Source organism: Myodes glareolus, chromosome 2 (genome assembly GCF_982192425.1).
Source record: "Myodes glareolus chromosome 2, mMyoGla1.1, whole genome shotgun sequence".
NCBI classification, from domain to species: Eukaryota; Metazoa; Chordata; class Mammalia; order Rodentia; family Cricetidae; genus Myodes; species Myodes glareolus.
In genome coordinates this window covers 60,527,029-60,599,117 of record NC_142027.1, presented here as the reverse complement: position 1 = coordinate 60,599,117, position 72,089 = coordinate 60,527,029, and the positions used below count along the sequence as shown (strand labels likewise).

General features: G+C 34.7%; 2 pseudogenes; one reads left to right on the top strand and one right to left on the bottom strand.

Moving 5' to 3' along the window:
• Window positions 1–45,884: 45,884 nt before the first annotated feature.
• Window positions 45,885–46,391, bottom strand: LOC125413218 (large ribosomal subunit protein uL11 pseudogene; annotated as a pseudogene).
• On the top strand, window positions 46,384–60,748 carry LOC148122978 (glycine cleavage system H protein, mitochondrial pseudogene; annotated as a pseudogene).
• The last annotated feature ends 11,341 nt before the right edge of the window (window positions 60,749–72,089 follow it).

Sequence of the window (72,089 nt, the reverse complement as noted above, 5' to 3'; positions counted from 1 at the left end):
TCTCAGATTATGAAGACACCATAGAGAAAATAAATGCCCTGACCAAAGAAAACAGCAAATCCAACAAATTCTCATCACAAAACATTCAGGAAATATGGGACATAATAAAAAAACCAAATCTAAGAATAATAGGAGTAGAAGAAGGAGAAGAATTGCAGACCAAAGGTCCAGAAAATATATTCAACAAAATTATAGAAGAAAACTTTCCCATCCTAAAGAGTGATATTCCTATGAAGGTGCAAGAAGCATACAGAACACCGAATAGACTGGATCAGAAAAAAACATCCCCTCGCCATATAATAATCAAAACACAAAGCATTCAGATTAAAGAAAGGATATTAAGAGCTGCAAAGGAAAAAGGTCAAGTAACCTATAAAGGTAAACCTATCAGACTTACACCGGACTTCTCTATAGAAACCATGAAAGCCAGAAGGTCCTGGATAGAGGTACTGCAGAAACTAAGGGACCATGGATGCAAGCCCAGATTAATTTACCCAGCCAAGCTTTCATTCACTATCAACGGAGAAAACAAAATATTCCAGGATAAAAACAAATTTAAACAATACGTAACTACTAATCCAGCCTTACAGAGAATATTAGAAGGAAAATTACATCCCAAGGAATCCAACATTGCCAACACTGACTACAATAACTCAGACATCTAGCGACCCTTCACTAGCACAACCCAAAGAAGGAAAACACATACACTCTACTACCTAAAAAAAAAAAAAAAAAAAAAAAAAATGACCGGAGTCAACAACCACTGGTCATTAATATCTCTTAATATCAATGGACTCAATTCACCTATAAAGAGGCACAGACTTAGAGATTGGATACGAAAACAGGATCCAACATTCTGCTGTTTACAAGAAACACACCTCAACCACAAAGACAGACACCTACTCAGAGTAAAGGGTTGGGAAAAGGTTTTCCAAGCAAATGGACCTAAGAAACAAGCGGGTGTGGCCATTTTAATATCTAACAAAATCGACTTCAAACTAAAATCAATCAGAAGAGATGGAGATGGACATTTCATACTCATAACAGGAACAACTCATCAGGAAGAAGTCTCAATCCTGAATATCTATGCCCCTAATATAAAGGCACCCACTTATGTAAAACAAACTCTTCTAGAACTCAAGGCAGTCATCAAACCACACACGCTAATAGTAGGAGACTTCAACACTCCTCTCTCACCAATGGACAGGTCAATCAGACAGAAACTAAACAGAGAATTAAGAGATTTATTGGAGGTATTGAATCAAATGGACTTAACAGACATCTATAGAACACTCCACCCAAATAGGAAAGAATATACCTTCTTCTCTGCAGTTCATGGAACCTTCTCGAAGATTGACCACATACTCGGTAACAAAGCAAACTTCCACAGATACAAAAAAATATTAGTAACCACATGTGTCTTGTCAGATCACCATGGATTAAAATTAGAATTCAACAACAATGCTAACCCCAGGAAGTCAACAAACTCATGGAAGTTGAACAGTCAACTACTAAATCACCCCTGGGTCAAGGACGAAATTAAGAAAGAAATTAAAGACTTCCTTGAATTTAATGAAAACAAAGACACAACATACTCAAACCTATGGGACACTATGAAAGCAGTGCTAAGAGGAAAGTTCATAGCAATAGGTGCCCAAATAAAGAAAACGGAGAAAGCACACATTGGAGACCTAACAGCACACTTGAAAGCTCTAGAAAAAAAAGAAGCTGATTCACCCAGGAGGAGTAGAAGACTGGAAATAATCAAACTGAGGGCTGAAATCAACAAAATAGAAACAGAGAAAACAATCCAAAGAATCAATGAATCAAAAAGCTGGTTCTTGGAGAAAATCAACAAGATTGACAAACCCCTATCCAAACTAATCAAACGGCAGAGAGAGAACGTGCAAATTAATAGGATCAGAAATGAAAAGGGGGACATAACCACAGACACAGAGGAAATTCAGAGAATCATTAGATCTTACTACGAAAGTTTATATGCCACAAAGTTGGAAAATGTAAAAGAAATGGACATTTTTTTAGATAAGTACCATATACCAAAGTTGAACCAAGAACAGGTGAACAATCTAAATAGACCTGTTAGTCGCGAAGAATTAGAAGCTGTTATCAAAAATCTCCCTACCAAAAAAAGCCCAGGACCAGATGGTTTCAATGCAGAATTCTACCAGAACTTCCAGGAAGAGCTAATACCTATACTCCTTGATGTATTCCATAATATAGAAACAGAAGAGTCATTGCCTAACTCCTTTTATGAAGCTACAGTTACTCTAATACCAAAACCACACAAAGACACAACCAAAAAAGAGACTTACAGGCCAATCTCACTCATGAACATTGACGCGAAAATTCTCAATAAAATACTGGCAAACCGTATTCAAGAGCACATTAGAAAAATTATCCATTATGATCAAGTCGGCTTCATTCCAGAGATGCAGGGCTGGTTCAACATTCGCAAATCTATCAATGTAATCCATCATATAAATAAACTGAAAGAAAAAAACCATATGATCATCTCACTAGATGCTGAAAAAGCATTTGACAAAATTCAACACCCATTTATGATAAAGGTGTTGGAGAGACTGGGGATACAAGGTTCATACCTAAATATAATAAAAGCAATATACAGCAAGCCGACAGCTAACATCAAACTGAATGGAGAGAAACTCAAAGCCTTTCCACTAAAATCAGGAACGCGACAAGGCTGTCCACTCTCTCCATACCTCTTCAATATAGTGCTTGAAGTTCTAGCAATAGCAATAAGACAACATAAGGAGATCAAGGGGATTCGTATTGGAAAGGATGAAGTCAAACTTTCGTTATTTGCTGACGATATGATAGTTTACATAAGTGACCCCAAAAACTCTACCAAAGAACTCCTACAGCTGATAAACACCTTTAGTAACGTGGCAGGATACAAGATCAACTCCAAAAAATCAGTGGCCTTCCTATACACAAAGGATAAAGAAGCAGAGAGGGAAATCAGAGAAACATCACCTTTCATGATAGCCACAAATAGCATAAAATATCTTGGTGTTACTCTAACCAAGGAAGTGAAAGACCTATTTGACAAAAACTTTAAGTCTTTGAAGAAAGAAATTGAGGAGGATACCAGAAAATGGAAAGACCTCCCCTGCTCTTGGATTGGGAGAATCAACATAGTAAAAATGGCAATTCTACCAAAAGCAATCTATAGATTCAATGCAATCCCCATCAAAATCCCATCAAACTTCTTCACAGACCTTGAGAGAACAATAATCAAGTTTATATGGCAAAACAAAAATCCCAGGATAGCCAAAACAATCTTATACAATAAAGGAACTTCAGGAGGCATTACCATCCCTGACTTCAAACTCTATTATAGAGCTACAGTATTGAAAACAGCTTGGTATTGGCATAAGAACAGAGAAATCGACCTTTGGAATCGAATAGAAGACCCGGATATTAACCCACAAACCTATGAGCACCTAATTTTTGACAAGGGAGCTAAAGGTATACAATGGAAGAAGGAAAGCATCTTTAACAAATGGTGCTGGCATAACTGGATGTCAACCTGTAAAAAAATGAAAGTAGATCCATATCTATCACCATGCACAAAAATCAAGTCCAAATGGATTAAAGACATCAACATTAATCCGTCCACTTTGAACCTGATAGAAGAGAAAGTGGGAAGTAGTCTACAAGATATAGGCACAGGAGCCCTCTTCCTAAGTAGGACCCCAGCAGCACAGTCAATAAGAGAAACAATGAATAAATGGGATCTCCTGAAACTGAGAAGCTTCTGTAAAGCAAAGGACACTGTCAGTAAGACAAAAAGGCTGCCTTCGGACTGGGAGAAGATCTTCACCAACCCCTCATCAGACAAAGGTCTGATCTCCAGAATATACAAAGAACTCAAGAAACTAGGCACTAAAACTCTAATTAACCCAATTAAAAAATGGGGTACTGATCTGAACAGAGAATTCACAACAGATGAACTTCGAATGGCCAGAAGACACTTAAGGTCATGCTCAACCTCCTTAGCGATCAGGGAAATGCAAATCAAAACCACTTTGAGATACCATCTTACACCTGTCAGAATAGCTAAAGTTAAAAACACCAATGATAGCCTATGCTGGAGGGGATGTGGAATGAGGGGAACACTCATCCATTGTTGGTGGGAATGCAAACTTGTGCAGCCACTTTGGAAATCAGTGTGGCGGTTTCTCAGGAAACTGGGAGTCAACCTCCCTCAGGACCCAGCAATTCCTCTCTTGGGAATATACCCTAGAGATGCCCAAACATACTACAAAAGCGTTTGTTCAACTATGTTCATAGCAGCACTATTTGTAATAGCCAGAACCTGGAAACAACCTAGGTGCCCCTCAATAGAAGAATGGTTAAAAAAGGTGTGGAACATATACACATTAGAGTTTTACTCAGCGGTAAAAAATAATGACATCTTGAATTTTGCATGCAAATGGATGGACATAGAAAACGCTTTACTGAGTGAGGTAAGCCAGACCCAAAAAGAGGAACACGGTATGTATTCACTCATAAGTGGATTCTAACCATAATTAAAGGTCTTTGAGCCTATTATTCATGATCCTAGAGAAGCTAAATAAGAAGACGAACCTGATGAAGATTATTTAGCTATCCGCCAGGAGGTAGGAAATAGTCAAGAGTCCCAGGTAACCTTGGATGCATGGGGGGGGGGTGGGAGGGTTGTTGGAAGGGGAGAGGGTTAGAGAGAAGGGAGTAGGGGAGGAATGGGGAAAGCTCGGTTGACCGGGATGGGGGGAAGGGAGGAAGGATGAATGTGGGATCAGGGAAGAATATATTTCAACTAAGGGAGTCATATTAGAGTTTACAGGAAACTTGATTATATATGGGATCCCAGGTCCAAGGAGAGATCCCCAGATTGTTCTCTGGACAGAGGAGGGGGTGCCTGAACCGGCCTTGGCCCGTGACCATACTGATGAATATTTTGCTTATCACCATAGATCCCTCACCTGGCGTTGGATGACGATAAAGTTGGAGGCCCGCGTTGGAGCACCGAACTGAGCCCCCCAAGTTCCAAACGAGGAGCAAAAGGAGGAAGAAAATGACGAAGGACTGCGAGAGATACTATCACCCACTGATACAAGGGGTCGGATCTAATGAGAGGTTACCAAGGCCAGATGGACCGTGACTGAACGAGCATGTGATCCAACCAGATTCTCTGAATGAGGCTGGATTTTCTGAATGTGGCTGGCCTGCAGTCTTTCCGAGAAGCCATTGACAATGACACTGGGACTGGTTTCCTCTGCATATACTGGATTTTTGGGATCCAGTCTGTTTGGATGCTCACCTTCCTGGACCTGGAGTGAGGGGGGAGGAACTTGGACTTCCCACAGGGCAGGAGACCCTGACTTCCCTTGGGGACAAAGAGGGAGGAGGAGAGGGAGGGGGGGAGTGGGAGGGCGTTGGGAGGAGGGGCATAATTGGAAACTTTTTATAATTTAATAAAATTACTAAAAAAAAAAAAAAGAAACTCATCAACAAAAAAAAAAATAAATAAAAAATAATTGAATAATAGTTTAATAAATTCAGTACTCTGAAGGTGTTCTTCTTTGATTGCTTTCTTAGATTGTATCTAGAATTTTTGAGACCTTATCTATTTATGCTTTTTATAAAGACATATAAAGACTGTTTTTATAACAGTGCTTGTTAATGCTGGTTCTACTTGCAAATTAAAAAACTGAACAGTAGTGATTAAATATGTGATTAAACATTAAACTCAAAAAATATTAAGCATTAAGATGTAGTTTGCCTTTTCTCAAATAATTTCAATGAGGATTTAGGATTTCATCTTAAAAATGATGCTTAGTCTAGAAATGAAAACTTAGGGAATGATCATAAGAAAGCAATGGTTTTCATAGTTACCTCTCTGCAGGTAATAGCAATCAAAACATACATACAATAAAATAAAAAAAAATATGCATACATATATATACACAAAGATACATAGGTACATAGTATATTGGCAATTTTTGCTTGTTAAGGTAATAGAATTCAGTTTCACTATGTAAACAAATTTGGAGATGTGTAATGAGGTATCTAGATTAGGGAAATGGAGGTGGAACAAGCCTTCCTATAAAGGGGTCATGTTACTATATAGTATAGGATCTCTAGGCTAAATAAAACGCAAAACAGAGAAAGCAGGCTGAGCACTGGCATTCCTTTCTCTGTGTGCTTTACTCCTTATACAATGCGACTAGCAACCTGTTCTGGGTAGTTTTATACCAAATTCATACGAGCCATAGTCAGCTGAGAGTAGAGAACCACAAAAGAATAAATGCCTCCACAAGATACAGCTATAGGCAGGTCTGTACGCATTTTCTTAATTAGTGACTGAGTTCCAAGTCCATGTGAGTGACCTTGCCCTATGGTAGGATTTCAACCTTGATATAAAGAAGTAGAGAAAGCCATAAAAAGCAATCTTTTCCAGGTATCTGATAATGACCTTACTTTCATGTCCTCACCCTGTTTGATTTCCTGTCTTGAGTTACTTCAAGGATGAACTATAATATACATATGGAAGCAGTACCCCTTTTTCCTACCTAAGTTGCTTTTGTTCAAAGTATTTAATCATTGTGATAGAAATCTTAACTGAAATACTACCTCAAGTGTCTTCCACCATGCTTTCCCTACCATGATAGACTAAACACTAGAACTATTAAAAATCTAAACACTGAATTCTTCAAAGGGCTTTTGTCAAGTATTTTAACCTATAAACATGTAAAATAATTAATGCTGATATATTATAGATGATAGATTATAGATAGATAAACATTGCAAGATTATCATTATGAGATTATAGATGATAGACAGATTATAGATAGAGAAACATTTCAAGATTATCATTATGACAGCGGGTGCTAAAGATCTCTGATTCCCATTAATGAATAATATTCAAATTGAACTAAGTATCTTATTCCCCCATCCTTTCTCTAACAGAGATATATCACTATTCCACAATGAAATTTACTTGGTACCACAGAGAATGAAATAACACACTATAAATCAGGAAATTTAAAGAAACTCTAACAAATCAAACATCTGGAGAAGCACCTGGGGAGGATGAGTCAAGTTTTGGGGCAGTCACCACAGAGCAAAAAATCACAGAAAACCCAGAGATAAAGGTACACCCATAGTGAGTTTTTATTGTCATACCATGATATGTGTAAATAGGTTGAGACTTCAAGGAATGAAAGAATAGAATCTATGAAGTTAGCAAATGACCAGAAATTGAATGCTGCACATGATGGAGCAATGCAGGAGTTCCCAATGCTCAGAATTTTAGGACCCCGTAAAATGTCTGCACATCCTCTTAGGACTTCAAACATTCTAAATATCCCCAAACTTTACTAAGCTACTCCAATTCTGTAGCTCGACTTCCCCAACTCTAATGTCACAATATTCTATTTTTAGTATTATTTATGCCTATATAATCTGGAAAATAATTAATTACTTGATATGAAGACTCATCAATACTCATAGGAATAATGTGCAGTTTAGTATTATAGTTATGGTGCACATAGCTCAACATATAGATTTTAAATATTAGATATAAACTGTTAAAGGAAAACATAAATTCCAAATATGAAATCAATGTAACCAATAGACAGATTAGGAGATGGAACATTCTTATTTGAACCTGAAGAAGATGTGTGTTTATTAATATGCTGAAAGAAAATAACAATAAAAGATGAAGAGTAAGAGTCAGCAGAAAAATAGTGGTGTGAGTGGTCCTTCTGTCTATGTATTGGTTTCGTTGGATAATAAAGGAACTGCTTTGGGCCTATAGCACAGCTGGAGAGGAACAGAGGTAGGTGGGAAAAACTAAATGAAATTCTAGGGGAAAGGAGGTAGAGTCAGAGAGATACCATGGTGCCGCTGCCAGAGTCAGACATGCCTAAACTTTGCTGGTAGGCCACGACCTTATGGTGATATACATATTAATAGAAATAGGTAAAATTAATATAAGACTGAGCCAATAAGAAGCTAAAGCTAAAGGACCAAGCAGTCATTTAACTAAAACAGTATCTGTGTTCTTATCTCTGGGCTAAGCTAGCCAGGTGGCCAAAACCAACAATTGGCTTCCTCTCACAGAATAGTGAAAAATCATTCCTCCTGCTCTCAACATTTTTGTTTAGTTATTTTTGTGGAATGGAAGTTTGGTGGGTTTTGTCCCCGATCAACTTTATCATCTCCATCAGTGCCACCCCAGTTGATATCAAATTTGGTCAGTCACAACTGGTGAAACTTTATGGATGTATCTTCTGATACCACAAGGAGAAAAAAAATCTCACAGCAAACTCCCCCATCCTCTGGCTCTTACATTCTTTCTGTCTTCCTGTCTACAATTTTTCTTGAGGCTTCGGTGCTAGTGTTTTATAGATGTGTTTATTGGGAGTGGGATTTACAAACCTGCATTTCGATTGGTTGTGGTTTTCTGTAGTAGTCACCATCAGTAGAGAGGAAAAGGAAATAGAAAACTGTTGCAATAATATTATAATCTCAAAATAGGGTGAACTGCATGGTTGTGGAGGAATAACTAATACTTGAAGCTCATGTAAATCAGGTTGGGCGGTATGTTGCATGCCTTTAATTCCAGAGTTTGGGAGGCAGAGGCAGATGAGTTTGAGGCCAGCCTGAGCTACAGAGCAAGTTCCAGGACAGGCTCCAAATTTACAAAGAGAAACTTTGCCTTGAAAAACCAAAAAAAAAATACAAACAAAAATTATGTAAATCCAAGATAGAATATGTGATTTTACTATTATATTTGTGTTTGCACTGATATTTATTATGTAATATCAAAGTGTTGTTATTTTGAGAGAATAAATCATTTAAATCTCATTATGGAAATTTACATGTTATACAGGAAATACTTTTGGTAGATACAATATAAATAGGACTTAAAATCATTTTACTAATTCATGGAAACAGAAAGTAGGTCAGTTTGGCTCACAGGACAGGGCTTTGAGAAAAGGAAACAGAAAAGAAACCAACAAAAAATTTTCTGGGGGGTGGCGAGGAATCTTCAGTAGATCATTTTAGTATCTTGACTCAAAAGATATTCTACAAATTTATGCCTATGCCAAACTTATAGATATATGCTTTAACTTGGTGAAGATTATTTCTGCCATATATTTAATAAATCTATTAAAATAAATCAATTTTTATAATTATATACTATACAATTTGCATTATCAAAACAGAAACATACCTATATGATATAAGATTAAAAATATCTCTTCATATATAGAAAAGAATAAATTTCCTATATCTGTACAAAGATACATATGTATGTAAAGCCTATAATGTATTTAACAACAGGGCAGGGTACTAAATGCTTTCCAATCTAAATTAGAAGGCAATCAATATTAACATTTGTCACTAGATTACATATGAGAGAAACAATATGAGAGAAACATAAGAGAGAATAATAGTATGCATAGAGATTCCTAACACATTAAATAAGATTCTTAACAAATTAAAAACAAAAGGAATAACTTGTAACAGGATTGCGGACACTTTGTCTGTCCCACCTGGCTAGCTTATACCGGAAATAATCACACAAAAACTATATTCATTTAAACATTGCTTGGCCATTAGCTCTAGCCTCCTATTGGCAAGCTCTCATATTTTGATTCGACCCATATCTAATAATCTGTATGTCAACAAGAGGTCGTGGCTTACCAGAAAAGATTCAGCAGGTTTGACCTGGCAGCTCCATAGTGGCTCTCTCTCAATCTGCTTTCCTCCTCTGAGAATTCAGTTCTATCTACTCCACCTACCTAAGTCCTGCCCTATTAAAAGGCCAAGGCAGTTTCTTTATTTAACCAATAAAAGCAACACATAAATAGAAGTACCTCCTTTAGCATTTCCCCTTTTCTGTTTAAAGAGGAAAGGTTTTAACCTTAACATAGGTAAATTGCATATTACAAAACAGGTATCAGCAAGAATTACAGTTACAGTATTTATATCTATTTTATCTTTTAGCATAACAAAGGAAAACTATAACTATCCATTCTTCAACTAGATCAAAGACTCCAGATTGATATAATATTACCTAAGTAAACAGGAAGTACATTGTAAGCAACTTCCAAAACTCCAGAAATGACAGAGACATCTCGCTGCCTGGACAGATTACCAAAGTTCTTCTGTACCATTAGGGCATCCATCTTCAGCCTACAGGCCCATAGTATCCAGCAGACTTTTCCATGAAGCAGGAAATTTCAAAGACAGTTCAGTAACTTTCTTTTGTGTCCTGCAGAATGTCTCACAGACTCTTTCATGAAGCAGGAACCTTGAAGGATCATCTCACCTTTAGGCAAATTCATCAGTCATCTCTATGTGAGTACTGCATATCCAGTGGAACAGTCCAGGTAAGAGCAGTTTCTTGCCCAAATGGCTAGCAAACTCCATAACAAGCCTCTTTGATGACTGTCTTCCTCTCAAAGTAGCTTGGTGCTGCCAGGAGCAGATATGTCTCACTGTCATGAAAAGTCCTAAATTATTAAAAAATTTTAAATGACATATTCTGTAGTTTTTGAAAGATATAAAGAATGCCTATCTAACTGAAATATCTCTATATATATCTAGAAAATCTAACTAACATGACTAAAAGCTTGACTATTATTGATGATTATCCATTAACAACCTATATTTTCTAGTTATACATTACACTTTAAATGAACTACACAATGACAATACCTTAATGAAGAGCAGAAATATACATATAACAAGATTGGCCTTAAATTTATATCAATAAAGCAAAATCCATATCAATGCAAATTGTTCATATCTATATCATATCCTCCTTTAAATGTTAAAGAACATTTATAAACAATATTTGGGAATATGGGCATAGTTTTTTTTCTCTCCAAACTTCTTCACGCTGTAGGGGGGCACTGTTAATCAGGTCTTTCATGGTATATCCTGTAGGCTAGGTTCATCTCAGTCAGCAGTTGAGTAAAGTGAGTTTTTGAAGGTATTTGTGTCAACAATTCAGGAGGACATGGTCTGTCACACCAATTTGGTTTATAAGCAATTCACAGGGTTCTCATCCTCTGTGAGAACAAAAGAAAAACCTCTTTTCCAAAGCATCATATTCTTAGACCCAAATTCTGAAGTCATAATACCATTATAATATACATGGTGGTTTAGCCTAGCAACTCATACAATGAAACATCTCTCTGTTCTTAGCTCCTTCACAGTCAAAAAATTTAAAGAAAACACAATAATATACAGAATCCAAACTTTCTGTGAAGTTTTCATTTTTATTTGGCTTATTTGTTTATTTCCTTTAATCACCCCCCTTTTTTTTAAAGCACTAACTTTATTTTATGACTCTGTATACTCTTTATCTTTTCTCTCCCAAGCCTATCTACATTTATTCCACAGAATGACCCATGTAGAGGTCTTTTATGTCTGAATCGCCCTATTGTGAATCTGTAATTCTCTACTGTCTTGAAGAGCTTTTAAAATACTAAGCAGCTTGGTTGCTGCTGCTCTGGATATTGGTTCCACCTCTCTCCTATTTCAAAATGGTGGACGTACCGTTTCTGCTAGCTCTGGGGCCTCCAGGTAGGAGCCACGCTCAGCACTTTAACTCTGAGAATGAGCTTGCAGCAATAAGCTCTTTTCATCTGAGTTACAGTCAAATCTGTCATGGAGAGCACTGCATAGAATTGAAATATCTATGTGTATGGTGGCAGGAATCCACCATGTTCTCTGGCCTGCCTAAGCCTGATCCCACTATCTGCCCAGGCAGAAGAGTTGAGCCATGGCATAGTCTCAGCTACTTTCCTCCCGACCCTGAATTGGCATAGAAAAACCCAGACCCACAAAAGCTCCCTAGCCAGAGTTTGCACCGGTGGCACAGTCCAGGAAGCTGCGTTTGAAAATGGTGCAGCTATTTTCCTGCTGTGACTGCTGAGTCAGGAATATTTCTCTGTGGTATCCTGCCAGCAAACAGCAAAAAGCTGTGTTGAACTCTGTTTTTTCTGTGTGTCCAGAATTCCTTTTTAAGTCGTCTCAGGTTTTACTTGGAGTTAGTGGACCACATTGAAGCACCAATCATTGAAAGGAGTGGGACCCCTTGTTTCCTCATAGCCGCCCAGCTAGCTTAGACCAGATATAATCACACAGAAACTGTGGTCATTTAAACACTGCATGGCCCATTATTTCTAGCCTCTTATTGGCTAACTCTCACATTTTAATTTAACCCATTTCTAATAATCTGTATGTCACCATGAGGTCATGGCTTACCAGGAAAGATTCTAACCATTGTCAGTCTCAGGCAGGAGTTTCACAGTGACTTAAAACATACAAAATTGTAAGATTTAGATATCTGGCTTAAGACAAAATGTTTGTTTTCATAAGGTGTGATCTATTCAAATATCTGATAAGAACAATACCTTATATAGAGCAACTGAATAAATTTTCTTACAAAGAATTACAAGATAGGTAGTATTTATATATACTTCATTTAGAATGTCCAGGAATCATACATTTTGAATTAAAGCTATCTTCTGTGTGCGTGTGTGTGAAAAGGAAAGATATGACTTCATGCTCATCACTCACATAAAGAACCCAGATCGCATGGCAGGTGATTGCCACTGCTTCTAGCCTTTAAATTTGTGTTTCACTGTTCATCTTTCACACTCCAGAAATGTCACACAATCAGAAAAACAGTAGGAACTCCTCAATATATGGAAGGCATTGTGGCATATCAACTTACTTGTTAGTTATCTATCCATCACCTTCACTATCTGATCATTCTCTCCACTCTCTTCATTTTGTTTAAAATAATTGCAGAAACAGATTGAATAACTAGAAATTAGGCAGAATATTCAGAGACCTAACTAGATATTTTGATGTGTTGTCATTAGAAGGAACTTTCATATATTGACTTAAGTACTTTTAGAACAGAAAGTAAAACTAGTTACACAAGAAGCATCATCATTCATCATACAGTGAAGTGACTTACTACAAATTCTCTAATTGGAAGAGAAAAGAAATACTACTTAAAATATATGATAAAAGTAAAAGGTCAATGGTGATTTTGGAGATTGTCTACTCAGATCTGCTTTCCATTCATGGAATCTTGCCTAGCTTCTTATGATATGCTATAATAGGAGGTACGATACCTTATTAACATATTATATCCCCAATTGTATTTGACTTTGAATTACTAAATTATTTAGGTATTTTATATTATGTCTTTTATTCAGGAAAAATACAAATGAAGTTAGAGAAGACTCCAAACTTTAAAGAGAGATGAGAACACAACTAAAAAAGGGCAAGTTCAGCAGTGGATATCAATGTCAGATTGAAGTTGAAATAAAAGAGTCTACTCAAATACTATACGCAATGCTAACTGTACTTATCATACATAACAACAATAAAGGAGGAGAAGGTAGGCATGTTTTTAACATAAATTTTTAGATGTGACTTCCCTATGGGTGTTTACTTAACTTCAAACTCATTAAGCTGCCTAACAATGGCAAATATGTACATCTTTCTTATATTAATCTATTTCTCAGTACAGTGCTAAATAAAGAAATAACAAATATAGGAACTAGCTCATGTATATACATATATGGCTGCATATCTGTGTACATAAGTGTATGTGTGTGTTTGAGACAATTTCCATCTTGCTTTCTCAGAAGTCTAAATGCATGGATTTTAGGCTTCTGCTGTCACAGTCTGGTAACAAGTCTTTTACTATATGTACAATTGCAATACGAGAAAAATGACTTTTACCATCCAATAAAATTTATTATTTATTCTATACTAAGAAAAGTTATGAGGGTAAATTTAATTATTGAGTATGAAAATTTGTCATTGAAATACCTTTCAAAAGTTTTAAAATAAAAGTTGAGTTAAATCAGTACATAAATCGCTTAATAGAGATTAAACTTGCTAAACCGGTAGTGTTAAGTCTATAAAGACAATCACAGGAAAAATAAAAGATTATGGAAAGCTTCATAAATTAAAAACATGGGAATGACTTTAGTTGTAATCATGTCCTCAAAAATAAAGATCATTTTTAGCCATGAGCTTAACAGATGAGAAAGAGAAAGTGGAGAAAAGGGGATTTGAGTGAGCTTCCTGCATAGCTTTGGCCTTTCTTCCTTTTCTGTCTTCTGAATTTTGTTTCTATGTTTTAGAACAGCCAATGTTCATGTATAAACCTTTTCTGTCCAAAATGTATATATGAAATTAAAATAATTAATAATTAAAAACTATAAATTTTCTCAATGAAATTTTAGATAATTGAGAAATAATTCATCAAATAGGTCTCAAAATGTTCCACCAAAGAAAAAAGTCCTTGGCAAAATCTCCAAGAACAGAAATGCAAATTTCAGTATCTAAAGCTGCAATTTGTTTCACAGTGGCAAGTGTTGTGATGGGCTTCCAGCTAAAGCCATGTGCACTGAGGCCTGGGAACATTTCCTGCTACTTCAGAAATGTTTTGGAATGTATAAACCATGCAAACCATGTCATTCCTCTTGATCTCCAAATACTAATATTGGGGAAAACAATAGCCATGCACAAAGAAAATGGTAAGGAAAAATTTTAGATGGTCTTTCCACTAGTGAAATGCTAAGACCAGACCCTTTCAGAGTGAATGGATTGGAAGGAGTTTTTGTGATTTTATATGCAAATTTCACAATACTGTCTATGTCTATGTTATTCTGGAAACACAAGCACACACACCATGTGCACACATCCATCCATACATACATACATACACACACACACACACACATATATACACACACACACACACACACGTAATCTAAACTTATCCCTGATCTTCCTTCCCTTTATATCAAGATAAAGTAATAGGTTGTACATCACTAATAAGTAAGTGATTTAGAATTATTTCAAAACACTATTATCAAACTTAAAAATCTTAGCAATTGGCTGCATACCACTCTCAGTAGGCAATCTGCTAATGGACAGTTATCACATAATTTAAGTTTTGAACTGCTTATTTACAGTAATTATTTCTGGATGCGAGTATTGTTGCTATTTCAAATGTTAGGATAGTAAGAGTAGTGATTTTGGTTACAAACATCAGAAGGACCTACGATAGTAAAAGTAAGGCAGCAAAGTCTTTATAAAAGTGAGAGGTATGCCTGTAATTTGTGATCCTAGAGAAGCTAAATAAGAAAGTGAACCTAATGAATAACATATACTTATCCTCTTGGATATTGGAATTTGACAAAATTGCCGGGCGGGGGTTGAGAGCACAGGGGTGGGGGTGAGGTGGGGATAAGGGGAGATGGGGGAGAGAAGGAAGAAGGGTAGGATGGGGAGAGCTTGAGGGAACGGGATGGTTGGGTTGAAGGAGGGGTAGATGTGGGAGCAGGGAAGTATATATCTTAATTAAGGGAGCCATTTTAGGGTTGGCAAGAGACTTGACTCCAGAGGGGTTCCCAGGTGTCCAAGGAAATGTCCCAACTTGTTCCTTGAGCAGCAGAGGAAAGGGTGCCTGAACTGGCCTTGTCCTATAGCCACATTGATGAATATCTTGCATATTACCATAGAACCTTCATCTGGTGATGGATGGAAATAGAGATAGAGACCCACACTAGAGCACTGGACTGAGCTCCCAAGGTCCTAATGAGGAACAGAAGGAGGGAGAACATGAGCAAGGAAGTCAGGACAGCGAGGGGTGCGTTCACCCTCTGAGATGGAGGGACAGATCTAATGGGAGATCACCAAGGCCAGTTGGAATGGGACTGGTGGAGCATGTGATCAAACCGTACTCTCTGTGGCTGACGGAGGAGGCTGACTGAGAAGCCAAGGACAATGGTGCTGTACTTTGATTCTATTGCATGGACGAGCTTTGCGGGAGCCTTGTCTGTTTGGATGCTCACCTTCCTGGACTTGGGGGGAGCAGGGAGGACCTTAGACTTCCCATAGGGTAGGGAACCCTGACTGCTTTTTGGCCTGGAGAAGGAGGGGGAGGGGGAGTAGGGGGGAGAGGAAGGAAGGGGGAGAAGGGGAGGAGTTGGAAACTTTTAATAAAAAAAAATTAAAATAAAAAAAAGTGAGAGGTACGGACCTCGGGAAATCTCTTATGGTATCAAAATAAAATGGTATACAGTCTCCTGAAAATAATGTTTGATTCAGTTTTCTGTATAGTTTCCAGAAAGGAAACATGCGTGTTTGTATAATTCATAGAGAAATGCATAAAGAGGTAAAGTGAATGGTGACAGTGTTCCTAAATTTCTACTGATCTGCTACGAAAACAGCATGAACCTGTAGTATTCATAGTTATTGTCTTGCTGCTCTCACTCCTCCAGGCTCAATCTTCTCCTCCTTTACAGTAAAGGAAGAAACACTGTGTTCCTTTAGGCACCAGATTGTAATGAGCCCTGACAATAAAATATGATGCAGGAAACATGTAGAAAGTATTGAACATTTTCATGCGTGCTGCAGTATTAGGAACTGAGCAATTATGGAACCCTTCTTAGAAATAAAGTCTAGTTTTAATACATCAGTGCAAAAAATGTTATTTGTAAATGTTGACATATCATTTGATAATAACTCCTTTTAAATAAATCCAGAACAATGCAAGCAGTGAGGAAAAAATGCGTTTGTTTCTTTTCCTTATGCTTCTTCATGATGTTTTATTTCAAAATAATTATAAATTAACGCAAGAATGATGTTTGAAAAGTAAAACACATCGTTTCACAAGGATAAAAAACAGAGTCGTCTGCCTGTCTTAGATTCTGTTCTATTGCTTAGTTACTTTTCTGTTCCTGCGATAAACTATTATGACGATGGCAACTTATAGAAAGAAGCATTTATTTGGCCTTATTTTTCTGTAATGGTACAGATGACATGGCATCACGTAAATACAAATGGCAATAGAAACTGAAGCTGAGAACTTATATTCACATCTTAAATCATATAAAGTAAGCTGGGAATGGATCCTGACTGTGAAACTTCAAAGCCACCACTAGTAACATAATTCCTCCAACAAGACTATACCTTTAGGATAAAACAACTCAAATAGTGGCATTTCATGGGAACAATATTCAAACATCATAGGATCAATATTTAAACTTCTGATTCTGTGGGGATATTCTCTTTCAAATCATTATAAACCAGTCCCTGACCTTATAGAATTTGGACATATCATGATGCAAAATGAATTTATTCTAGTTCCATAAATATTTGTAGTCTTTTTGTCCAAACTGTTTACAATAAAAAGTTCAACATATCTTCTGAGAATTAAAATTGTCTTTTAATTTAGCCCCCTACAGTATCAAAAATCAAATTATATACTTTTAACATGCAACGGCATAGAACAATAGACTATAGATTGTAAGCACAATAGGGAGAAATGGGTCATAGTGAGGAAATACTAGAACAAATCAAGACCAAAATTAGCAGGAAAAAAACTTAGCTCTATATCTGCTACCAAAGGACTTAGATTGATCAGTTCTTTCAGTCTTGCTGCCTCAAACGCAGATGCATCATGTGAGCATTCACCACTCTCTTTTTCCAGATACCTAACATCAGTAATACCCACCATATGGAATCTCCACCATAATTCAGGTTTTACTTCCACTGCTTTAAGCAATGGTCCAGGCACGGATTTCCCTGCTACATATTGCCTGGCCTCCACTGGTCTCTGACATATGGAGAAAAATGATTTGGTTGACACATTTATTCTTTCATGTTTGTCATGGGAATGATACTGCCAAGTGTTTCTGGCAGCTTGGGATGGTCCCTTGCCCCTTGAACCTCATTTCAGCAGCTTCTGTTTGTCATTGATTTTCAGGAGCTGAGTAGTACTTTTCCTTTTACAAGTCAGAACTGAACCCAGGTTCTCTGCAAGGGCAGTCAGTGTTTTTAAGCACTAAGTCATCCATTTAGATTCTTGGCATTTAGACTTAAGCACAGGACTGAACCTTGATGTTAAATAAACTGGAAATCTTTCATTCATAATTATTCACATTACATCTATTACTGATATATTTGTTAGTTATATTATTTGAAATACTGTGATACATGTACAAAATTGCTTTATATAAGCAAATCATTTATATTTAAACAAAATTCATTGTTTAATTCAACAAGATGACATGAAAAGAAAGAATACGTATTTGGTATTCATTCTTAGATCTTCACACAGAGGTCCAAAAGTCTTGTAATTTCATGAGCTATATAAATTATAAGCAGTACTTGCTCTACTCAGTGACAAATACCTTTCAACCAAACTTGAGTTGGTAACTGGGACTTTCCAGACGGCTTTAAGATAGAGGGTAATTTTTAGAAAGGCAATCACATGAATCAAATTTTATAAATTTCAGCTTCATAACTTGAATTGCCAAGGACTGGAGAGAATTTGCATATTGAGCTATTCACAGATTCCAAATGATTTATTCAAACAACCTATAACCTAACCTTTATGAAATCCTATATGAGTGAACCTTGATGGCCTCTGAGTCATTAAACACATCTGCATGCTGGAAGGGTGGTTATAATTCCATGTGGCAGAAGCTCTTTCCTATAGCCTTTCTAGATCTTGAATAATGTATATCATATGCTTTTTTTCTATAATTTATATAACATGTAGCTATTAAAGTATAATATAATTCAAATGTTTCAATGCATTCTTAGAAAATCAAAAAATTATCAGACCAAATTATCAGATCTAATGAGGGTATCATGAAAATATTTCACTTACAGCCAGTTGCTCATAAGTATCAAAGGTCTGAATAGAACATTAGTATCTCAAGGATGCTATTTCTTCTGGAATTAAATACTTAAACATTAACCTATGAATTCTAATATCAACTCTGTGTATACCATGTCAGAAATAAACAGAGTCATTGTACTATGGTTTCGAAGAGTTCTAAAATTGAATGGTGGAACTCATTAAAGCTAATTTATTGGTTATGTATCTCATTACAAGTTCAAATTTGTTATAATTAGGTGACACAGTTAGATGAAAGGAAAAGAAAGGCTGGACTTTCATATTTTTATTAGTCTAATATCTCTCTGATTAATAACCGCAAACTGATCACAAAGGGAAAAATAATTCTAAGGAAGTTAAACTACCTCTACTACGTATTCTCAGTCAATATATAGTCAGCGTGAAAGAAAGGTTACTCTCCAAACTACACAAACCAATGATACATGTGAAAAGAAAGACTGTTTTCTGTGTTTTGTATCTTCAAATTCCTTATAATTTTTTAAAAGGAGAAAATATCAAAATTTGAAATGAGCTTGATTTTTCATTGCTACAGAATATAAGGTCTTATTTGGGTTGGTATTACTACTAGTTCCTTACTGAATTATAATAGATTGATATTTATTTACTATTAATATGAAAAGATTTTCATGTACAGTCAGTTAATAGAATGTATTGACAATGTAAAATATGTTTACTATAACATACTGCCCAACTCTTGGCAGAAGTGGTAATTAATGAGCTAATATGCAAAGCAGTTATATTTACAAATCTTCAGAGACTGAGACAGCAAGACTTTGTTTGAGTCCATGCCAGAGTAGGCTACTTAGCAAAATAATATTTTACCCTGACTCCATGTTCGGTTAGTTAATAAGGAGGTAAGGAGCATAAGAACACTAGTATTTAAAAGTTTTTAGGTGATATATTAAAATGGAACAATATTAGTAAATATAATTGTTGTTAAAAATGAGGATGTATCAAAAGTCTATCAAATCAATGGGAAATTTTGCTAGTTCCTTAATATGAAATACCTTCAAAGAAATCCATCCTATCTCAGTTTGGAGAATTTGAAAGAAGAAAAAAAATGAAGATTAAACATTCTTCTTTCTAACTATTTTGGAGTGATAGATTTGCAGATAAATAAAATTAAAACATCAATGGGTAGGAAATATTCTAACTTTTTCATGAATCCACAGTTATATGCATGTACAGAGGAAATTTTTCTTGAGTAAGGGAAGAAGAAATGATTGTTCTATTTTAAAGCACTATGACACAAACATGTAACTCTGTTTACAAAACCTGTTCTCTTTTCTGTTATATTTTATTTATTTCATAATTAGTTAATTTGTTCTTGCTCTCTTAAACACTTAATGGTAGCTACCATTCTATTGATAAGATGTGGAGATAGAGGGTTGATGTTATTAAAGTGAAGGTTTAGATTAAAAGGTAATTTTTATAATGGTCTTTGTAGGAGTTAATCACATTTCCCTTTTCTGGGTATGCTATTGCAATAGCTATTTTAAACAAATATTTTTTTCTATTACTGAAAGGCAGAGTGAACTCTCTAGCAAGAGAATTTTTATTTGGACATGCTAAGTTAAAAAAAATAGACCTTCTCTGTTATAGCTCACATAAATACCTAATACTGCATAATATGAAATAGCTGATAGATCAATGATATAACTTCCTTTCATGAAGTTCTAGAATCTGGACCATAATTTGGGGGTTTTTATTTGCTTGTTTGTTTTGTTTGTTCATTTTTTGCTTATATTTTTTAAGAAATAACCCTATAAAACCTGTGAAAGTGAATGGTTTAGATCAACTAACAACAGTCTGCTGTGACTTAAGTAAAATCTGAAAATAGATGCAGGTTAATCTGGGAATGTTCTAACTGGCAAATAAAATACAGCAGGCTAGCCAAGACTGATAAAAGTGATTGATATTGCAAGTTCTTTCTTCAATACAGCAACCTTGGATTTTATGAAGGCTACTTGTTGGTTCCCTGGATGCGTAGTAGCTCAGTTACTGAAATAATCACAGAGAAACTATATTATTTAAAACACTGATTGGCTCATTAGCTCTGGCTTCTTATTGGTTAACTCTTACATCTTAATTTAACCCATTATATTAATCTGTGTATTGTCACATGAATGTGGCTTATGGGCTAAAATTTATCTGGCTCCGGTGAAGCTACATGGCTTCTTTCTGGCTTAGCTCTTCTTTCTCCCAGCATTCAGTTTGGTTTTCAATGCCTACCTAAGTTTTGCCCTATCACAGACTCAAGACAGTTTTCTTTGTTCATTAATGGTAATCACAGCATACAAAGGGAAATCCCACATCACCTCCTCTATTCTGTTAAAATAAAAAGAAAGGTTTTAACTTTAACATAGTAAAAATACATATAACAAGACAGGTATCAAGTAAGAGTTATAGCTAGGGTATTTATATCAATTTTATCTTTTATCATAACTAAGTAAAACCACAACTATAACTAAAAATTCTTCAGCTCCATCAAAGACTACAGAAGGATATATTATTACCTAAGCAAACAGAAAGTACACTGTAAGCAATTTCCTAAACTCTAGAATTTACAGAGACGTTTTGCTGGACAGTCATACAAAGTTCTTCTGTACCATTGGAGCATCCATCTTTAGCCTACATTCCCTTAGTATCTACAGACTTTTCCATGAAGCATAAAATTTCAAAGATAGTTCTTCCTATATTGGCAGTTTGCAGTTCTGTGTCCTGCAGAGTGTCTGGCAGACTCTTTCATAAAGCAGGAACTCAAAAGGACCATCTCACCTTTAGGCAAGTTCAGTAGCCATTTTTCTGTGGGTCCTGCAAATTCAATTCACAAGCAGTCCAGGCAAGATCAGTTTCTTGCACAAATGGCTAGCAAATTCCATAAGGAACCTCTTCAGTTTCCATCTTCCTCTTGAAGTAATTTGTGCTGCCAGTAGCAGATGTGTCTCACTGTCAAGAAAATCATAAATTCTTAAAAAAAATATGCCATATTCTGAAGGACTCTGAAAAATCTGAAGAATACCTATGTAACTGAAATATATCTCTATATATCTAGAAAACCTAAATAACATAATAGAAGCTTGACTATTACAGATGACTCTATTTTAACCTATATTTCTTAATTATACACTACATTTTTAAATGAGATGGGCAAACATAATACCTTAATCAAGATAAGAAATACACAGTATAACAAAATTGACCTTAAATTTGTATCAATAAAGCATGATTCATACAATTTCAAATTTCTATACCATATCTTTCTTTAAATGTAAACAAACACTATAAACAATATTTGGGAATTTGGGTATAGGTCTCTAGATTACTTCTTTTTGATTGAGGGCTCTATTAATCAAGTCTTTCATGATATATCCTGTGTCCTAGGTTCATTTTTGTTAGCAGTTGGGCAAATTAATTTTTGGGAGGTGTTCACATCAATTTTTCAGGGGATCTTGGTCCATCAAACAACATTAGCCTGAATTAATCCTCAGTTTCTCAACGTTTCTGGAAACAAAGGCCGAACCTCCTTTTCAAAGAAACATATCCTTAGATTCAAATTTGAAGACAAGATACCTTTAAAGTCTATATGTTGGTTACTTAGCTTTGTTACCGTCAAAATATTTGAAGAAACACAATAATATTCATAATCCAGACTCTCTGTATATATTCCATCTTTATGTGGCTTATTCTTTATTTACTCCTTTTAATCTGTGACTATAGATATTCTGTCTTTAAAGACTTTGTTCTTTTTTATTTAATGATTTACTTTTTCCCCAACTCTCTATACTCCTTTTCTTCTCTTTCCAAAAACTATGTACATTTTTCCAAAACTGTTACCCATTTAGAGGTCCTCTTTTTTCTGGATTTGTCTTTACTGCATATCTGTAATTATTTTATGACCAGAAGCACGTCTTAAAATGCTAAACCCTTCTTAAGAATCTAAACTGAGGAATTGCTAGGGTACATTTGGCCCTGCCTGCCCTGCTCACTCCGCCAAGTCCAACATGATGGAAGTCCACTCACCACCTCTGTAAGCTGTGTACATTCCCAGTTTCAAATATGTAGTGGGTCAATATTGAGCCTTTAAGCAGTTTGTAACACACTGCTTGGAAATCCCAAGTAAATGTTTGGTCTCCTGAAAGAGACAGAGGTTGCACTAGCAGCACAACCCAGAAAGCTGGCATTTCAAAGCAACACTGCTTTTTTTTTTCTGCTAACACTGAATTAAGAAAACCTCTGTTGAAGAAGCTGTGGCATGCAACCAAAAAACAGCAAGAAGCTATGTTAAACTCTGTATTTTTGTGTCTAGTATTTTTTTCAAGCCCTCTCAGATTTTAAGTGGATTTGGTTGGCCACATGGTCACCAATTTGTTGTTTCTGGGATGAACCTAGCACACAGGATACACCATGAAAGACCTGATTAACAAAGCCCCCAATCAGTAGGAAGTAGTCTAGAGAACTATGCCCAAATCCTCAAATATTGTTTACAAATATTTGTTTATACTTAAAGAAGGATATGCAATAGATCTTTGAATTGGTATGAATCTTGCTTTATTGATACAAATTTAAGGTCAATTTTGTTAAACTGTGTATTTCTGATCTTGATTAAGGAATTATGTTTGTTCCGCTCAATAAATAATGTAAAGTATAATTAAGAAATATAGATTAATAGTCATCAATGTTTCTGATACTTATAGTTAGACTAATCAGGTTCTTTAGATACATAGAGATTGTATTCTACATAGATAGGTCATCTTCAACCACTACAAAGAGCTGTAGAATATGGCATTTAAATAACTTAGAGTTTTGTTGATGTGAGACACAATTGCTCCAGGCAGCAACAATCTATTTCTAAGAGAATGTTGAGCACCGAAGACACTCTACTTGGAGCTTGTTTTCTTCTTGGCCTTTGGGAAAGGAACTGCCCATGCATGGACCACTGACAAAATGTACAATGTCTGGACAGGATAAACAGGTTGCAAGGAAAAAGATTGTCAGATCTTGCCAAGACAGGGTAAGAGAGTTTTGAAAAATTTCCTGCCTCTGAAAATGGTCAGTCAGTTACTCTAGGCCTTAGCCAAAGTTGGTTGCTCCAATATTGAAAATAAGACTTTGAGTAATTGTCCAGGTAGACACCTGTCTCTGTCATTTGTTGCACATTTTGAAAGTTGCTTGATTGCTCTTCCTGTTTACTCAAGTAATATTATTTCCCTTCTTGGATCTTTGATGGGGTTGAAGACAAGGTAGTTGTGGTCACTTTCCTCTCATGATTTGGTCAAGTTATTTATAATACAAGACTTAAACTCCTTAGCATAGGATAATTATTGAAACATTTATCACAGGCTTCTTGCTTGATATTGTTTATGTTGGTTGTTATTCTAATTTTTCTACCTGATATTTGTTCTTATTGTATATAATTTCATATTAGGCTTAGAACTTTCTTATTTTAAAAAAGGGGGTGCTATAGGAATTCCTACAGCGAGTAGCCTTTAAGTTACCCACTCACTTGGGTATGGCCTCTTATACTATAAATGCTGATGTAAAATGTATATCCAGCCTCTCTTCTGTAGGCATGATTTGGTTCCTGTTCCCTATTCATGCAGAGGATTGTGAACTGTGAGTCTACACCTAAATAAATATTTTTATTTACTATACTCAATCCTGATCTAGTGTGAGATTTCTTTTTAGCATCCTTCTTCAACCTTGGATAAGAAGCAACTGAAGTTATCCTTCACATGAAAAGACTCAAGATTTATGATTGCCCTAGTGCCACTAGGATATCTGAACTTAAGTATATTTACTGTATAACAGAAGATAATGATATTTAAACATGACTCAGATTCCAAATATAATAATACACCCTTTAATGGACAATATTATCATATCACAGACAAAAAGGTAGCCTAGGATTGATTTGGATGCACTTGTGACCCATCAAAGCTCGTTAATAAATTCTGCAGAAATAATGAAATATTTAAAACTATTCTGATGTTTCTTAAGAGACTAAATACTAGAGTTTGTTGTTAATTGCTGTCAGGATCAATGACAAATAGGAATTTTTTTGGCTTTTTTATATACTGAAAATTCATATATTATGTGAAAAGTTATTTATACTTCCTCTGTGTGACTCCCTGTCATTCATTCAATTTCTTACCTATTGAAAAACTCCAGTACTGCTAGGAAAGCTAGATTCAGTTTTATAGAATGATGTAGGCTAGAGTAAAAATCTCATTAACTTCAATATATTGAGTAAACTAGACTATAATACAGGCAATAATACTCTATTTGCCAATTATCAGTTAGAAAATTGCCCCAGATACAGATTTTTCTAGAAATGTTATTAGTGACATGAGAAATTATGATATGATATTTTCTATTTTATCATAAAGTAGGTATAATAAAAGATCTGTGCTAAACACTGCATCACCATTATATACTGAATTCTACCACCAACAGTGATTGGGGAAGTAGGACTCATGACATGCTTATGTAATGAAATTAAAGATTTTAAGAGAAATTAATGTCTTTATGAAATAAGCTTCCACAAGTTGTCTTGCCTATTTCCCATCATGGTGACACAGAAAATAAGTATGCCTTGTGAACCAGAGAGTCATCAAGTATCTTTTTCTTGGATTTCTCTGCTTCTACACATGTAAGCAATAAATGTTTTCTATAAAGTCACATAGTCCATAGTATTCTGTGATAGCAGTCTCCATAGTACAGAATGCTTTCTTTCTTTAATATTTATTTATTTATTATGTATATAATATTCTATATGTGCTAATGCCTGCAGGCCAGAAGAGGGCACCAGACATTATAGATGGTTGTGAGTCACCATGTGGTTGCTGGGACTCAGGAACTTAGGAAGAGCAGACAGTGTTCTGCTCCCCATAGAATGCATTCTTAACTGATTCTGTGGGCTTCTTTCCTACCTCCAGTCTATCAGTGACACACACAGAAAAATGAAACTAAATCATTTAGCTGCTGGACACAGTGGAATCATTGCTAGAACAGCTACTTCTGAAGAGTCTATCATATCTTTCCTATCTGATTATTGTTTTTATATTTTTAGTACCTTACATTAAACTTGATTACAATAAAATCACCTTAAGCACCCTAAAGCTCTAATCACCCCTCCTTCAAACAATGTAAGCCTTTTTTTTCTTTTAAATAAATTTACATGGGCTTGGGTATCTGGCTCAGTGGTGAAAAATATAGTATACTCTTCTGGAGGACCCAAGGTAATACACAAAGCACAAAATGTCCATTGCTGATCTATGACTCCAGGTCTCTTCTGGCCTCTGAGAAACAGGCATACATGTGCTGTGCACACATATGAAAGAAAAACACACATATAAAATGCTAAATAAAAATAAGCAAATCAAATTTTTATAAGTAGTCATCTCACTTCAGTTTAAAGATTTTAATACATATATACAATAAAATGTGAGGCCTCTTTATCACCACCCCCAACGCACCTCATACACTTCCTAACATGTCCAACACCACCTTCACTCTTTCTTTTTACATCCCTATAGGCAATGTGCACATGTGCCCACATGTGGAACCATCCACTGGAATGTGGAAAATCTACCAGTGACCACACCATCAAGCAAAAATTATTCTCTCCTACCTCCAAAAGTTACCAACTGCAATTAAGGTATCAGTAAATGTTTGACCCTGGAAAGTACTTCTTCCACTTATGACAAAATGTTGGCTGGTGTGGTCCATTGCAGCTCTTCTGTAGATAGCCAGAGTGGCTGTGAATTCATTATAATGATACCCATGTCACATTCAGGAGATACCATTTCTTTGTGCTCCTTCTCAACATCAGTCCTTACACTTATTCCAACTCCATTTGAAAATGGTCTCTGAAACTTGGTGTCCCATTCAGAGCTGAGCACATCGTTCCTTAACTCTCAGCAATCAGAGTTTTCATCTCTTCACTGACAGATGTCAACTACTTCTCAGAACAAGATTGAGAACAGTCAAGACCTATAGGCATAAATATAAATGTTTATGTTTCGAATATTTAGAATAAATTTTAGAAGGTAATTTGACACATAATCATTTACTAAAATGGCAATATCATTTTTTTTACCCTCAGGCCTATGACTTTCAGTGTCATAGGTTTCTGACTAGGATTATAGTGTCAGACATGAACTCATCCCTTTGAATAGCATTCAAATTTGATAAAAAAAAATTGGTTGCCCCATAGCAGTCATGACAACATTGAACCAGTGGGTATATTTTGCCTGGCATGTTGATATTGTAGCACAGAGACTCCAGGGCTGAGTATGAATGTGGACGTTTTTTCTTGCTTAGTTGCTTCAATAACAACGTTGGAGTCTACAAAGCCTAGACAGCATGGCAGAAGCATTCTACTCCATTTTAGATTATTTTATCTTTGTGGTACAGTCAAACTGATGAGAGTTTTCAGCAGTAGAGAGGTTTCCTGTGTCTTGCATGGCAATTTTCATTTTAAAACCCAAGTTTTCAGGGAGCAGCATAGTTCACACATTTATTATAATTCCATTACAGCTCATTTTAAAACTTGTGTTGGCTTACTGACAGGTATATTGCCACAGGACATTTTCAAAGATCTTTTGTTTTGATTCATTCAACTATCTTCCCCTTACCTCCAGCCCCTTTCTCATCATTACTTAATTCCTAACTCCCAACATGACTTCCTCTCCTTTATATCACATACATTTTAATATCCCTCAAATTATATACTTTATTTGTGTTGAGATAGCAGATTTTCATATGTTTTATCCACATATCCTTTTTAGGGGGGTTAGTTTACTCCACAACCTCTCTGATTTTATTATATTCCTCTGCTTGTAGTTTTCTAACAGCTGTTTTCCTGTCTCTGCTTTTGTTTTTCCTATATATACTATACCTGCTTCCTTTACATGTTCTTACCACAAAAAAGGCCTTTTCTAATGTCAGGTCTTTTACATGTGCACTATATTTAAGGCACAAAACAGAAGATTCGAAGTATACACACACACACACACACACACACACACACACACACACACACACACACACACTAATAACCGGAGTCAATAACCACTGGTCATTAATATCACATAATATTAATGGCCTCAACTCACCTATAAAAAGGCACAGACTAAGAGATTGGATACAAAAACAGGATCCAACATTCTGCTGTTTACAAGAAACACACCTCAACCACAAAGACAGACACCTACTAAGAGTAAAGGGTTGGGAAAAGGTTTTCCAAGCAAACAGACCTAAGAAATAAGCAGGTGTGGCCATTCTAATTTCCAACAAAATTGACTTCAAACTAAAATCAGTCAGAAGAGATGGAGACGGACATTTTATACTCATAACAGGAACAACTCATCAGGAGGAAGTCTCAATCCTGAATATCTATGCCCCTAATATAAAAGCACCCACTTATGTAAAAGAAAAACTTTTAGAACTCAAGGCAGTTATGAGAGAAAATAAATCAGGTTTTTCTTTCATGGTTATCTCACTCACTATAGTTGTGAGAGTTCCACCTATTCAATTTCAAATTTCATGATTTCAATTTTTCTTTGTAGTTAAGTAACACTCCATTGGGTGTGTATGTGACATTTTCATTGTCTGTTCACCAACGAATGGTCATTTAGATAAATTTTATTGACTATATATGAAATAGAGCAATATTAAAAAAAAGTATGTGAAAATACTGATATTGAAGAACATAAAGACCACTGGATATATACTAAGAACTGATATGCTGACTTAAATCATAGTTATAGCTTATTGAAAATTCTTCACAACAATTTCTAAAATGGTTTCATTCATTAACTGATGCTCCCATAAATAGTGCAAAGATTTAATTTCACCACATCCTTGCCATCAGATTTTGTCTTTGAATTGTTAAATCTGACTTGGCTGAGAGTAGTTGAAATAGTTTTAAAGACTAAAGTAGTTTTTAGGTTGTCTTACTTGATGCCTTAGGATTTTGAGGCAATTTTATAATGTTTATTACTCAACTGTATTTCTTTTTCGAGACATTTCAGTTCTGTTACATAGCCCATTATGTAATTGTATTGTTTATTATTTGAATGTTTAACTTTCTTTCTCTTTCTTTTTTTTTGTTTTAAATATCTTTTTTTGGTATATTTTCAGTCACATGCCTATCTGGCAAAGAATTCCTCACATTCATGGTATCACTTTCTCTGGAAACAAATTGTTTTTTATGTCATTATCAGCTGTCTAAAAATTATGATCACCAGCCAATCCAAATATTGAGTATCTCATCAGATGATGCTAAATCAAGTATACAGAGCCCTGATGAAGAAGGTAACTGAAACAATCATGGTATTTAAATATTCTTGTGATAGCTGATGACTAACTAGAGCTTAAAGAAAATTAAACTGTCCTCTGAAGATTTTTATTTCAAAACTACTGAAATCTACAAAAACCAACATATACTGGTTTTTATTTACTTAAAATTATAGGGGCTCAGTTCATCCCCTCTACTATGTACGTTCCTAGGCTTCAATTCAGGTCATTGGACTCAGTGGTAAGTGTCTTCTCTGCTTAAGTCATTTCACAAGGCCACAGTACTAAATACTTTAGACCAGTTCTTCTTTCAAAACCATGTCTTTCCAAGTTTTCTATGAATCTATTCTAGTATTCATCATTTTTTTGTGAATTGGATTGTTAATGTATCTTAAGTCATTGGTTTAGTCCTGGTTATAAAATATTTTTACAGCTAAAATATCCTCATGTGAAGCAACACATTATCTATTTCCTGCTAGACAAGTGACTGAACAAAACACAAAACAATCCATGTCATAATTTTGTCCATCAGTACTTTTCAGAGAGTAACAATGGGAAAAACAGAGCAGAAGTTTCTGCTGGAGCATCTCATTGTTTTTATTATTCTTTATTTAAAAACCACCTTTCAAAAAGGAAGTAATTTTCAGTATCAAAAAGGATATTATTAAGATGAAGAAACTTTTTGGATATTCTTTTTGGAAATTACTCAGCTTGGAATAATGATATGTTTAGGTTTCTATTCTCTACTTCTCATGTATAAAATTTTCTTTATGACAATCTTGCTTTCTAAATATATTTTCAAAGTATTTCATATTTTGGCTATCCATAATTCTTTGAAAAATTTCAGTTTGTTTAAAAAGAAAGACTTTATAATATTTAATTTTAATGGTCATGATTGCAATTGGCAATTAGCTTAAAATGTTACATTATGAATTCTTCATGAAAATTAAGTAGCACATATTCACATTTGTTCTTAAGAGGTCCTCAAAATAGCACCATTAAGTGTAGAAGAAGAAATGGGGATCAGATTTAGACGGTCACTTCCTAAAACCTTTCACTGTATCTATTTCTGTTCCTTGTATCAATTCTGAACAATTTGTCTGTCATTAAAGTCAGTAATGCTTTTCTCTATCAGGGAACAATTAGAACATTTTGTCTTCTGGAAACACAAAGTATTGAAAACCAAAATACTAGCACAGAAGAAAATGAATTAACTGCAGGAATGAGAGATTCAAATTGGATTTGCCTCAATGTATTAAGCTCTGGTAGCAGACTGTTACTGGATCTTAGAACATGGAGTTTTCCTGAATTTATAAATATGACAAAGAACATTATTTTAAGTGTAATTTGTTTAAAAATGATTGACAGATATTTTTGACAAAATATTGAAAAATATGTCTTGTCTTTCTATAAATGTATAGATGGCATGTTCTATGGCCTTTCTATGTGTGCACAAATGCATATTTGAAAGTAAATATCAGTGATATTTAACAAGTTAATTAAGGTTGATGTTTCTTGCCTTTATTTAGATTCCCACACTTAGTTGATTCACTTATTGTCCTTAGAAAAGAAAAAAATATGTAAGAAATGAAAATTGTATAGCTTAACAATAAGAAACACATTTATATACTTTCACTAAAGGAACATTTCCCTTTGTTAAAGTGAGCTAAGATGAAGAGTACCACAGCCATTTATTTTTAAATTTCTTTTGCTTTTAACCATAGTGAATTGGAAAATGTTACTTTGAAAAAAGTATGAACTCTATAAAGTATGTGAAGTCCTACATACATTTTTCTTAATATAAACATGGAAAATTTATGATGTATGACTGAAAATATGAATATAGCTAGCACAGGCTACTGGTTGGATAATTATGTTCATGAGTTGACATAACATTTTCTGCATATGGTGTATTTTGGTAATCCATTGGAGATTTCAGAAAGATAAAATAGTGTTCTGTACATTTAACAATTTCAACAAGTAAATTCCCAGCCTAAAATTACAGTAATTTTACCTGGTCAAAGGGAAGAAACATAGGGAAAAATCAGAAAATTTAGATATATGGTGTTTATATTTAATTTAATATTTGATTCACATATTATGCTCAATTAATTGACCTCTACATTACAATTTATTCTAAATATTTTATCATGATTGCATTGTGGATATGAAGGAAGCTAATAAAATCCTTAATATAGGTAAAGGAATCCTGTAAATATATTTTCCTAAGTATACAATCATTGTTTTAAGTATTTTGTCTTGTTTATGGTGTTGTTTTAGTAATTCAAAAGCAGGCAAACATATTCCTCACTTTACTGAATAAATAATTACTTTTAGAGAAAAGAACAGATTTTTTTGGAGCTTCTATTTTTATTTTTTATATTTTTGATTTATTTATTAAAAATTTTCACATCCTCCCCTCCTCCCACTCCCTCTCCCACTCCCTCTCCAGTACTAAGAGCAGTCAGGGTTTCCTGCCCTTGGAAATCCAAGGTCTTCACCCCCTCTCTCCATGTCTAGGAAGGTGAGCATCCAAAGAGACTAGGCTTCCACATGGCCAGTCCATGCGATACAATCAAAACTCAGTGCCATTGTCCTTGGCTTCTCAGTCAGCTCTCATTGTCAGCCACATTTAGAGAGTCCAGTTTGATCACATGCTCCATCAGTCCCAGTCCAGCTGGCCTTGGTGAGCTCCCATTAGGTCAGTCCCATTGTCTCAGTGGGTGGATGCACCCTTCGCGGTCCTGATTTCCTTGCTCACGTTCTCCCTCCTTCTGCTCCTCATTTGGACCTTGGGAGCTCAGTCCAATGTCAAAAGATACTTAAGGTCATGCTCAACTTCCTTACCGATCAGGCAAATGCAAATCAAAACAACTTTGCGATACCATCTTACACCTGTTAGAATGGCTAAAATCAAAATCACCAGTCCATTGCTGGTGGGAATGTAAACTTGTGCAACCATTTTGGAAATCTGTGTGGAGATTTCTCAGTAAACTGGGAGTCAACCTACCTCAGGATCCAGCAATTCCACTCTTTGGAATATACCCAAGAGATGCACAATCATACTACAAAAGCATTTGTTCAACTATGTTCATAGCAGCACTATTTTTAATAGCCAGTACCTGGAAACAACCTAGGTGACCCTCAATAGAAGAATGAATAAGGAAGAACAGAATTTTTAAAAATGAGTTTTAACAGAAGGAAGGACAGGAAGTAGGAACGAAAGGAAGAATGAAAGGTCATAGAGCAAAGTCTCAGTGGTAAAAGCCTTTTCCCTTATTTCAGAGAATCTGGTTGTGAATCCAGGCATCTCTATGGTGACTCACAATGATACATAACTCAAGTTCAGGGAATAAAATACCCTCTTCTGGCCTCCTCAGGCACCAGGCATATACATGGTATACATGTTTACATGCAGGCAATACACTTATACATTAAAAGTGAAACAAAACAAAAAACCCTAAAACCAATAAATTTTGATGTTATCCCACTATAAACTATATGTTTATGCACTTTTTTTCTGAACAGAAATATACATGGCAGAAAAGGATTTGGAATGATGATGAAGGTTTTCTTCATGCCCTTTAGTGTAATACCTCTGTATACTATATTGAGAATAGACTTAGATTAGTCATAAAAACTAGTCAAGTAATAACAAAATAAAAATTAAGAAAATTTGTAATCATGTTATTTTAATAAAAATATACTGGGATAACCTAAAAAGCTAAATTAAAATCAAATAATCAATGACAAACTATAGAAGCTAAACTAAGAACTAATGCAAGTAATAAATACAAAAGTAATAAATACAAAAGTAATAAATACAAAAGTAATAAATACAGTTGAGATTAATTCAACCATATCAATAATTTTAAGCCACAGCAAGAAAAAAGGAAAGGCTTGATGATGCATTGTCTTTAAATAACTCCCTTGATAAACATAGATAGACTCATATGGATGGAAAGTGAGTGAACAGAGAAGAGTAAGGTAGCATTAATCAAATTAATGAGAGAATAGATTTATTAATTTCAGACAGAAGAGATTTAGAAAAAATTATAATCATTGATAGAGAGAAGTATTGCTTTATAATAAAATGCTTATGTCTCAAAGAAAACATGACAATCATAAACACATATGCAGCTCCTACAGCATTTCTCATGATTTCTGAGGTTATACCATTCTCAGTGTGTTTTGCTAAGCAGAAACTTCATATTTAACATTTTTCTGAGATGACAGTATAGAGTAATGGGTAATTTAATAAGGCTTTGCCTACTTTTTTCATGAAATAACATATTTATTAACAAATAAAAAAGTATCATAAAACACCACATCTCACTGAATCAAGTCTCTATTTATGTCTGGGGCTATAGTCCTGATGATAGAGTTCTTTTCTAGAGTGTACAAGACCCCAGGTTCAGCATGTGCAAAACAAAAAGATGATATTACTTTAGAAGGAATACAGTTTCAAAGTGTGAAAGACATAAACTTTGGGATCAATTAGCTACAGTGTTTATGTGTATGTGTAAAAGTATAAGCACACATATTATATACCATATACATATACATAAAATATACCATATATATATACATAATTTGAAATACAACATTTCATGAGAGTATCTCAACTTCAAATTATTTTTTTGAAATCTCATTATTTTGTCTATATTGTAGTTCAGTACTTTCCAAAGGTATCACATACTTGAAGAAGTTTAGTAATTGTTTGCACCATAGCTACTTAACATTTGTGTATTTTCCTTCTACGCCAAGTTATACTGAGATAAATATCACTCTTTATGAGTGCTCTATAGTTTTAGATTGTTGCCCAAACATAGATTAGAGAACTGTACCTACTGAATCAATGATATATGATATACATTTTAGATATGTTCTTCATAATATTAACAAATTACATTTCCAGAAATTTGTATTGACAATCCTACAAGTAAAACCTCAATTGAAAATGTGCAGTCTCCTTACCATAGTGTCTTTCCTCCCCTTCTTCCTCCCTCTTCTTATTTATATGCATTTGATGTGCAAAAAAGATCTGTTGTTTCATTTTATAATCTTCAATTTTTGTCAAACATAAAAACTTTATTTCAAATTTATTTTTTATTAGTCATTTAATTTTTTTGATGAAGTATCTGTTAAGATTATTTACTTATTTTTCAATGTTTGAACAACTTTTACATTTAGGCTCCCTACCTGAATATTAAATCTTTTATTTTTCATTTTATTTGTCTCAATTTGCTGTTATTATTTATGGCATGAAACAGTATTAATAAATTCTTACATAATCACTGTGTAAGTGTTTTAGTTCAAACTTGTTAACTTTGGAAAATGGCTAGTCAGTCATTTACTAGAGCTCTGACATGGGTCAGTGGGACGAGGTTAAACTGAGAGTCAAGCCAACACACTGTCCAAAGGGAACACCCAGGGTTTGCTGAAATCCTTCTAAATAGTGTCACTATTCCTCCCAACAACCTTGAAAGGTTCTTTCTAAACTGATTGACATCTGGAGTTTCCTAAGCATTGTGGTAGGTTCTGGTGAGAGAGAAAGACAAAATAAATTCACTCTTGGGAAACATTGCAGAGCAAGGCAAGTGAGATCAGATAAACTAGCAATTGCCAAGCAGGTGCTACAGCCAACCAGCTCAGAAAAGCAGCCCCTGGCCTGTGTGTGTGTGTTTGTGTGTGTGTGTGTGTGTGTGTGTGTGTGTGTGTGTGTGTGTGTGTGTGTGTGTGTGTGTGTGTTGTCTCACTCTGAAGTTAAAGGCAATCTGTCTTTACTTTCTGTGCACCTAGGTAAGTCTTTAGCAAGCTTAGCCCAGCCCTGGAGGTGACCCTCTCCAGATGGCCTCCGCCTTGGGCAGGTACAGTCACTACTCTCTTGTCTTCATGCGAACTATGGCTTGCTCTCACATGCTCTCAGCACGAGCTCATTTTCTATCCCCTTCTGCCCTGCAGTAATTCACTGTGTACCTCACAGACAGGACCACAGCATGTGGCTTGGAGCAGAGGTGTTTCTGGTTTCCAAATCAAAAGGTCTGTCTGGGTTTGCTGATAGTCTTGTTAAAATAATATTGTTCTTTTAGAACAAGTCTGATTTTTGTCTTCATGCTTTGATTATGTGTCTGTTGCTCTGTCAGGCTTTAGCAAGAGGCTGAGAAACTTAACTATGAGTTAAAATGCTTTATATTTTAACTCGTATGGTTATTAAGTGTTTTCATGTATATTGAAGTCATATTTAGAGGGGGACTTTTAAGTCTTAACAACTTTTTATTTATTTATTTATTTATTTATTTATTATTGAAAATTTTCACCTCCTTCCTTTCTCCCATTTCCCTACTACTCCCACCTTTTCCCCTCCCTCCTCCCTCTCAAATCCTAAGAAAAGTCAGGGTACCATGCACTGTGGGAAGTCCAAGGCCCTCCCCCCTCCATCCAGGCCTAGGAAGGTATACATCCAAACAGACTAGGAACCCAAAAAGCCAATACATGCAGTACAATCAAATCTTAATGCCATTTTCATTGGCTTTTCAGTCAGCCCCCATTGTCAGCCACATTCAGAGAGTCCAATTTGATCACATGCTCATTTAGTCTCAGTCCAGCTGGCCGTGGTGAACTCCCCTCAGTTCACCACGGTGTCTCAGTGGGTGGACAAAACCCTTGAACACCTGGGAACCTATATAGAACCAAGTCTCTTGCCAACCAAAAAGGGCTACCATAATTAAGATATCTTCTTCCCTGCTCCCATATCAACCCCTAAGATATCCTCTTCCCTGCTCCCATATCAACTCTACCTCCATCTCAACCATCCCACTCCCCCAAGCTCTTTCCAATCATACCCTTCTTCTTTCTCTCTCCTCCTTTCCCCTTCCCCCACACCACCCCCAGCTCCATGCTCCCAACTTATGCCCAGTAATCTTGTCTACTTCCAATTACCAGGAGGATAAATTTATGTTTTGGGGGGGGTTCACCTTAGTATTTAGCTTTTCTAGGATCAAGAACTATAGGCTCAAAGTCCTTTGTTTATGGCTAGAATCCACTAATGAGTGAATACATACCATATTCATATTTTGGGTCTGGGTTATTTCGTTCAATGAAGTGTTTTCTGTTTCCATCCATTTGCATGCAAAATTCAAGATGTCATTGTTTTTTACCACTGAGTATAACTCTAATGTGTATATGTGCCAGACCTTCTTTATTCATTCTTCCTTTGAGGGGTACCTAGGTTGTTTCCAGATACTGGCCATTACAAATAGTGCTGCTATGAACATAGTTGAACAAATGCTTTGTAGTATGATTAGGCATTCTTTTGGTATATTCCCAAGAGTGGTATTGCTGAATCCTGAGGTAAGTTGACTCCCAGTTTCCTGAGAAACCTCCACACCGATTTCCAAAATGGTTGCACAAGTTTGCATTCCCACCAGCAATGAATGAGTGTTCCCCTCACTCCACATCCTCTCCAGCATAGGTTATCATTGGTGTTTTTGATTTTAGCCATTTTGGCAGGTGTAAGATGGTATCCCAAAGTTGTTTTGATTTGCGTTTCCCTGATTGCTAAGGAAGTTGAACATAACTTTATGTATCGTTTGGCAATTTGAACTTCTTCTGTTGAGAATTTTCTGTTCAGTTCAGCATCCCATTTTTTAATTGAGGTGTCCAGAATTTTAATGTCTAGTTTCTTGAGTTCTTTGTATATTTTGGAGATCAGGCCTCTGTCTGATGCAGCATTGGTGAAGATCTTCTCCAATTCAGTATGTTGCCTTTTTGTCTTACTGACAGTGTCTTTTGCTTTACAGAAGCCTCTCAGCTTCAGGAGGTCCCATTTATACATTATTGCTCTTATTATCTGTGCTACTGGGGCTATATGTAGGAAGTGGTCTCCTGTGCCCATGTGTTGCAGACTACTTCCCACTTTCTCTTCTATCAGGTTCAGTGTGGTCAGATTAGTATTGAGGTCTTTAATTCATTTGGCCTTGAATTTTGTGCATGGTGATAGATATGGATCTATTTTCATTCTTCTACAGGCTGACATCCAGTTATGCCAGTACCATTTGTTAAAGATGCTTTCCTTCTTCCATTGTATACCTTTAGCTCCCTTGTCGAAAATCAGGTGTTCATAGGTTTGTGGGTTAATATCGGGTCTTCGAATCGATTCCATTGGCTACCATTTCTGTTTTTATGCCAATACCAAGATGTTTTCATTACTGTAACCCTGTAATAGAGTTTGATGTCAGGGATGGCAATGCCTCCGGAAGTTTCTTTATTGTATAGGATTGTTTTGACTATCCTGGGTATTTTGTTTTTCCATATAAAGTTGATTATTGTTCTTTCAAGGTCTGTGAAGAATTTTGTTGGGATTCTGATGGGGATTGCATTGAATCTATAGATTGCATTTTGTAAAATTGCCATTTTTACTATGTAGCTCCTACCAGTTTAAGAGCACTGGAGATCCTTCCATTTTCTGGTATCCCCTTCAATTTCTATCTTCAAAGATTTAAGGTTCTCATCAAATAGATTTTTCACATCCTTTGTTAGAGTTACCCCAAGATACTTTATGTTATTTGTGGCTATTGTGAAAGGTGATGTTTCTCTGATTTCAATCTCTGCTTATTTATTCTTTGTGATTTTTTTTTTGAGTTGATCTTGTATGCTTCCACATTACTGAGGGTGTTTATCAGCTGTAGGAGTTCTTTGGTAGAATTTTTGGGCTCTCTTATGTACACTATCATATCATCTGCAAATAACAAATGTTTTATTTATTTCTTTCCAATTCGAATCCCCTTGATGTCCTGATGTTGTCTTATTGCTATTGCTAGAACATTAAGCATTATATTGAAGAGGTATGTAGAGAGTGGACAACCTTTTCTTGTTCCCGATTTTAGTGAAATGGCTTTAAGTTTCTCTCCATCTAATTTGATGTGAGCTGTCGATTTGTTGTATATTGCTTTTATTATACTTAGGTATGACCCTTGTATCCCTAATCTCTTCAAGACCTTTATCATAAATGGGTGTTGAATTTTTTTAAGCATTCAATGAAATGATCATATTTTTTTTCTTTCAGATTATTTATATGATGGATTACATTGATATATTTGCATATGTTGAACCAGCCCTGCATCTCTGGGATGAAGCCTAATTGATCATAATGGGTAAACTTTTTGATGTGCTCTTGGATTAGGCTTGCCAATATTTATTGAGAATTTTTGCTTCAATGTTCATGAGTGAGATTGGTCTGTAATTCTCTTTCATGGTTGAGTCTTTGTGTGGTTTTGATATCAGGGTAACTTAGCTACATAAAAGGAGTTTGGCAATGACTCTTCCATTTCTATTTTGTGAAACACATTAAGGAATATAGATATTAACTCTTCTTGGAAGTTCTGGTAGAACTCTGCATTAAAACCATCTGGTCCTGGACATTTTATTTATTTATTTATTTATTAAAAATTTCCACCTCTTCCCCGCCTCCCTTTTCCCTTCCCCTTCCCACCTCCCCCTCCCTGCCTCCACCTCCCTCTCTAGTCTTAAGAGCAGTCAGGGTTCCCTGCCTTGTGGGAAGTCCAAGGTCCTCCCCCATCCATACAGGTCTTTAAAGGTGAACATCCAAACAAAACAGGCTCCCACAAAGTTAGTCCATGCAGTAGAATTAAATCCCAAAGCCATTGTCCTTGGCTTCTTAGTCAGCCTTCTTTGCCAGCCACGTTCAGAGTGTCATTTTGATCACCTGCTCCATTGCTCCCAGTCCAGCTGGCCTTGGTGAGATCCCATTAGATCAGTCCCACCGTCTCAGTGGGTAGACGCAGCCATTGTGACCCTGACTTTCTTGCTCACATTCTCCCTCCTTCTGTTCCTCATTTGGACCTAGGGAGCTAAGTCCAGTGCTCCAATGTGGGACTCTGTCTCTATCTCCATCCATTGGCAGATGAAGGTTCTATGGTGATATGCAAAATATTCATCAGTATGGTTATGGGACGAGGCCAGTTCATGCACCCTCTCCTCTGCTGGTGGGCTTTTTTTTGGTAGGAAGGTTTTTGATGACAGTTTCTAATTCCTCATGACTTATATGTTTATTTAAATTGTTCACCTGATCTTTATTTAATTCTGGTATATGGTACTTATCTAAAAAAAAGTGCTTTTCTTTTACATTTTTCAATTTTGTGGCAAACAAGCTTTTGTAGTAAGATCTAAGAATTATCTGAATTTCCTCTGTGTCTGTGATTATGTCCCCTGTTTCATTTCTGATCTTGTTAATTTGCATGTTCTCTCTGGCTTTTGATTAGTTTGGATAGGAGTTTGTCAATCTTGTTGATTTCCTCTAAGAGCCAGCTCTTTGTTTCATTGATTCTTTGGATTGTTTTCTGTTTTTTTATTTTGTTGATTTCAGCCCTCTTTGATTATTTCTAGTCTTCTTCTCCTCCTGATTGAATCCACTTCTTTTTTTTTCTAGAGCATTTAGGTATGCTGTTAAGTCTATAATGTGAGCTTTCTCTGTTTTCTTTACATGGGCACTTAGTGCTATGAACTTTCCTCTTAGCACTGCTTTCATAGTGTCACATAGGTTTTGGTTTGTTGTGTCTTTATTTTCATTGAATTCAAGGAAGACGTTAATATTTTTTCTTTATTTCTTCCTTGTCCCAGGGGTGGTTCAGTAGTTGACTGTTCAGTTTCCATGAGTTTGTAGGCTTTCTGGGGTTAGAATTATTGTCAAATTCTAACTTCATTCCATGGTGATCCAATAGTAAACAGGTGGTTACTACATTTTTTTTTTAATGTGGATGATTGCTTTGTTACTGATTATGTGATCAATTTTCAAAAAGGTTTCGTTAGATGCTGAGGAGAAAGTATATTCTTTCCTGGTTGGATGGAATGTTATATAGATGTTAAGTTAATTTGGTTCATGCATCTGTTAGTTCTCTTATTTCTCTGTTAAGTTTCTGTCTGGTGACCTGTCCTTTTGTGAGATTGGAGTTTTGAAATCTCCTACTATTAGAGTGTGGGGTCTGCTTTGTGCTTTGAGTTCCAGCAATGTTTCTTTTACATATTTGGGTACTTTTATATTAGGGGCATAGATATTCAGAATTGAGACTTCCTCCTGATGAATTGTTCCTGTTATGAGTATAAAGTGTCTTTCTCTATCTCTTCTGATTGATTTTAGTTTGAAATCAATTTTGTTAGATATTAGTATAACCACACCTGCTTATTTCTTGGGTCCATTTGATTGGAAAACCTTTTTCCAAGCCTTTACTCTGAGGTAGTGTCTGTCTTTGAGGTCTTTTATGATGTGGGATTTACCTCTCTATGCTATGAATACTATTGGTGAATAAACAATGTGCCTTGGCCTGCTAATAAGGTAGAACTTAGGTTGTCAGGGGAAACTAAACTGAATGCTGTGAAAAAGAGGCAGAGTCAAATAGAAGCCATATAGCCCTGCTGGAGACAGATGTCAAAACTTTACCTGGTATGCCACAGCCAGTCACGTGGAAAGGAGTTACACAGATTAATAGAAATGGGTAAATTCATATGTAAGAGCCAGCCAATAAGAAGCTAGAGCTAATAGGCAAAGGAGTTATTTAATTAGTACAGTTTCTATGTGATTATTTCAGAAGTTTGGGGAGCCAGGAAATGACCAGGCAGCCTTCTCCTCAACATTCTTAGCATGTACAATTTATAGTGATGGAACATAAGAATTTATCACACAATATTTTAATTTCTAGGTGGTGATTGTCATGTAGAAAATGAAGTTTTGTAAGACAAATAATCAACAGAAACAGTCAACTTCAGTAAGATGAAAAATACAGAACCCCTGATGGTCTGATAGTTAAGCATGTACATGTTAAATTAAAGAAGGAAACTGGAGATATATTCAAAAAGCATTATTTCTAGATAAAATGAACATTAGATATAAGGCCAGAAGAATACACTGAGTTGGACATGGGAAAAGAAGAAAAAAAATGTTAATATAATTTATGACAAGCAAGTGAGACAGGTGATAGTTAAGATACAGGGAGAAGTATTCAGAAGAATTTTACATCATTTAATGAACTGAATTTTAAGACTCATTGATTTGGAAAGCTATAAAGTAATTTGAAAACTGGCAAAAGTTTTTGGGGTTCTTTATCATAGTGAATTTTCTTTTAGTTTTTCATTATCTTTATATTTATTATTATTATTGTTGTTGTTGTTGTTGTTGTTGTTATTGTTATAGAACCTGACTTTATAACCCAGACTAGTCTGAAGCTCACTATGAAGCTTAGACTTGCCATGATCTTGTGACCATCTTTTTGTCTTAGCCTCCTCTGTGCAGTAATCACAGGTAAGAGTCACAACTCCTGGTTCACTGAATCTGCTGAACAGTATTAGAAGTGGAACAGTAGTTCCTATGCTACAGCACAAATTTACTAAGAGAAAATAGAGATTGTGACCATTATATCAGTTATATGTGCTAGGAAAGACAAGTGATTAGATAGTGAACATCAAAGCAGAGAGAAATGAAAGAATCTAAAAATCTGTGAAACCCTTGCTTATTTCTAAATATAATAAACATGTAGTGGAAGCAAGTTTTCCTTGTGTATCAATAAGTTTTAAATGATAATATATCAAAGCCTACAATATATTATTAGACAGTCATCATACAAAGTTCAGTGGGTATATAACACATGAAAATAGCTTCAGAAAAACTGCTTGTCTGAAGATACTAGTGAATGAGATCACTTAAATGTGTCCTTGTTTATAAAAACATAAAGTATATATGATACTTAAGGATTGAATCACAAATCACATAAACATTTACAATATCAATATTCCTTTTATGCTGAGGGGTTTATTTTTAAAAAGTAAAAGAAAGAAACAGACTGAGGTATCAGAATCAAATGAAACTTAGTGTAGGAAGTCCTTATGTCTATGTGTTATTTTAATTGGTTAAGAAAGCAATGCTTTGAGCATATGGCAGGGAGAACAGAAGTAGGCAGGGAAAGCTAGGCTGTATGCTTGGAAAAAGAAGGTTGGAGTTAGAGACGTCATGGAGCTGCCAGAGACAGATAACAGATGCTGGAAAGTTTACCCAGTAAGTCACTGCCATGTGGCAATACACAGATTAATGGAGATGGTTGAATTAATATAAGAGTTAGCCAGTAAGAAGCTAGAGCTAATGGGCTAAATTGTGATTTAATGAATACAGTTTCTGTGTGATTATTTCTGGTCTAAGTTAGCCAGGCGGCCAGTATGAACAAGTGGTCCCTCCTTGCTACAGAAACCCCCCCCACCAAAACAAAATAAGATCAATAACCCTCTGTACACAATACTTTTACCAACCTTGGTAAGGCTTGAAGTCATTCATTGAGTTAAATATGAAAGCAACTATGGTTGGTATATGGTGTTTTTAGTACAGTATTCATAACAAAATTGTCATTGGAGTTGATAGTAAATATGGTAACAGACATAGAGAATAAATAATTGACTTATTCTGTGTTGTTGTGACTCTAGAACCTGATAAGAACTAACTCATGAAGGAAAGACTTATTAACTAAGTAGAGTTTGGACCCATCATGAAAAGGAAAGCAAGGATGATCATCTTAGCTCATGGTGGCAGAATTCTGTGCCATAGAATGTTTATGTCACTGCAGGTAAGAAAGCATCAGCATGGAAAGAGCCAGGGAAAGAAAAAAGTACAGGTTTACTTCCTCTATTTATCTTCTTATTTGTAGATTTCACTTTCTCAAGACTACACAGTCTCCCCAAATATCATAACTAGATGAAAATTAAACCTTCAAATTGAGCCTATGAAAGATAGGCTTGATTTAACCAAACAGCAGACACATGCTTTGGGGAGCTATTAAGCAAAATAAAACAGAATGATGGTTTTATAGGTAAAGGACTTTTTAAATAAAAATATGACAGGGTTTTTCTATGTCTACGCTGATAAAAATAAATGTAGCAACAAACTTTACTAACGAAGCTGGTAATCTCACATTAGAAAGAAGGAAGCAATTCTGGTATTTAGTTAGTGCAGTCAATCTTTCATCAGAGCACAAAAATTCCAAAATTTAATATAAAACGTGAAGCAAGAATGTAAGGGTTAGAAGCTTTTTTGAAGAGACAATCAAGTTTCACTTGCAACAACTTTTGAAATCCTCAAACAGCAAAGATAAAAGGCATTATGTGTGATTTAAAAGGAGGAAAAACAGTGTGAAGAATTGAGGTCATTTAAATTATAATAGTATTCTGGCTTCAATTCCATTGCGTTTACTTCTGAAAACACAGTGAATACTGTTTTGATACATTGAAAATGTTCAATAGTCTTTTTGTTCTGCAAAGTAAAAGACATATGAAATCTTTTAAAATAATTTGGCAAAATGTTAAAGTTACTATCATCATGGTTTTACTTTGGTCAACCTGATTTAAAACTTATTTTTCTTCCTCTTTAGACCTGATAAAGCTGTTACTGCAGCAGGTACAAGACTTAGCGTGGCAGATTCAGATTTACCTGATGTGTTATTATGAAGTAATCATTGTTAACCAACAGTAAGAGTATAAGGAAACTGAATATTTTGTGTGACTTTTGTCAGCTATAAGAACACTGGGCTCTAAGGTAGATAGTGGTGGCTCACATCTTTAATCCCAGCACTTGGGAGGCAGAGGCAGGCAGATCTCTGTGAGTTCAAGACCAAACTTGTCTATAAGAACTAGTTCCAGGAAAGGTTCCAAAGCTACAGAGAAACCTGTCTTGAAAAGCCAAAAAGGAAAAAGAAAAGAAAAAAAAGAAAAAGAAAAAGAAAAAGATGGCTTGGTTTTCTTCATCTCTCTTTCCATCCACAGAACCATCAGCTAGAAATAATTCTATAGTTGTTATAAGTGAATTGTAAGTAACTTTTAAAAAAATTAATATTTACATGAATTTTCTAGCCCTTTAGCACTGAAAACAATTTTTTTGTGTTTTTTTGTTGACTCTGTTCCCTTTATAGCTATTGTTGCTATGCACCTGCATCACAAATAAAGACAAACCATCAGGTGAAGAACGAGTGCTGACGTTACACTGTCTTGCTTCTGGTCTCAGCTTATCTGATCCAGATTTCTCTAATAGGATTTAATTCTTTTGCCAGACCGAGGAAGCATTTGGAAAATATGATGGGCACACTGCATTACTTCAATTTGATTTCAGCTGGAGGCCCTTCAGTATCATCTTATTAACTAGAGAACAACTTGGCTATATAAATCTCAATAATGTCACTGAATAACACACCCACTTGCTTCAGTTCACTACTTGATGGACAGAAAATAACAGTGAAGATTCTATGCATGAATAATATATTAGGAAAGGTCTTAAAATAACCGTTTCTGTTTTATGAGAACCACATGAGTTTCCACACACTAGATAAAGAGTTAAAGTAACCCAGCAGAGGCCACATTTCTTAAAACATTGGGGGAGGAGAAAAAAAAACTCAATGTGAAACTTTTTCTATGATAGTCAAAGCTTGCTTACTACCCTGCAAAACTTATGCAGCCAGAGTTTTAAGAAACCCTCTATAGAAAATATTTTTCAATAGAAAAAGAACAACTATCGGAAATATCCAGAAGAAAGAAACCATCAATTCTTTGTCACTCTGCCTAATATTGTTTTCTATTGCTGCTCTTGTGACATCATGATGCACTGCCTCTATGCTGACATTTAGGCTGGCTCAGGTTGATATTTCCTGAGACATAGGTTTGTGCCTAGACCCACAGCCACATTAAATGATCAATATCATGGGACTGCAAAATATGGTCACTCTAGCCAGTAACATCAGCACCTAGAGGCTGAAAAAAATAGAACAGAAGTTCGAGACCCTCATAAACTATATACAATTCTGATAGCGCTGGCTGGGCTGTGTGAGATCCTCACTCTCTAAAAGAAAAAAGACATAAAAATAAAGTAAAATATAAAACCATTGCATTTATTTTTATGATTTTGTATTTGTATGTACACACACATATATAATTTTCATGTCAAATATATATATATATATATATATATATATACCTTTGTTGGTATTGAATGTGAATATAGAGACATATCTTTCAAGTAGAGTAGTACTTCCAAATGGGAAAATATAATTAAGACTTTCACCGATCTGAAGAAACAGAGATATAGAATCATATACTGGTAATGGAAATAGTATTAGTCATGTACTGATAGAGCAAAGCTTAAAGTGAGATCACACCACAGAGTGATGTTTCTCTTTGTAAAGGACATCATGATTTTAAAAATGTTTATTGCATTTATTTACTTAGTACATGTGTGTGTGTGTGTGTGTGTGTGTGTGTGTGTGTGAGAGAGAGAGAGAGAGAGAGAGAGAGAGAGAGAGAGAGAGAGAGAGAGAGTTGGAACAGGCTTTTCTGCATGTTGTATTGTTGCATGTGAGGTGAAAGGACAACGTGGATGAATCAATTCTTTCTTTATACGACATGTGACCCAAAATTTAAACACAGGTTGTTAGGGTTAGCTGCTTGCACCTATACCTGGTTGAACTATCTGTCAAGCTATTAATTTAGTCATGTTATTTTAGATCATGCTTTTACCTAAATATCTGAATTTTTGAAAGAATTGTGTTATTTTAAGTACAACATAGAAAGGGTGACTTTTTCATAAAGGAGAAAATGTTGAGTTTTAGCTGAAAATTTTCCCAAATCAAATAAATTATGAGTAATAATTAATATAAATAGGCTACAAGATGTTGTGGAAGCTACTTCAGCCAATAGCTTTTAAGATATCAGCCCACTTGAGTGTGGTCTCTCTTTTTTTTTTTTCCACTGGTTATCAGATGGTCTTTTATTGAAATATTTTCTCTTGTTGCTTCTTAGCTAGCTGGGCATTCCACAGAACCACTGTTGATGTCATCAATGATGTCATGAGGGTGGCGCCCATCCACATTGCAGCCCACAGACTGTGCAGTACCCAGGATCTCTTTAATAGTTCCAGAAAGTTCTCTGGCTAAAGACCTGTGTCGCATCTGCCGGGCAATGTTGACGATCTAGTCGAAAGTGATATTTCCACTGTGTTTAATGTTCTTCTGCTTCTTCCTGTCTCTTGGTGGCTCCTTGGGGGCTTTGATGATCAGGGCAGAGGCAGGGGCAGAGGGCACCACCTCAATCTGGGCCTCTCTGTTCTGGATGGTCAGTTTCACTGTACTCCTCAGGCCTTTCCAGTCACCGGATGTGGCGCCGACCTCACCTCCGGTGCACCTCAGGTACACAACTTTGATCTCGTTGGGGTCGAACTTGGGCGGCATGGTAGAGGTGGCTTGTGTCGGATGAACCCGGATTCGGGACGACGGAAGAAAGTTGCACCGTTGCCTCCTCCGAGCCGAAAACCGAAAAGCGGGTGGGTCTCTTTAAGGTTATTAACTGAAGGAGCATCCACAGCAACAAGAGGTGTGAGCTCTCAAATTACAAAAAAAAAAAATCATATTCAATTTATGTAATTAGGTTTTATTTTCTGAAAATAAATATTTTGATGTAATTTTAAAGTTATTTGCTAAAAACATACTACAGGAATCTTTAAAATCACTACTTGAATAATGTATCTTTGGAAAAGAAAATATTTGAACTTGCTTTTAGAATACCCCCCATTACAGCAGTACATTTAACTGTGGTCCGGAACTCAAAGCTACACCTTTCTGTGCTCATGGACTAAAAGTTGCTTGGCTCTCTGATAAATACCCTTGCAACCAAACAAAGGATATTGTTACCAGGGTAATTTAGTCTATTTTGACTACAGAAAATGTGCTTTAGGCTAGTTTATCTCAATTTACCCTATTTGAGGAGAACACTTTCTGAAGTTTAGAATGAATCTTCCTCACAGATTCCCACCTTGCAATCTCAAAGTTATTGCCAACCCTTTCATCTTCTGTTTATATTTTGTTAGAAACAGCAAAAAATGACCTCTGTATTTTTGCTTTCCAAATTCACCAATTTCCGATTCTTTTCTTTTCTTTTTTCTGCTCCTCATATAACATTGGATTCCACATTCAGGTTCTATTTTTTATGTTTACTTAATAGAATAACCATAGATTAATGCACGTCAAAACAAAATATTTCAAAATACATTTTTATATGCCAGCACTTCTATTTTCCTTCTGAATATAAGATACATAGAGAAAGGGGAACAATTTAAAGAAGAAACTATCCAGAAGAATCTCTTTGAAAAATGACTATGTTCTCTTAACTTTAAACATTTGATCATTGAGCAAACTGACTTAAAACACTACATTGGAAAAAATTAACAACAAAAAGGCACAAAGTTGATAGTAATAAACTATATCAAATAAAAACTAAATAGACAGAAAACAACAAAACTAAATAACATATGTGGAGCACAGATTCATCAATTGTAGTAAGCTATGAATTAATTTAACTAATCTAAATTCTGCCATTAGAGCTGTTTTGTATGTGTGTGTGTGTATGTTTGTGTATTCTGAAAACCACTGTATCTTGCATTAAAGAAAAAAGGTACTCTTTGACTTCTGAAATGAGAAAAGTACATGCCGACATCCTGAGAATCTCTGGCAAACACTTTGTCTGGGGTGGCCAATATTCTTTAGAGATGCTACCAGAAAGATAATGCTGCTTCACTTAAGTCCTTCTCATGAGCAGGCAACTTTTTGCTCTTTAGCCTTTCCAGCATGTTTGTACACTAGCAATTATGTTACCAACACTTGAGAGTTCTGTACTCTTTCTCTATGTATAGCATTGTACCAGGACTCAGTTCTTTACTCTGTCAACCCCTATGAATACACAGGCAGACAAGCAAACATTGTCTCCTTCTCTCCCTCACTCCCTCTTTGTTTCTCTCTCTGTCCTCCTGCAGACACATACACAATGAGCACCTTTTAAGTTTACTGTTTATTAGACAGGATCCAATCTGTTCTTCAGTCTGGTATTCTCCCTGACATGTCTTTCTTTTTCTCTTTCTTCACAGGTGCTATTGGTCTTTCCTTGCCAAACATTTGTCTTTCAAAACTAATTTTCTTGTACCAACAAAACTTTACCAACATAGATCAAAGACCAAATCATCAAATCAGTAACAGTTAAAAGTAATATGATTGCAATAAAACAGAATATTGTAATTCAGTAGAACTGACTTAAGGTAAATTTCTGTTGTCTACAAAGCAGAGAAAGATAGGAACTAAAAGTATTATTTTAGGAATTAAAAGGCAAAACATGTTGACACATGTTTTCCTGAAACAAATCCATGAATAAGAGATGAAGCACTTTAGGAAAGCATACACAAAATCATTAGGTGAAACTTTAGTTTGCCAAATTTGAGTGGGAACAATCATCAAACAATAGAGAGGAAGAGACATAGAAAACACATAATGAACAGAAAACTACAGTAAGGGAAAAGATAAAACAAGAATTTCAAACATGAGTACTGAAATAAGGGAACATTGGGAGAACAATATTTAGTCCTTAGCACTTCATGTTAAGGAGGCAGGGAAGGAATATCCCATAATAATGTGGTTATAAAAAATAATATAAAAATACAAAATTATATCCATCTATTGTTAATAGTTTACTTCAAGCAAATATAAGTCTGAGAAATAAAAGCAAATCTATAATCTAACAGGATATAGCAAAGTCAAGTAACATATATTATCAGTATTGTAAATAAAAGTCAGATCACCTGGATTTTCCTAAGGTTTGCATTTTTGAAAAATTATCTTTCATTGTTTCCACTATAAGATATAAACAGAGAAATGACTCAAATGTTGAGACCAGCGAAAAGATACCTGGAGACAAGTTATTTTGCTGATTGTATTGTAATAACTGTATACTGAAATTGAACACTACATCAGAGCTAGAGAGTAGTACATGCATGTGCATATTTATCAGTACAAAGATTTCTGTAAAAAAGATCAGCACAAAGATTTCTGCGAAAAAAAAAAAAAAAACAACAACTAATACTTGTAGTAAGGAGAGCGGCCTGCATCCCATCCTGCCCGGCTAGCTTAACGCCTGAAATAAGTACACAGAAACTGTATTCATTTAAACCTGTCTGGCCCACCTCTTATTGGGTAACTCTTACATATTCATGTAACCCATCTCCACTAATATGTATCACCACTTGACTGTGGCTTACTGGCATGAGTCTAACCAGCATCCATCTCAGAGAGGAGAGCCATGGTGTCTGCCCCACTGCCTTCTTTTTCCCAGTCCTGTTTTCCCCGCCTATCTAAGTTCTGCCCTATCAAAAGGCCAAGGCAGTTTCTTTATTTGACCAATGAAAGCAACACATAGAAAGAAAACCTTCCTACACCAAATACTCCTAGATTAAAGGAACAGAGGAAAGAAGATGAAAATGCTAATTCAGGTAGTAACATTCATACAGAATTAATAAATTGTAAAATTAAGGGTTTTTAAAAATACATGAATAATCACTACTATAAAATGAATAATATTCCAGACATCTGAACAACCCATATAAAAATAGCAAAGACAGAGTATCAAATATAAAATAGACATTATGATAAGATTAAAACCAAATATACAACATTAAAAATGTAAAGAGGCTTAGCTTCTGCTGAAAGTTATTTTTATGTCATGTCATAATCAAATTGCAATTCTGGATGTATGAGTAATTCCAATCTGAATATTAAAGGTTTAATATTAAAAGAAAAAAATTATACTAGCAAAATAAAAAATTAAAACAAAGGAGATGAAAGACATTTATTGAAACAAATGCCATTTGATGATATCAAGAGGTTTTATTTTTAAAATAATGATAAAGAAGATGTAAATGTTCATGCATGCATGGATTATCCTAAGAGAAAGAGTCAATCATAAGATAGAAATTGCATGAGGTATAAAGAGAAATATGCAAAAGTCCTAGAGAGTAATCACTCTCTTTAAGTTCATCAGTAATAAAGAAGTAAAACAAGCAAGTATGTAAGCAAATCCAAGAGAGTTTGAGCCATAAATAAACACGAAGTTTGAAATAGCTGATTATATAAATGACAATGGTTTTATTCATTATACTTTAGGAATAGATGCAGATTGGTATCCATCACTATGAACTAAACAAATACATTCTGTATTCCCACTTAGCATTTTCCTTAACTACTAAATCTTTTATCTTTTTGTTTCATTTGATTTTCTCTATTGACTTTTATTTCCTTGAATCTAACTCTTCCTTTAAATCCTTCCACCCAATTTATACCTAATTAATTCATGTTTGGATTACGGCTATAAATTCCCAGAAATTACTGCACTCTAATGAAGCAAAGTGTTGCTAGAATTCTGTTGTCAATTCCTAATTCTTTTATGGCCTGTTTCTGCAATAATACTTGAGGATCATTTATTTTTAACTAAATCACATGCAGATTTCTCCATATGCCTTACAAATATATCCAATGTTTATGAAGTTACCCAATTTCTATCTTTATCCTCTTATTCTTGCACTTACTTTTACCCTCTTATCTGAATTTTCTTCCCTTTTTCAGAAATTTGTTGCCCAAATAGTTATACTTACTTTGAATTCTGTTAATTATATTCTATGACTAATTCCAATAGTAGATCTTTATTTGCATGTTACTGGTTGCAAATCATGACTTATCTTGAAAGTAGGGCACCGACTCTTGCGTTTCCACTTCTAGACCATGCTCCTTACTTTCAATGTGTCGCTCTCTTCATGTGCTATGGATTAAATGACTCTCAGCCTTCTAGCCTGAAATTATTTTTCAGAGATTATGAAAGTAATTAGACTCTACATATGGAGGCATAATATTGTAGTTTATGCACATGTAGAAGGAATGTAGAAAATTAAATCAATTTAGAAAGATTGTTCAATATTGTTATTCATTGATAATTGATTAGTAATGGTAGTTCTTAATCTTCAATTATTCCCATCTATTTCTTTTGAGATTATGGCTTACTTTTTTGTCAAAGATAGCTATAACCAAGCTGCAATACTTGAGAAATCATTTCAGAGATCTAAAACAATCAATGAATAGTTATGATTTAAAATCCAATGTTTAACATCATTTTATATATTATTAATCTTATTCTGTGAAAGCTTGTCAACTCGATGTGATTAAAATCACTTTGGAAACAATTCTATCAAGGACCTTCCTGGTTGGATTTACGGAAAAAGGGAAAACTCACTTTTATCATGGCATCTTCATTTTTTGTTCTATGATTCTGAACTGCCTAAAAAGAATATTTATGAACAATTAAAGAAAAAATAGATCAAAGTTTTGAAAGAGGTTGGGAGAAAATGGGAATGTTTGAAGAAAGGAAGGAGAAGGGGGAATTATGTTGTAATCTTTAAAAAACTGTTTGAACACAAAGAGGAAAGGCTGCTGAGCACCAGTATTCATTAATTTAACTTTCTCTACTTTATGATTCCAGGTGTAATATGGTCTGCTGTCTCAGGCTCTGCCAACATGCCTCCTCCACCTACAATGAATACCCTTGATATAGGAGCCAAAATAAACTTTCATCCTTAAATTATTTTTCAAGAATATTGTTGCACCAAAGAGGCAAGCATCTAAACAATAACCATGGCTTTGTGAGCACACATCTTGTTAGGTATCGTTATACTACTCCTTGAATTTTAGGGCAAAATTGTTCTCCTCAGTGCGAGAAGGCAGCTGTTGGCCACTCTCACAATCAGAAATTTATATTTGTTTTCAATTATATGCTCTCTAAAATAAAAAAACCTGCAAACATATTTGTGCATTTTTCTCAACCCACTTAAAATTATCTTGGTTATATTCCAAAAGTTGAATTGCTGAGAAATACAATAAATTGATGCTCATATTTTTAAAAATTATAAGAATTTTCCAAATAACAGGATTATTTTATACTTTACCAATAATGTGTCTAACATCCAGTTGCTCCACACACTATTGATTAATTGTTATTGCTAACATACTAATTTTGATTGTTCAAATGGATTTGAAATGGAAATCATTGCGGTATATTTTACTTTTTTTGTTGTTTTAAATTCAAGTCTAGTGAGTATTAATTTGATTAGTGAGAATCTATTTTAAACATTTTGAGCAAAATGCTGATTTCTTGACTAGGTAATTGAGTATGATTTAATAAGATCTGTACATAATTTAACAATTTAGGAAGCCCTGTTGCTGGCCTAATCAAATAATTTTAGCTTTGCTAATTTAGAAGAAACCCAGAAAGCAAAAAGAAGCATTGAAAAAGAATTTACCACTATTCCATCTCTATGTTTGGAATCTGTCACATCCTTTGATAGGGAGGACATGAGCAAAAAATCAGTGGAAGAGCTGGATTGAGGTCCTCAGTCCAAGCTTATTCCCTGCTCCATCATCTCAGGTTCTCAGGCTCTAATGACTAGTATTTCTAATGAAGGTGGAAATATTTCTGCATACTTATCATCCATCTCTATTTCATTTCTGATATTTAAAACTATTCTCAGTTTATCTCCTATATCAACTCATTGAGAAAATAATATAACTTTTACTTTTTCATGGTTATAAAGGTATTTTTCTACATGTCATTCTAGAAATGCTGCATAAACACATATTATATTTAATGTGAAATGTGATCAGAGGAAAAATATTATTCATATTTACCTATTTGACTACCATTCTCTGAATATATATATAGTTACATATATATATACATATATATATATATATATAATTACTTCAATAAGAATAACAAGGCAACAAGAGTAACAAGTTTCAACAACTCTTATTGAAACTTTACTGATTTTTGTGGGTTTTATTTTATCAAGCTTGTATGAAACCAATTGTGTATGTAATGAAATTTTAACTTTATATGTGAAGCTTTCAGCTAAATATCAAAATCAGGTAACGAAAGTTGACCGTAGATATAATTATTCCAAAATTTTTATTTCAAGAGAAAAAGCGATCATTTTTTAATTATTGTAAATAATTTGGGAAAATGGCATTTTAATACTTTTAGTGTTCTTGCTCATTAATACTTAATCAGTTTTTAGAAATTTTTAAAATGTATGTTTGAAACTTTATTTTTCATAATGCACAGAAATTTTACATCAGAAACTGTCTCAAGCACTTTATTTTTTTAAATGTAATTTTTACCTCTGTTTATTGTTTGCATGTGTATGGGAGTGCACATGAGTGGACAGACTTGCACAGGCTCAGAGCATTCCATGTGTGGGACGTCACTGTACTGCTCTCACCATACGGATTCCTGTGGTTGAAATCAGAAGCCTGGGCTAGGAAGCAAGGACCTCTACCCACTGAGGTATCTGGACTCCCGTTATGACTTTGGTAAGATAATAAATGGTTTTTACTGCTAGTGGTATCTTCATAGTAAATAGAAGCAAATTAACTTCTTGCGTAGGCTAGGTGTTCAGTTCATTGTTCACAAATTTCCAATTAAATAATTTTCCCCTTTTATTCAATTGTACGATGTTTTCATCTATATAGTGTTGCTCTCTTAAGTAACTATAGGAAATGTTTTCTTGACCTCTTTACCCTTAACTATTTCCCTGAAGAAATACTATAGACTACACAGGTTGGAATCTGCAAATTAATATTAAGTTTATAGTTGAAAATGTCCTTTCATTATTACTAAAGTTAGATTCAAAGTGATAAAATATATAATTTAATTTTAAGGTGCTCTCATTTGAAATCCTTATTTCTGGATTGATATTGTCCCACTTATTCCATTGTGTTTGATTTTGAAATGTTTATTAAAAGTCCTAATCTGAAAAAAATGACAAATCAAAGATAATTTTTTGTATGATGATGTAAGATTAACAAAATGATAAGTAGTATTTTTGTATATTCACTATTACGTTTGTCCATTTCTGTGTAACTAAACTTTATTCTAGCAAGGGATATTGTCAGTTTGCAACGTCATTAGTCATTTCCTTTCATAATCAATTTCTGACCCTCATTTCCTGATTGGCAAATTGTTCAAGCTGTCAGTGAAGTGAATTTTAGATTTGTTTCTATTTGAGAGTTTACTTTCACAATAAATATTAAGCAAAAGCTTGAAAATATATAAAATTCATAAAACTTTAAAAGATGCACTATGGAATACTTTATATACTGTGAAAAAAACTTTGTTGTGGGCTATCTCTACACTGTGTGATTATATATTGCTGTGATTAGTTTAATAAAAAGCTGAACGTCCAATAACTAGTCAGAAGGCATAGGCAGGATTTCTTGTGAGAGAAAGGAAGAGGAGGAGAATCTAGGAACACAAAGCCACCAGGCAGACATGAAGAGGAAATAGAAGATGTAAAATGGATATTAGAAAATGTCACATGGAAAAACAATGATTTAAAAATGAGTTAATTTCTGTTATAAGAGCTAGTTGAAGCAAGTCTAAGTTGGAAGCCAAGCTTTCGCAATTAATGATAAGTCTCCATGTCATTACATGCAGGCTGGCAGCACAAAAATAATCAGAGAAGAAAGCTTGTTACACTTCTTATTTTCCTTTGTCTCATTTTATACTCAAATATATGAACATATTTTTATACTCAATTGTTGGTTTTCATTTACTATCAATTAATATTTAAATCATATCTCATAAAATCAAGGATGTCATAACTTCACATTAACTTTGGATATAAGCAGTACATGCATTTTTTTTTCTTTACTAATATCTGAAGAAAATCTGATATATTGAATTAAGTTCTAGCCACCTATGTGACTACATCAAGTTGGAATAGTATAAATACTGGTACAAGTATATCTTAATTGAGATAAATTTACAAAACTAATTTTGGTTTTTCTTCTTTTTCTCTACTTTAATATGTATTTCAAATTAAACCTATTTTAAATTAATTTACATGAATAAAAATTAAATGCAAATAAATATTTTCAAATCCCATCCCCAATATATAAACCATATATCAGCAAATCGACTCACCCTACTCCCATCCAGGTATTAAAAAAGCCCAACACTACATAGCTTCTGTGTTCAGGTGGATTTGTTTGAACCATATTATTAATCTTAGGTCCATATGTATTTATTTCTTCATTTGTATGTTAATAGTTCTATGAAGAGCTTCTTTTACTTTTTGTTAATTATGGCACTCTGTTTTTTCTCATTATTATCTATATTTTTTACTATATGCATTCTTGAAATTAACTTTAACATAACTCACTGATTACTGTTTAGAGTTATTCATCTGCTTCTATTAGAGTCTGCTTTATCCAACTTCAATGAGGTAATAATGTTGTTTTCATTTAAGTAATAGCATCTCTCAAACTTGCTGTGCCTCTCTGGTGAAAAACAATAAATTTAATAAAACAGATATTTTAATAAACTTCTTCCAAATATTTTTACAAGATGCTTGTCTTTCCCACTAAAAAGTATTTTCCTTATATGATAAACTAAAGTATTTTCAGAAGAAACTTAGAAAACATTTTTCAAGTCTTAAACAGAATTACTATGTGGGTTTTGGCAAAATTAAGCTTAACTAGACTTGCATTTATGGTGGGTTCATTTGCAAAACTATCAATACTTTATAAAAAGAACTATGATTTTCAAATGTTGATAATATTTGACAGCAATGAAGGGATATTGCTGTATACTATTTAGAATACAGTACAGCCTCACATCTATATGGTGTACACGAAAACACTACAAGGAAGAGGAGCCAGAAAAAATATGCATCAGTACTGTGTGGGCAACTAGAATTAAAAATTGGCACAATCGTATATTGTGTAGGTTGTATATAGTAATATCTCAGAAAATGTACAACAATAATACCTCTGAATTTCATCTAAGACAAGTGTTCAATAAAGTACAAGAAGGCAGTTTACCTTATTACAAATGGTTTATGTGTGAAATAATAACTTTAAATTTGTAACAAATCTTGTATAAGAATAAATTAAATTATAATTTATTTAACAAAATATATAATTAATGTTAACTACTCTTCAAAAGATCTTTAGTGTTTAAGGAAAGTTATTTAGATACAATTTTGTTTAACTATAAGCCAATTTTTCAAATTTACATCTGTTAATTTCTCTGTGTGTGAGAGAGTGAAAAAGTGTATGCTTGTTTGTATGCATATATAGTTGCATATACATGGACATACACATTTAACTGATTACATATGGAAGGAAAAGGACAGCTTTAGGAAGTTCTCACTCTGATAAGTGTAAATAAGTTGCATTGGTCCCAGAGACAGAAATAGTAGCAGTGACTCTTGTTCAAGTATAAATCACCATTGTGATCTCTCCTCAATTTCATTTGCATAATAACTTAATAATAGCTTGACAAATCAGGTTTTGGATTTAAACTTATCTACCATTTTGCTGAAATCATAAATAATTCTATTAGTGAACAAATAAGTACTCCAAAATATTTATGAAATAATAGATACAAGTTACATTTCTCTATCAAGTACTCAGCCTTTACTCCAGATCCCTTAGGTGTTTGTCCTGCATTAAGCTCTTAAATGGTCAGAAGCAAAGACACTGTTATCAATAATTATTCCATATCTCAATTTATCACCAAGCTTTTTGTAGTATTTAGAGAGTATTAACAGTCTCCATTGTAGCAACTCATGTATTCTCAATAGGCAACTGTAGCTCTATCCAATGACAAGGTCAGATGATATAAGAGAGTAAGAGTATTCCTTGACTACCAACTATTGATGCAAGAAGTCTGAGGTGGGAAGATACAGAAGTTTTGTTGTTGATGACTACAGGCTCTGAGGTATTCACAGTTAAGACTGGTCTACTTCAGGAGATTAAGACAAGTGGTCTGTCAAGATTGTCATACCTTACACAGTATTTCAGCTTTTACTGGCCTCTTGGCATAAGTGAATCAATCATCATTGGATCTGTTGCTCTTATGATGAAATCATTGTTTTAAGATCTCAGTCTGTCTCCTGTCTAGTTGGAAGAAACAAATTTTTTTTTTTCCTTTCCAAAGGTGTTCCCTCTGGGTTTCACTCATAATCTGTAATTGCTGGTTAATTATTCTCTATTGTTTGTTTACTTTCATCACTTCTAGTAACCATCAATTTATTCGGCAGATAAAATATTTTTCCTCACATTTCCAGATTATTGAGATATTTTTCCTTTATAGGTTTATCATGAGCCTCCTAACTCTGAACTCTCTTGGTATCTTTTTACAGTGAGTGCTTTCTTTATAATATGGCTAGCATAATACAAACACATTAGAACACCTTTTTAGTCCAAATGCACAAACTCAGATGACTCTACTATGTACTTCAATATCTCATCTGAATATAATTTCCTTTGAATAACAATTTTAACTTATTTTTTAATTTTTGGAGAATATCAAGCATGATATGGCATTTGCAATATTTTCATCCATCCTTCTTCCTCTCCAACTCCTTTGTGTTCTCTTCCTAATTTACAAACTCTTCTTCCTTAATATTATTGCCACATGTATACAGTTATGTGCATAAATGCACACATGCATTTAACTTACTGAATCAATTTAGCTTTGCCCATATTTACATGTGTTCCAAATTTAGCACTCAGAATTGAACAATATCTCTGGGTGATCATCTCTGGAGGAGGCTGACACTAGATATCAGGTGTATTATTAAAGGTTTCCTAGACTCATAGAAATATATATATATATATATATATATATATATATATATATATGTGTGTGTGTGTGTGTGTGTGTGATATATGCATATAATATATTTATAAACATATACCACATATGTGTGTGAATTATTGTAATGAGTTACAGGCTGTAGTCCAACAATAGCTAACTGTGAATGGAAGGTCCAAGAAATCTAGTAGTTTCTCAGTCCATTAATGTGATTGTCTCAACTGGTCTTCTGTGTATGCTGAAATTTCAAAGAAGTAGACTCCAATGCTATTGAAAGAATGAACATGATGACAAGGAAAGGGTAAGGAGGTGAAGAACTAACCTTTCCATCTTCCATTGCCTTTTGTAAATATATACGGCCAGATTAAAGGTGTGACTTCCTGTCTCAAAATCTGGATCAAAAACCTGCAACTTCCAGTATCAAGTTTAGAATTACAAGTTTGCTTGCTATTTCTAGTTTGTAGTTCACTCCAGATAGAGTCAAGTTGACAACCAAGAACTATTTTGACAACAACTATTGGTTAACTGTAGTTTTCTACCTTGGAGTGGGACCATGTGGAAAGTCACCTGTCCATCTTGTCATATGAAGTAGCTCATCTTTCTCAGGTAACATTGTGGAGAATTCATAGATGCAAATGAGTGCAAATTCCTGTCATATATAGAAATCTCTATATCACATCAGATGCCTGGGTCTTCAGATATCTTTTTGTCCCCTCTCTGTGATTTTTCCCTTAGCCTTAGGTGTCATGGTTATGGCTGGGAAGTCATTACTGTTGGTTGCCTCTCAAAACAAGAAGGTAAGTCCTCATCGCTGAACACACCACATACTGAAGGAACACACTTCTAGGAGTCAAGTTATAACTGATGTGGAAGCCTCTTCCCTGGGAACTGATTTTTACAATATTAGAAGATGTTGTGCAATCTATCAAGACAGAGGAGTAATTGATATTTCTACTCAGCAGTATAACCTGTGAACCACAACACTTATTGGAATAGGAAGATATCCTCAATGGTGATATAATAGCACTTTTATATTGGATATCTTGGTAGGGTTATTCTTGCTGTGATGAAGCAATATGAACAGAGAAACTAGGAGAAAAAGGATTTATTTGATTTATACTTTCATATCACTGTTCATCATTGAAGAGAGTCATGAAAGACAACAAGCGGGGCAGAAACCTGCAAGCAGGAACTGATACAACTGATACAGAGGTCTTGGGGAACCTGGCTTGCTCATCACAGTCTGGTAAACCAGTTTTCTTGAAAAAGCCATGACCCTCAGCCCAGGGATAGCACCATCTATGATGGCCTTGAAACCTCCCCTATCAATCACTGATTAAGAATATACCCGACATCCATGGATCTAATCTACATGGGAAGTAGGAAAAGACAAGATCTCCTGAGTAAATTGGGAGCATGACGACCATGAGAGTGAGTTGAAGGGGAAGGAGAGAAAGAGAGGGGAGCAGAGAAAAATGTATAGCTCAATAAAATCAACCCATCAATAAAAAAAAGTAAACACCCGGCACTCAGATCTTATGGAGGTATTTACTCCATTGAATTTCCCTCCTTTCAGGTGACTGCAGTTTGTGTCAAGTTGACATAAAACAAGTCAACACATTTTGGATGACCAACAATTCTCTACTGGAAAAGAAAACCACATTAACAGAATAGGAATCATGGCTGGTAATGGTAATCTAGACAATTACCCATGACTGGAAGTTCATAGACAGGATGAAATCCCTCTACTGTCATTTTCTTAAGCCAATGGGGCATAACTATATTCTAAGCACTTATCCTTGTATGGACAGATATTAATAGTTCTTATACCTCACAAAAGATTTTTATTTTTACATAGTTCTTCTTAAGAATGCTCCCGGTGGCGGAGGCGCAGTGCGGTTACCCTAGGAACCCCCGATCACGTCGCTGTGAGTGGCTAGGAGCGCGCAGGCCGTGGCCTGCAGCCTGCGCAGCGCCCTGGCCTCCTGCCCGCTGCGGCCCTAGGTGCCGAGCCTCCGCCGTCCGCGCGGTGCACACTGGATCCGCTGTACAGTCGGTGCGTAAATTCACAGAGAAACACGAATGGATAACCACAGAGAATGGTATTGGAACATTGGGAATCAACAATTTTGCACAGGAAGCTTTGGGAGATGTTGTTTACTGTAGTCTGCCTGAAGTTGGGACAAAATTGAAAAAACAAGATGAGTTTGGTGCTTTGGAGAGTGTGAAGGCCGCCAGTGAACTCTACTCCCCTCTGTTGGGAGAGGTGACCCAAGTCAACGAGGCTCTGGCAGAAAACCCAGGGCTCCTCAACAAATCCTGTTATGAAGATGGTTGGCTGATCAAGATGGCACTAAGTGACCCTTCAGAGCTGGATGACCTAATGAGCGAAGAAGCCTATGAAAAGTACGTGAAATCCATTGAGGAGTGAATGTGGCACCTTGCTCCCAAGAGAACTGTGGGAAGTAACCCTCTCCAGGATGCTTGTCTTAAATTAGTGGAGGATAGAAGATTTGAAGTACCTTAACAATACTGATGAAAGGAAACTGTTCTCGACAGTGCTACTTAAAACTTCCTGATGGGTGCAGATAAACACAGTGTACATATTTTTAATAATCCCCATGCTAGGTATTTAAACCAGGGCTTAAGCACTGATGTTTAGAATTCTTGAGATCGTCTATGAAGCTGGGTTTGGTGATGGATCTATCCTTTAATCCTAGCACTCAACAGGCAGATCTCTTGTTAGTTCATGGTTAGCCTGGTATACTAACAAGTTCTAGGCCAGCCAGAGTTACTTGGTGAGACCCTACCTAGTGATTATAAGAATTCCGTATCACGATAACAGTATTGTAAATCTCCCATAATATTGTAACTTGCCCACACCCACCACTGTGTTTTGGTAAGCAGACTTCATGTGTCTTCTCATTGGCAATGCCCAGGAGCACAGGAAAGTGTCGTACAGTGTCAGGTGCAGGACAGCACTGACATAATTTTACCATGTGCTGCGTTGGCTGCCATGTTTTTCCTCTGTGAAGTACTGGCTTTGCAACACAGTGAGAAACAAATAAAACAGTCATCCTCTTAAAAAAAAAAAGAATGCTATAAAGTCTTTAATATTCAAAAGAAGCACTTGACAGTTTCTTTGTAAAATCTGACATGGAGTGGCTCTATAAATGGATTAGTGTTAAAGGGGGTATTTAATTCATGTGGGTCATAAATAAGATGTTTTATATTGCTTGTTTGTAGAAAGTTTCTTTTAGAGACGCTTAGAGCACATCTACTTTGATTATTATCTTATTTGTTCCTTCAGAAGGAAGGCTGTAACTATGAATATAACATGTGTCCTTCTTTCACTTCATCCTAAGTGCAATGACATGGCAAGAGGCTCCCTATTTTCATTTATTTAAGGCATTTATCCTTTGTTCTGTTTGTTGAAATATTCCTAGAAAGTATTCGAGTTTTTTGGAAAAAATAAAAATCTAACTATGCACAATAAAAAAGAGTAAGTAAAATGAGAATGTATGCCAGGTATTTCTTTGACAGTGAGCCTTTGGGTCCTTTTAAGTTTTGGTTCCAATGGTTTATAAAAAAAAGTATGAGTCAACATACGAAGATTTCAGAGGAGTTTCCATGCTGATAACACTCTCATTTTTACCAAAATTAATTCAGTATAAAAATCCATGTGAGTCAATAACAGGTACCAATCTTGAAACAAAGTAATTGCTTTAAATGATTTCCAATACATCATATCTTATTATATTAGGATATGACAGGTTATGCTGTGCTTCATTGAATTACATAATACCATTTTGACTATAACTCAAAATCTATCTAATATATAATGATGAATCAGGAAATAAAATGGCAAGGACTCATTTACTTCTAAATCCTAAATTAGATTTCTCTGTCCATACACGAAAAAGCAAGGAAGTAAAAATGGCTTCCAGGAGGGTAGGTACATTTACGTCAAGGAACAACAACCAGTCACTCTCTTGAGTTCTTTATAAAGGTCATACAAGTCTTCCTACTCTGTAAGAACTGACATAAATGAAATAGCACCCCTGTGAACAAATTACATCTGGGTATTTAGATTTGTACAGGATGAAGGGCAATGCTGTCAGAAGTATTTTCTCAAATCTAAAAAAATAACAAATCAATTGCATCTAAAAATCATTACATAATCTGACAACACCAAGGAGACCTACTGTGAATCTATTAGAATATATTTAAGCAAAGTAATACACTTAATGATCATGTATAAGAAACCTTAATTATCAAAAAAGTAGTAAATAAAATGTGGTTTGGCATGTAAATTGAAGAAATAGACATTGAGAATAAGTATGCTTTTTCAAAAATTAAGGTAAAATGAACATGTTTCATTTAGTTTAAAACAGACTCTGTTTTCATGACTAATGAGTGTAAAACTAGTTTCAAATACAGCAAAACCCTGTTTCTTATTTATTGTAAACTAGCTCAGGTACTGTCAACCAAAACTCTGGCCTTCTGATGCATGGATTGTTTTAAGGAAAGATAATTAGATAGCAGTACTAGAAGACATTGTCCTCCAATATTAATTTGTCTGCTTTAATTTTGGATGCCCATGGATGGAGATGATTAGCCTTGGTTCATCTCCAAATCTCTGTGCATCTACCTGAAGAAGAATAAATTCTTCCTGTTAAACTAATACCAGTTCAGATATTCTACATCAGTCTTACAGAGAATCATGTCCAAACCAAGATAAATCCCTATAGAAATAATTTATCATCTTTCAAAGTTTCATGGATTCTACATTCTTGTCATTTCCTGATAGGAGAGTATAAATATTTCTGGTTAAATTTGTTTTGTAATACATTGTTTTTATACTATTATTATTTAGGTTTAGCTTTTATATTTAAACCATTGTTGAAATCTTTAAGTGGATAGAAACAAAAATTTATTTTTATTTCTAAAATTTCCAAAGTAAAAAAATACTTTTAAATCACATATGTCAAAATTTTTATAGATAACTGTGTAAAAGATATCACAAAAGCCAAAAATGGCTCAGTAAGTCAATGTTTTTCTCAGTTCAACTTTTGAAACCCATGTAAAAGTGGAAGGAGATAACAAAATCAAGAAAGTTGTCCTATGACCTTCACACGTGCACTGTGACATGCAGGTTCCCCAACATACATCTGTATTGTGTATATACAATAATTATAATTAAAAATACATTTATGTGTATATTTTTACATGGTTGCACAAGTGGGTACAAGTACCTGTGGATGCCAGTAAATATAGTAAATATTTCTTTAGGAGCAAGATTTACAGGCAGTTGTGACCTACCCACGTAGTAGCAGGAAAACCAGATTAGGTTCTTTACTTTATCGTCAAGAGATCTAAACTGCTGAGATATCTATCTATGTATGCAAAACCTAAAACATTTTAAAAATCACTGGATTGCTGGTACTGAAACCTGAAATTCATACTAATGGAACAATCATCAAATAATAGTATCACTTATATGATATTTTTGATAATTAAGGATTTCTCTATTTCCAGGTGTAAATAAAATTGATAGACCCCATCATGACCTCAAAAAAATGTTTCTTGGAGGGACAGTAGTTAACAGGGACAAAATTGCTAAACCTTGTATTGTTTCATGAGTGCAATACAGAAATATTAATAATATGACTTTTATGTTTTATTTGTTGTCTCTAATTAAAAATACAGGAAGAAGTTAAAATATTTGCTATGGAATTTTGATATAAATTAAGGTGCAACTATATTACAGTTAGTCACAAATATACTCATCAGTATATTTTAAGAATATTTAAACCTATTCAATTACCAGAAGAAACAGGTGCACCATGTGTTATAGAGAGAAATATACCTGTTCATCTCCTCCATTTGGGAAAGTCTAGTTTTGATGATAATTAAATAGCAAATATGTGTTCTTTTTTCTTTATCTTTCCTGGAAATGCTTTTATTATTATTATTATTATTATTATTATTATTATTATTATTATTATTATTTCTACAAATAAGTGTTCTTACTGTTTCATACAGATATATTAGTATTACTTTCAGTCTTGAGAACTGTTTTGCCCATGTTCTCCTGCATTCCAAGGGAGATGATTATATTCTATGTGGGTGAAGTCCTGCTGTTTCGAAAGTGGTAATGTCTGCACTCCCATGAAAGACAAGTGGCAGAGAAGTTTCCATTGCCCAGTAAATGGATAGTTAAATTTGATGATCAGAAAAGAAAATGCCGTTGCTTTGACAAAATGACTTTTGAAGCTTTTTGAAGGAAGACGCAGGAAAAAAATTTCAAGGCTATAAATACCTTAACAAAATGTGTGGTTTGCTATAAATGTCCAATTATGATATAAACAAAAGAACAACAAGAAGCTTTGAAATTAATTGGCACATGAAGTATACTTTCGCTTTTCTATAACTAATATCTTTTCTGAAGGCATGGAAGGTTATGGAAGCTTTTGCACATACCAGGTAATGATTAAGTTCTTGCTTGTTTTTAAGTTACTTTGAGTCTTGGAATAAATCTGGAATAAATAATATCTGCCTGCTGATCCAATGTAGATAGATTATCTACCATGCAAAGCCATTTCCACAAAATATATACACTATGTTAAAAGTCAGGAACCACATCGACAATGTTTCTTGTTTAATGACTTCCGAACTAAAAGAGAAAACAGTAGTTCTACTGTATATCAACATGACAAAGGTAATTATTGTAAAAAATGAACAACAAAAACAGAAACAAAACACAAGATATTTGCTAATTCTTCGTTTCAAATTATATTTTCTAATGAGCTTTTCCATCATGAATTGCCTAATTTCATTTTATTTTCAAATTCTATTTGGAACTTTATGCTACTTTTATTCCTTTTCGGGTGTATTATCTTCCTCACTTATTACTTGATATGTACTTTCCTCTCTCTAACGGTCTCTCGGTATGTCTCTGTCTCATTCTGTGTCTTTTTCTATGTCTGTCTATCTATCTATCTATCTATCTATCTATCTATCTATCTATCTATCTATCTATCTATCATCTATCTATCTAACTATTATTCATAACATATATTTATCTATCATCTATCATTTATCTGTTATCTATCTCTCTAATCTATTATCTAGCTATCCATTTTTCAATCTATCACTTATCTCTCTATCATCTATCTATCTATCTATCTATCTATCTATCTATCTATCTATCTATCTATCTATCTATCTATTTTTCCAGCCTGTGTTTCCTTCTATCCTCACTTCTGTTACAGTCACTAAACAACGGACCTCCAAATTAATTATCTGCCTAAATCAAGCTTGTCTCTTTAATAGTATTCAGATAAAGACTTCAACAAGGTCTAAGAATCGTGGTAGTTATGTTTAAGGCTCTAGAACAAGTCCACAGAGACTAATTCCAGAAACTGCATATTATTTAGGCCATTATAAACAGGCACATATACACTAAAACTAATCAAATTGTAGCTAGATAATAAAGTAAATAAGAATGCATAAGGAATAATGAGGACAAAAATTTTCATTTGTGAAATAATCGAAATGTTTCACCTTAGAGTGAGAAGAAAATATTTTTACAAATATCATTCTAAACCAACAGCAAGTCATATAAAACCGTGAAAACAGAATGCAACATTTAATTGAAAACAGTGATGTATTCAGAGCTGTTGTTAAATAATATCTCATTATATTATAAAAAATTATAGATCTGATAAAATTTCTGTTTTCTTATACAAAAATAATTTAATCATAAAAATAAGGTATAACTTAGTAATACATTTAATTTAATCATGTATTTATGTACCTATCAATAAATATAAACTTAATTTAGCTTAATGAAATATATGAATGCAAATGTACATCTATGAAAGATCATTTAGGAAACATCTAATGTTTAAGAGTATAAACATGGAATCATTTTTCAAAATTCATCAGAAGTTCTTGGGAAAGATATTATCTAAAACAAGCCTTTAAATATGGAGCAAAACCTAGCAGAAGAATTTTAAGAAATCAAAATTAAAGTGGTTTTGTTTAGCATCAAGAAAATCATTAGATCAATATCTTTTTCTTAACGATTCTGTCCATGTGCGAGGAGTTTCTGTGAGAATCGTTTTAAATGATGAGGTTTTGTTTTCATCACAGAGAAAACATACTGAAAAGAACAAGATCTACATAGATAATAACTTTGACTTAAAAAGGTTATTTTCTGCTCAGTTCATATTAATAAACAAGATCTGAAGCATCAGATAATATGATAATTGTGAGAAAGAAAATTCTACAGCATAAGGTAGAAGTGTTTCCATTCATATGATCATACTACTTTGTAAACATCTGCCCTATTTAAATCAGCTATTCATCTCATTTGAAATTAAAATATAATTGACAACCAATTGATCTTATGTAATTATGTATGTTATTAATGCTTTTATACAAGCTTGTAAGTCCAGAAATAAGACCAGATGTTAATATAAAACAAAAAATGGCATGGTCTTTATTTATTCTCTGTGGCTGAAACTGTTTAAATTTTGTAATCATAAAGATCATTATATTATAAAATAAACACTGACATAATATTCACTATAGAATATATATAGCATTACTCCTGAAAGTGTGACAACCAGGTAGCACACAATTAAACAGCGATTTATAGTCAACAGAAGATAGTATAGGATTTTAATACATTTTTGCTAGGAGGGAAGTACCGAGAAGATTACTATGTTTTCTCAATTCCTGTGGATGCTACAGAAAAATACCTTGCATAATTTTTGCATAAATTCCAACACTATCCTTTCTGATAGACACTTGTATGCAATAGTAATAAGTAAATCATTCTGTGTCCAGTATATCAGTGCTTACTGACAGTACTATATTTTGATGAAACTGTTCTTGGGAAATTTATTGTTAACCAAGTAATTGTGAAAGAATAACTTGGAGATGTTTCAAGAGACATAACATTCCTTTACTATAAATGACACCTTTCTTGTACCATTTGTGAATTATACACACAAAATTGCTAATAGAGCATATCTTTAAAAAGTAAGAGTCAACTTCTTCAAGTATGAAAAAATCCTCCATTTTTCACATTTACTTTCATATCATACTTTCTTTTTGAAAATGTCAGTCATTTGGTAATGACTAAATCTTGTGGAATTTATTAATTCCATGTTCTGTGCTATTGCATGTTTTTAATATTGAATTGGAAAAATGGCCTATATTGTTACAGATTGGGATAATATATTCTACTACGAGGAAAAAGAGATTATAAGATTCAATTATATCACTTTTTGTGTATTTACCTACAGTCTCCAAAATGCAGGAAGTAGATATATATGCCACACTGAATCAGTATTATACATAATAAACTGAATCTATCCACTTATTGACACTTTCACTGTACTTTAAATAGACAATGTCTAAAAGATGTTCATTTATGTTTAAATAAGTACACAGTATTTATTTGGAAGAAATGGTGAGATATATAGTTTTTATTTATATGGTTCTCACCACTGTGTACTTGTCATGTTTTCCAATTGGGAGAAAATGTCCTCCATCACTCCTTTGCTGAGTAATCTGACTCTTTATTTGTCTCATCTATGGAGGGATTGACCAACTCTACACACATTAGGCCGTCCCTCCATCAGTATGTAGGGATGCCGTGCTCCACAAGATACATGTATGGTGTTTATGAATGATCATGTGCACTAGAGATTTAATCAATACTATGTCAAAATACACTCTTTAAAAATCCAGCCCAGCACATAAGTTCCTTCTCAGCAACCAACACTCTGGTGGCTGCCTATGATGCTCTTGTCATACCTGACAATGGAGGAGGCATGTGTTAATCTCCACATTCTGGCACTGTAACCATACAGAATGGTAAGGCTATTTCAGTCTAAGAGCCTGTGAGCTATGGGGTCCAGATGGGGCTCAGCATCTTGATATCTGCTGTTCACAAGAGGAATTGCTAACCCATGTAACAGTTGTTGCACTATGATACAAGTGAGTACAAGTTGCTTGCCAGGTCAGTACCATATAGGGCATACAGGTGTATAAGACTGTTTAAGCATTTTCTTCTCCATTGGTCTACATAGCACCTTCTGAGAAAATGAAATCTAGATATTTTAGCTCATCCATACTGTGATTTCTCAATATATTTTTAATGAAAGTATGTTGTGTCTTTAGCAAACAGGATATTATCATACAAGTTCTCATTGACCACCATAAAGAATAGCTATACCATATGTTGTTCTATATGCCTCTGGGGCCTTCTTCACTCATAATCAGCTATCTTGTATGTGGCATTTGGGCCTTTGTTTAATAACCTTGTAGTTGAAGAAAAACATTTACAGCTGTGTGAATTACCATCTTTCCTCCTTTTCCACATTTACTTTTAAGTTTGGTTCAAAATTGTAGATTGTCATATAGACTTTTCATTCTGCCTTCATTTTGTTTGACTGACTGATATCTCTTTATACGGCATGTGAATATGAAGTTTAGTTAGGATCATTTCTATGTTCAGTCTTTGATCTTCTACTTTAGATTTTGTGACCTAAAACTTCCTATCAGCTTTAATTTCTGGTAGGTCATTGTATTATAGAACATTGAGATTCGTTTATTCTTGATGTACCTTTCTAGTTTCTGTATAAATAGCCTTTCTCTCTCCTCTCAGATAACACATACTGCTAGGCGTAAATACTTGACTTTCTCTGATGTTTTAAAAAGAAAAATGCAACAGTTATGCTTGCATTTCTTGCCTCCAGTGCCTGGCATGAATCCAGTGAACTCTTTGCTGCCCTGTTTATCCCCCCCTTTTACATGGTACCTGCCAGTAACACCCTTGTACTTTCCTTTTTTACATCGAAGACAGCAGTACATTTCAAGTAACATGTCTATGACACAAAGCATCCTATAATCAGAAGTTCTCAGATGTTTTGCTTTGTCATTCATCATTGCAACCTACAATAGTGCATAGCCCATCTTGCAATGCTCAGATGAAGAAACTATTCAAGGAAAATCATTTTGTTAAAATGAGTGTTATTGTTTTATGTCAGCTAAGAAATTAGGCCCTGTTTGAATGCCTAAGACCATCAATCATTTATCCAGCTCCCTTTACAATTCAGAGCCTTGTCTCCACTCTCTGTCTGAATATGCCATATTATAAAGGAAAATGGAATTTTGAAGAGTGATATTCAGAAAACTGTAGTAATTCATGTTTTAAATTAACTTGCAAACTATCAGCACAAGAGGGAATAAAGAAGAGGATTTTTGTGAGTTCCAGACTATGGGGGTTACATGATGAGTTTTAAAACAGCCAGAGTTTAAACATGAGATCTTGTCACAAAAATAAAACATTAAAAAGTAACTAAAACTAAAAAAAATTGCAATTATAGTAAAAATCATTGTGTTGGTATTTTGCTGTCCCTGGTGGATAAATTATTTCAGCTTTTATCTATGTACTTTGTACTTTTCAAATTATTCCCATTTAGTACTTATTTTAGGCAAAATGTTTTGTGTATTGATTTTTTTCATTCTTAGATGTGACATTATAAGGATAAGTCAAATATTAATTTATATAATCTTCATTATCATGTTGTCATGTAAACTGTATCACTCTAAAAATACAAAACATAAGCAAATGTCCAGACTGGTTGAGCAGTCCCTCAAGGTCATGTAGCTTCTTCACAGTAAGGTCTACGTTGCAACAAGGCTTTTCTGCTTGGAAGTTGTTACTATTAATAATTATGCATGCTTTAAATTATGAATACAAAATGTTCCAATAAAAAGTAAATTCTAACAAATATATTGGATTAGTTACCATATCTTATGGTAGTAAGAAATACAAAGAAGAAATGGAGGCCTATTTTAATATCACTGATATGGTAATAACTTAAGAAAAATTTTCTTGAAATATAAAAAGGTATTGAGTTGTGGTCTAACTATATATGAATGCTTTCTCACTATGTATAAGGACCTGAGAAGGCTCTACAACAGCAGAATAATCAGAGTTCATGGCAACAAAAAGTACAAAGAAGAAAATACAAATGCAATTAGCATTGTAATTGCCAATGTCAAATCCCTAGAAATCCATATAAAATTACAGGAACATTATGGTAATACCTTGGAACCCCATCATCTGTGTAACAATCCCAAAAGCTAAACATCTTCTTTAAGAACCTGAAAAATGTACAAAGCAGACCAAGAGGTGAGTGATCACCTACCCAGGTAGGCACCCCACTCTCTAGGTCCTCCATTCCAGGGCAAACCCTGGATCTTCCCCCACCCACATTAGCCTCACTAGCCAGTCTGCAGGCAAATTTCTCAAATTTAGGCTGCTCTAATAACCCTACCCTATCAATCAGACCTTCTAAGCAACAAGTCCCATTCTGCCTTCAAACCTACCTATCCCCCATGACCTCAGAGGAATTCTGAAGCACAGGCTGAGACTGCACAGAGAGGAACAAGAGGTGAGTGATCACCCATTAATATGGGCACCCCACTCTCTAGGCCCTTAGTAACCTGGGCCCTTTGCCCACCAGCCTGAACTTCACAACTCAATCAGCTGTCAAATTCCTTCAGGCAGGTTGTTTCAACACCCTCACCCCATCCTTGCTCCCTGAAAGCTCCATGTCTAACTCGGCTTCCAAACCCACCCATTACCCATGACCTCAGAGAAACTCTGAAGCACAGGTTGTGACTACACAGAGCAGAACAAGAGAGCTGAGCAAGAAAGAAGGCGAAATGATCTCTCAGTGACTTCCTGAGATACAGACAGGACTGCACAGAAAAGACCAAGAGCAGCTCCCTAAGTCATGGACAACAAGGATTGGACAAGAGATCAAGCACTCTGCCTTGGACACTGCCAGCAAAAGATGGAAGAAGAGATCAGTGGGTAGATGCCAATGCAAGAATTCATTCAACAACCTAAAAAGCAACATGACAACATCATAACCCATTGGTCATATGACAGAAATATTTTATCATCCAACCCAAAAGAATGAGAAGGAAATTATTTTAAATATAACTTTAGAGAATAATAGAGACCCTTAATGAAAAAAATGAAAAAAAATTCCCTTAAAAAAACTGAGGAAAAAACAAACAAAAAATTGGAATAAATCAATAAATCTCTTTAAAAAATCTAAGAAACAACAATCAAGCAGATGCAAAAAGTTCAAGAGCTGAAAACTGAAATAGAAGCAATAAAGAAAACAAAAACCTAGGGAATTATGCAAATACAAAGCCTGGATAAAGGAACAGAATCTACAGAGGCAAGCATAACCAACAGAATACAAGAGATGGAAGAGAGTCTCAGGTGTTGAAGATACTATAGAGGAAATATACTATAGAGATTTGCATTAGTATGGATCTTGGTTTATTGATATAAATTTAAGGTCAATTTTGTTAGATGTATATGTATTTCTGATCTTGATTAGGGTATTATGTTTGTGCAACTCATTTAAATAATGTAAAGAATAATTAAAAATATAGTTAAGATAATTAAAAATATAGTTTGATAGATAGTCATCTATAATAGTTAAGCTTGTAGTCATGTTAGATTTTCTAGATGCATAGAGATATATTTCGGTTAGATAGGTATTCAAATCTACATGATACAGAAAAAAATGACTGACCTGTCTTTGATATTTCCTGCTTCATAGAAAAGTCTGCAAGATACTATAGGCCTGTAGGTTGAAGAAGGATGCCCCAGCAGCACAGAAAAATTTTGGATGACTGTCCAGTCAGCGAGATGTCTCTGTCAATTCTAGAGTTTTGGAAATTGATTACAATGCATTTCCTGTTTACTTAGGTAATATCCTAGAGTCTTTGATGGATTTGAAGAATTTAGTTATAGTTATAGTTATAGTCTTCCTTGGTATGTTAAAAGATAAAGGAGATATAAATATTGTAACTGTAATTCTTGCTAGAACTTTACTATATTAAAGCCTTCCATTTGGTTTAAACAGAAAGGGGGAAATGGGGTTGTAGGTCCTTCTGTCTGTGTGTTTCTTTTCTTGGTTAATGAATATAGAAACTTCTTCAACCTGTTGATAGGGCAGAACTTAGGTAAGCTGGGAAAACTAAATGGCGTCCTCGGAGAAAGGAGTCAGTCAGACAGCCACCATGTAGATGCGGCCAGTGTAAGACATGCTGAATTTTTGCCGGTAAGCCACTGCCTTGTGGCGATATAAAGATTAATAGATATGGGTTAAATTAATATAAGAGATAGTCAGTAAGAAGAAGAGCTAATGGGTCAAGCAGTGATTTAATTAATACAGTTTCTGTGTGGTTACTTCAGGGCTAAGCTAACTTGGTGGCTGGACAAACAAGCAACAGCCCCTTTTCCTACAGAAAGAAATGGAAAAAAGAAGGGCTGAGTCAGAGAGCAAAGCCATGGATCCTTTGCCTAAGACAGATACCAGTT